Genomic DNA, 63,179 nt, shown 5'->3' with positions numbered 1-63,179 from the left:
GTCACTCAGCCTTTATTCCACCTTATTCAATAATTATAACGAAAAGCAAAGGGGTCCAGCAGAAATTCAGGCTGAACTCAAGGGGCACTGGCTATTTACCTCTACCTTTCACTATGCATCCACTTCTGCTTAGTTTCCTTTTAAATAAACATTGATAAGAACTGCTGGAAGAGCTTTAAAAAATAAGCTTAAGAGTACTCAGTGCATTTAGGAGACTGACAGTAAGCACAAATGCTACAGTAAGAATGCAGCTGAGACGCTAACAGCCAGAACCATGTCTTGCCTTACACTGGAGGGGAATTTATGGGCAAGCACTCATATGAGCTGGATCAACATTTCCAAATGGCTTCTCATTAGAAACTAATACTAAAAGCCCAGGGAGGAAACAAAGATTCTCAAAATACTCATTAATACCTGCTGAATTTGAATGTCTTGTATCCTCCTGTTATACAGTGGCTCTGGGAACAATTAACCCCTACATTCAAGCATCCAGAAGTTCAGTAAGGACACCAAATAAAAGTTTGGTGATATCTGAATTAGACTGCTGTGAATCTTTGTCTGAAGGCACCTGGAATCAACGCCTTAACTCACAGAATTAGAGCTCTAACATGTCAGCTAGAGGTGAGTTTGTTTTGTCACACTAACACACAGCTGTGCTGAACATCTGGCTCACTGATTGCTTTTATTTGTCACTGCATTGTCCCACTGCAGTTTTAGATCAGCCCGCTCAGCCAGGCATGGTCCTTTATTACTTATCCTGAACTTAGCCTCTACCCCCCCCTTCTGGCTGCATCTGATCATAATAAGATTCTCACACATTCCACAAAACCACCATCCATTGGTTTTATAACACATCGTTTTATGCAAAGTAGAAGAAACAGAATTGGCATTATTTTTTTTAATGACCACAATTCTTATTTGCTGAAAAAAAATAAAGGCCCTTTAATTGAAGCAGCCCTCAATGACATTTTATTTTTATCTTCTCACTCTGAATTTAATTATTCACAACTTCACAATTCTCCAGAGACTAAGGAAGCACATTAAGGAGCTCTGCCTCAGATCAGTCAGGAGATCAAATAAAGGAGCAAAGAAGTAAAGTGAGGCACAAGCAACTCTTGTCTCGTCTGCAGTCAGTGAAACAGGATCACAGCAAAGGAATCCTATTTCCAATCAATTAACCTTCTCTCAGGACCACTTTCCACACCGTCCCAAGCCAGCAGGAAAGTCACAGGTCATTTCATTGCAGTTGGACTAGATGATCTTTTAGGGTCCCTTCCAACTCAAACCACTCTGATTCTGTGATTTTAAGGCTTTGAATACTGAGCAAATAGAATACCACTGCTTGTTCAGATGCAATAAATCAGGTGATGTCAGCACTCACCCCAAGCTGTCCAAACAAAATACAGTGGACAACTACAGAGCACAAAGTCACAGCCTCACACTGAGGATAGATAATACTTCAGAACAGCATCAGAAGTGCCCCTTGCTACAGCTCCTGTAGTGCTCAGTGAGTTAAACTGTATTGTCTTGAGTGCTATTAGCCTCACATTTTACTTCTGAACCAAACCCTCAAAGTACTGAGTGCACAGAGCCAAGCAGAACTGTGAGCACAAGCCTACTACAAAAATTGAAAGTCGCTGAGCTGAGGAGGCCACATCCACTGAGCCCTCACTCACAGCAGCCTTCCCTCCTCTGCCACTTCTTATCTGTGCAAGAGGAGCAGCAAAAACAAAAGGTTTGTTTCCTTTACCTGGTGTCTCTGAGCTAAGAAGAAAGTAAAAAAGGAAAATAAAGAAGAAAAGGAAGAATGCCTGCTCAGTACAGACATTCAATCATACCCAGCAAGGAATGCCTATAGCCATCTAATCTCCAAGGGAGGTATTTGCAACACCACACCTGCTAAGTGCTGTCCAGTCCGTAACACGGATAGGAAAGGGAAAAGACAAGCTAACAGCACACATCTGCTTGGCAGGAAAGCCACTATGGCCCCAGGGCACATATAAAACCAACTGTCAGAAGATTCCCTCAATGCTCACTTTGTGGACCAGGTCCCCATCATTCAAACTGGTGGCTCTGAGGAAGAACTCTGCATGAGCTCCTTTCTAAGTGAATGTGAGGAGGACACATTAATTATTCCCTGATTTATTTGCTAGTAAAGTCTGAAATTACACACAAGGGTTTTATTAAGGCTTTAGAAAGTGCTTCCTAAGACAAAACCTGCAGAGTTTTGTTAATATATTTGCTGTATTGAGTGCAGTTAGCATAACCTCTCTTCTTCTAATTCAATTTCCTACTGTCAGAGTTTCTTAGTCACCTTTTCTTTCCCAATCTCTATCTGTGTATTCTAAATATGCCATGGTGATAAGTCCACAGCACATCAGAGAGCTGTGCAGCTGCAGGCTGGGGTGACACAATGACTTCTTCTCAGTCCCTGTAAGGAGCAGCAAAGTCTGCAAGATGGACAGTGTCATCTCAATGCATTGGTTTCCCACACACACCCAGATACACATTAACTCCTTTCTGAAGGGTCTGGAAAAGGTTCCTAAGGGGTCAAGTATTATCTCAACATTTTAAGACATTTTTAAAGGCAGTTTTCAATGGATCAGGTCAAGTAACATAACAAGAAAAACAATCTCTAAGCATACAAGTCTTTGAGGCCTGAAAGGCAGCAAACTTTGAGCTATTTCTCTCTTCACATACAGTGGCACTTACCAATCAGATTGAGAGAGGAATTCTCAGCTTTTTCAAAGGCCACTTGGCTGTTTCCAAAAACCAAACCCACCTCAATCTGAAAAAGAGAAGGAGTCCAAAAGTCACATTACGCTATTAGAGTCAACTTCAGATTCTTTAGCATCTCCAAGCAGATCTCAGGAGGAAAGAGCAGAAAGAGCTCCACTACAAAAGTTATTGGAAGGAATGTGAAATAGCCTCCTCTAAAACCAGCTTCAGTAACAACTTGAATGTGGGACCTTGGTGGGCTTTTAAAAGTTAGTTCAAAAGTCTTAGTTCAAAACTAACTGTTCTATTATGGCAAGGTCCAGAAGGAAAAACAAACAAAATATTTGTACTTCCTACCAAAGGAAAATCAAAATTGGGCATAACTGCTAGACTTAAAGGTCCAAGAGAGAAGGTTTCCATGAATTAACATAGGAATTCCAAAAGATACTCCTTGTATTTCGTCCAGCTCTGCACTTCAGTAGGTGCAACTCCAAGCTGCCAACTACACCAGCACAGGAAACTGAGAACACACATCTCCTCCAAGGCAAAAGCAGTGGCCAGATGAAACAGAGCAACTTCTTCAAAAGAGAGTAGCCTAAATTCCTCACTGTAGCAGCACCTTATCTGCACTTGAGCCTTTGCAGAACCCAGGGAGTAAATTCCTGCGTCCCCACCTTCTGTTTTTTGCTTCCTCCAGACTCTCCTTTGAGGATGCTGGGATCCATTCCTTCCATGGACTTTACTAACAGGCCGAAAAGTTTGTCATTAAAACTGAACACAAGCTGTGGGAAGAACAGAAGTAGATATGAAGTCATTAAATGTTAAAAAGGATTTTGACAGAGCTATTAAGATCGGAAGAGAAAGAGGCTTGAGGACTAAGCTTCCCAAGCAACAAATTCCACATGCTTTCACTGTGTAAAGGTTGAGCATAACGAACACATCCTTTTCATATCCATACTATGCTACTGAGCTTTAATTAAAGCCAACGTTCACCTTACTTTTGTACACAAGGAAGATAAATGCTGCTTCTCAAGATTCCAGGAACTCCCATGTTTCTACCCAATCAAGCCAAGATATACAGAGAACACAGATTCTCAAACCTCCATTTTCCTTACAAAGATTAATTTCTTTAGCTAAGGAAAAGGAACATTCTAAATCACTCTGCTCCTGCTCTCAGTGGAAGTCAGGATTGCTAAACACGTCATTAAGACCACATTCACACAATAAACAACTTCCACTTCTCCTTGCTCTCTGCAGCTAATACCTAATTATTATTCTTTATACAAGCATTCATTTTACTTTCAGGTCATTAGGATACAACACACAAAACCGAAGCCAAAGCACACCTGCTGCCCTACAGAGAATGCCTGGCTGTTGAACTGCTGGATGAACTCAGCAGCCATCTTGTCTGTGTCGTACGGGTTGGAATCAATGTTCTTCTTCTGCAGAAAGTCAATCTCAATCGTCATTGTGCCAATACACTGCTTAGACTTGTCAAAAGTGTACAGGGAAACTGGAAAAAAAAGAGAACACTCATTTCAGAATGCACAACCAATTGAACACGCTGTAAGTCTGGCAACACACGTTCTTCTGTTCTGAGTATTTTATGACACTGAATACCCTATTTCTAATAGAAAACTTTATTTCCCTTAGTTCCTTCTTTCACTACAACATCAAAAACAAAGCAAGTGTACCTCTGCTGAAAATCCTGCATTTCTTTAATAAAGTCCTTTAAATAGCATCCTTTAAAACTGCTCAAACACCACACAAGCCTAGGGAAAGAGGACAGTGGAAAATAGCAGTAGCTTCCTTAATGTCTGCAGCTTTGGAGGACAACTTAAGGATGCTCAAAGGAAACACACCAAGCCTGAAAAACCACCTACCAGAGGTCATAATTGTTTTTTTTCAAGAGATTGACTAGCTCTTCTCCGGACAGGTTAGTAGAAATGGTAAACCATATTACTGCACTGAACCCACACGTGATTTACCAGACTTTCACAGATCAGAATGAAGCATCAACTACAACAGGTCTCAACTATTTCATGTCAGAACTCAGGGCAGTTGCTGCTGGAAGTAAGATGAAAATAAAAAGCATGGATCATAACTTCAGGGCTACTGCCTCAACACAGATGATTGGAAAAGGATCTCACAAAGCAACCAGTGCAAGAAACTCACAAACCAGACTACAGCAAAGGACAGAAGGGGAGGAATGAAGTACATTACGAAGAGACAGCCAACGTGGCTTTGCAAAGAGCAGACTGTGCCTGACCTGTCTGGAGGCGTTCTTGGGTAGAGTGACAGCATCAGCAAATGGCAACTGATGTCACCTACCTGGGCTTGTGCAAGGCCTCTGGCACAGCCCCACACCGCATCTTTATCCTTCAGTTGGAGAAAGATGGGTTTGCAGGCTGCACTGTTCAGTGGATAAAGAGTCAGTGGAACGGTCGCAGCCATGGGGCTGTGATCAATGGCTTTGTCCAAGTGGAGGCGGTGAGCGATGCCCTCCAAGGCTCCATCTGCAACCAGTGCTCTTCAACAGTGGCAAAGACAATGGCATGGAGTGTGCCCTCAGCAGTTTGCAGACCGAGCTGAGTGGTGCAGCTGACAGCACCAGCCAGACCAGGACAGGACTGAAACTGTGCACAGGAGAAACCCACGAGATTCAACAGGGCCGAGTGCAGGGTATTGAACTGGGGCAATCCCAGGTAAGAGCACAGACTGGGAGAAGAGCCTGAGAGCTGCTCTGCAGAGAAGCACTTGGAGACTCTAGTGGATGAAAAGCTGCACGTGAGCCAGCAGCACGTGCCTGCAGCCTGGAAGCTGATGCAGTTCTGGGCTGCATCAGAGCGGTGGCAGCAGGGAGGGGAGGTGACTGCCCACTCTGCTATTGTGAGGCCCTAGGTGGAGGATTATGTCTAAGCCTGGGGCCTCCACTACAGGAAGGATGCAGAGCTGTTGGAGCAGATCAAGAGGAGGACTGTGAAGATGATCAAATGCTGAAGCACCTCTCCTATGAAGAAAGGTTGAGAGATGGGCTTGTTTAGCTTTTGGAGAAGAGAAGGTTCTGGGGAGAGCAGAACCTTTCAGTACAGAATGAACCTTACAAACAGGAGGCACTTTTGGCACCAGCAGATAGCGATAGGACAAGGCAGAATGGTTTAAACTCAAAGAATGTAGATTTCAGTCAGATGTTAGCAAGAACTTATTTATTCTGATGGTGGCAATGGAACAGGCTGCCCAGAGAAGCTGTGGATACCCCAATCTCTGCAGGCATTCATGGCCAGGTTGGGATAGGACCCATGGCAGCCTGACCTGGTGGCTGGCAATCCTGCTCATAGCAGGAGGTTGGAAAAGGATAATCTTTGAGGATCCGCCAATCTAGAGATTCAAAGCAGAAGTTTTGTCTGATACAGAAGTCACAGCTAATGTAAAGCAGTAGGAACTGAATAAGGGAAATGCATTTCTCGCACAATGCCCTGCCTGCAGCCAAACCTCCTGGCAATGGAATGGTTTCAGGCAAATCCTGAGATGCCTGCTAGATGCCACTAAGGAACTCAGCATCAAGCACCCTCTGCCCAAAAGCAAAGCTGCAAGATTCCCTCACCTGGAAAACCTTCAGCATAGCCCCATAAGCCTGACAGGGCTCAACATCACTGTACCACTACATGCAGGACTTCATTTTAGGCTGACATTTAAAGCAGAGCTTCCACATTAGCAGGGGAACAAGACAGAAAGGGAGCCCTGGTGAGTCACCCATTTTATGAATATATCTCCTGATCTGTAGAATAGCTTTGCAAATCCTTTATTCTCAGCAGGCAGTCATATGACAGTTAGTCACTCTGCATGAAATTACTTCAACTGTGTTGTTTCTTTTTTTAAATGCACATTCTCAAAGCATGAAGTTTTTAGCAGGATCTAGAACAAGCACAATCACAGATCTCCTCTAATAACTGATGGTGCTAAACATTAGCATGTAATTCTCCAAATAACGTTAGTACTAAAAAGCATTTGTTGTTGATACATCACTCCAGCTTGTCACTACAGAGGAAAGTGCACAAAGACTTCAGACTCCCGCAAGTAATGATCCTTCCCCACAGACTTCTGAGACCAAAGCAGCTGGGAAGGTGACCAGCCAAAGAATGGGCTTCATCACAACAATCTTACCAAAGAAAAGTATGAGATGGAGGCCCTTGTGAGTACACAGGTAATTCCTGATGGTCAAAAGAATGGGTATGATCCATTACCTTCAACAGTCTGCAAAGAAAGTGGAGACTTTCCCATAACAGCTGCTGCCAGGAGTTTGGCAATACTCCAGAAGCTACAGGCCAAAGAGCAGCACCTCTAGCAACAGTGATGCCAACTGTTCAGGCATCTCAGGTAGACGTGAAAAGCAGTAAGAGCCAATGAAAGAGCATACAAGCTGAGAGATGCAGATCGGGCTCTGAACACTGGCAGTGGCTCAAAAGGCTCCATTTATTTGAACAATGGAACAAATTTGAACAATTTGAACAAACCTTCAGTCTACAAGAACCCAAGATGCAACTCCTTCTCTTCATCAAAATGCAGAATCCTTCACCTCTTGTCAAAATTGGCATTATAGCCCTGAGCAGAAACATAGTGTGTAATAGGGCAAGATCTTGTTCAAAAGGGGAGGGACAGCAAGAAGCTATAGATTTCCCATTTCCTACAGATGGTTGTCCAAGAGCTGAGCAATGAACACAGTGAGACACCCAGACAATGACAATCATGTTCTCCAAAGCCACAAGGACAGACCACCTGTTCAATGTTCGCACTCACGTGTGGACAAAATATCCCAGTGGTTTTGAGAACATTAGCAGACAGGAAAACAGCAAACACGAGAGCAGTTCATCTCAGAAATGGGGGTTCCATATTACTCAAAGTGTTGAAGGTGTGGGATTCTCCAATTCAGTTTCACTTCAGCACAGAAACACGAACTCATTTCTTACACACCATGCTGCTGTCTGACTTACCGTCTATCTCTTGTCCTATGGAAAGTCCAGCCCATTTTCTCTGTAAAAATAAGACAGAAACTTAAGAAAGCCTGTCCTTCAGTAGAACGTGTCTACTCAAAATCTACTTAGAAAAGCAGCTCCTAACTCCCCACCATGAGAACTTTAAGAAAAAGAGGGCAGAACTGGATGAAGACCCCACAGTTAACAGCAAGTCAATCAGTTCTATTAATAACCCTGATTTCTGAAGTGATTCTGTCCAGCTTCCTACATATTACTAATCACCCCATTGCCCCGGACACCAAAGTTACCACCTGTGTATATTTGGTGATTTTTGTTGTTTCTTTCCCCCCCCTTCTGCTCCTTTTGGTCAAGTACTGTTCACAGAGCAAGTAGTGCAATGGGCAAGAACAGTTTTTTCTGATTATTTTCAAAAGCCTACGTGTGGACAATAGTTGCAGGAAATTGTTACAACGTGCTTGAAGTTATACTAAAACTTGAAGCAATTAAAACTTGTCCAGGTAATTACTAAGAAGGGAATTCCCCAAATCCATTAACTTCCTTCGAATTCCTTTACGAAGTTTTGTGCAGCATGAGAAATAAGAAACGGTTCAATAATACGGGATGTGAAAATCTATGACCTTTATAATGCCAAAAGTTATTGCTTAATAATTCCCAAACCAGCGTTTTTCCAGTGAGCAGTTCTTCTGACACAGATTGGCTACTGTGTATTTACAGCCCGCTTTCCAGGCAAGGCAGTACTCACCATCTCTTAAATATCTCAACCTTAGAGAGAAGTGAATCACAGAAGTACATAAGTACCATTGCACAGGGCTCTGGTAAAACTGCACTTAAATGCTTTGCTCTGTGGTCAATTATGTTTGGCTTTTTATCCTGGAAGGAGCAATGACCTTTTTCAAAAATGAAAGCTTCCCCCTGAACTCCCTCATCAATATCTTTATGGATCCAAACTAAAATTAGAGATGAGGAAAGAATTCCCTCGGCATAACAGGGATCAAGCTTTAGAAATGAAAGCTCAGAACAGGAAGTACTTGGTATTTCCAAGAAAGTGAAAACAAACCACGTTTCCGCATTTAATCTCATTCTGCACAGCTTCCACTACTCATCCTTCCTTTCCCCTGACACTGCAGTTCTCCAGCAAAAAGTTACCCTAAACCCACCTTCATGTGAAGTACCACACCTACCTCATTCCCTATCAGAAGAGCTCCCCCAGACCTACAGTAACTGCTGCAATCTACAGAAATGACCACTGAACAGCGACTGCAGTTTCAGGAGGTACAAATATCTCCTATAGATAACTCGCTTTCAGCCTTGGCAGCTTCAGTCTCACCTGCACAGGCAGTAACTTCACACTCTCCTCACCCACTCATCCAGACAAATACGAACAACATGTCAAAAAGCAAAAAGTAGCTCGGATGCCAAGTCATCTGTTGAGGGAAAAAGCCTCGTGTGTGCACAGGCTCTGCTCCTTGACTGGTTACCAGTAGGTAAATATGAAAGCAGTAGATCGGTGAGCTCAGCTGTTGCAGTTCTATGCATTGAACTCTCTGTGCAAGTCAGCTGAAGTCTCATTTTTCTACTGAGAAGTTAATTGTATCCATTATTTACTCCGAGCATCATTTAACATGCAGTAGCTTGACTTAATTAAGAAAGAATTAATAGTTACATCTATTTTATGCATTTAATTGCACATCTCCTCTAGAAACATTAATGATAAGCATAATAATCAAGGAACTTTGAAAGCAACAAAGAAAACACTCTAAAACACAGGAAAACCAGGGAATGTTACAAATCCACCAACAAGAGATGTTGCTTATGGTTTCTTTATTGAAAGGGTTTATACCTGGGGCAAGCTGAAGGCGATGTTGCCAGGAACAACAGAGGGATGAGTTCTCAGAGTGAAGATGTATTTGTGATTGGGAGAAGTCTTCACAACAACGTGTCTAGAAGAGAGAACAGGATTTTACTCCAACATATACCCACGTGCATTGCTCCCAGGGCTTTGAGAATTACAAAGAAACAAGTCTGCCTATACCTGTAACAGAAAAAAAATAAGGACTTGAGACATATGTTGAACCAGGTGGTCTTCAGTGTCCCTTCTAACCCAAGTCATCCCATGAAGAGGGCTCTGACAGGAATTCTGCACTTCAAATCTATGATGCTGGCACCAGGTGTCCAACACCTTCAGTGAATATAACATGATCTCAAAGCCCAACTGCAGGACACAACTGCTATTTAAATTCCCCCACAAGCAGCTTTCTGCTTCAGGAATTGCACAATGTAGACATAACCAAACCATAACCACAAAAGCATAAATCAGCACCACTTTCACATCTCAAGTACGTAACATCAGAACTGCAACCTTCAGCTCCAATACAGAGTATACCCAGATGATAAAAAAATTATACAAATGAATCTCAGTATATTGTTCAGAAATTGAACTGCAGTAAAGCAGAAGGAATTCAGTCCAAGAAGTAAAAATCAGAGGGACACTGCAGCTGCCCCTTCTGTCAGCTCACGACCTACAGATTCTCTTGGAACTTGCTCAGGATCTGTAGACCAGAAATAGGACTACTGAACTGGAACAGCAGATGTGCTGCACACAGAATCGACTGAGTTGGAAGGGACCCTAAAAGGTCATCTGGTTCAATTCCCCTGCAATGAACACGGACGTCTATTTTGGCTACACTGGGGATGCACAACAGCTTCAGCTATACAAGAAAAAACATACAGCCCTCTGAAGTAGAAGAAATGCATGGCCTGTGCAGCCAAGATGACCAGACGCTGCCAGTCACTGCTTACACATCCAGGGCAGGCTTCCTTCCAGGAGCATCAGCCCTTGAAAGCACAGAAGGAATAACATAGAAGATAACATAGAAACATTTTAAACACTTATCTCTGCCAGGAGGACAAGTGGTTTGATTCTTCACCAGTTCTGGCCCCAAATTATCCATGAGCTGCCTAAAACCCCACTGCAGAGATGTCCACCCTTCCCTTTATTCCTGCCCAAAGCAGAAATCTAGAGCCCTGCTTCCTGTAAGCTAGTAGACGTTAATCCTGTCTTCAAGGAGATTCCAAGGAACCACAGGGCTGCTCGGCCTCACCTTAGGCCTAGGAAGGTGATGGAGCAAGTAATCTTGGAAGCCAAATGTATTGAAGGACAAGAAAACAACTGAGAGCAGTCAACATGGATGGACAAAGGGAGATCCAGGCCTTTGGTCTTTGCAAAGAACACCATGAGCACATTAAGGATCCAGGAAGCATCTGCTCACGCTGTTATGGACATCCTCCTCTGGTGGATGACTGGAAACCCAGGCAAATTGCTCAGCAATGTTTTTCACGGGCTCCCCACATAACTAAACTGGCATGACACAAGTGGGAAGGTGGATGGTCTCCCCATTAATAAGGCAGCAAAAAAAGGTAATAATAGTCCCAAGAGGAAAAAAAAAATACACTACCTGCAAATTTTCATGTGCAACACATAGTGCTGCAATCAACTCAAATTTGATCATGTCTCTTTACTAGACTTCTATCAGATCTCTCTTAACAGAGAAAGTTCTCTCTGGCTTCACAATCACAGAATGATTTACATAGGAAAAAAACCTTAAGATCAAGTCCAACTGTCATCTGACCTACAGAAGGAGGCTTTGGGCCATAAGGTACTATTAGTATGCTTCACAGTGAAAAAAGAGGCTTATGCTCTACAGAGGGTGGTTTGGACCTTGATAGGAGGCTTTGAATCTTCCAAAATCAGGCTTTGGACTCTCCAGCTCAGGGGCTGCATCCCAAAGTGGTGCTTTGATCTCTTAAAATAAGCATTTGATTCCCAAAAGAGTCTTTGGACCCTAAATAATCACACTCTGGCTCCTGGCAAATGGCTTTGGGTGCTAGAAAGGAGGCTTTGAGCACTGAAATGAAGCTTTGAGCCTTCACAAAGGTGGTGGTCGAGGGGATAATCATTAATGGAGTCTCTGGGCTTTAAATTCAAGCCCCTAAAATAAAGTTCATCCTGTCAGAGAATGCCATGGACACCCAAGAGGAGGCTTTGGTCCCTAAAAATAACACTTTGGGCTTTAAGATAAGACTCCAGATCTGAAAAATTAGGCTGCAGGTAATAAAACTATCTTCAGATCCCAAGCATAGACACGAGGCTCTGAAAATAAGGGTTTGGTGCTTGATAACAAGGCTGTGGCCTGTAAAGTGGAGCCTGTGGTTCCTGTAAGTGCACTTTCCAGACACTAAGAGAGAGTTTAAAGCTTTAAGAGATTGTTTGCGCCATAAAAAGAAAGGCCTGTTCCTTAAAATGAGGCCCTGGACCCTGAGAATGACTCTCTGAAGCCCAAACTGAGGCACGGGGTCATTGAGAAACGAGGTTGGAAGCCGTAATTGAGAGAATGACCACAAGCCTTGCTCACGTCATTGCTTTTTGGCAGTACGTACACTGTGAGCAGCTATTCTCAAAGGATGAGTCACAAGAAGAGTAAAACTTCATCAAAAATCTCTGATGAGTAGGGAACTCACTAAGAATTACTGCTGTAGAACCAGCCTGATGCATTCGTTTCACAAAAACAAGGTCAAATACCCCCCTAGTTTTGTGGGTTTTGTTGGCCTCTTTTTTTAATAAAAAAGTTTTGTTGCTTAGATACATGAACTGCATTATATATTTTATATGCAGCCCAAGACAGATTTATCCACTCAGCGTTGCCCAGATAAGCCAAAAGATCAGAAACCCATGGGACAGAAGCATATCACAGTGTCACCAAATCAACAACGTGACCACAGCAATGGGCTGCATCCCATGAACTCACGCTTCATAAAATCATGATTCATGCTTCCCCAACACACAAGACATGGAAAATAAAGCATGAGAAGATCTATAGTGGCAGCTCGGGGCTAAACAATCACAATGATCTACAGCTGAGATCCCAGCTCTAAACCATAAGCACCAAACGTAAGCATTAAAGCTAAAACCTGTGAAAGTTACCAAAAAAATCCCTACAGCCAATCATGAATTGGGCAACAGAAAGCAGAACTGCTGGCAGCAAACACATTGCTGCAGCAGATCATAGGGATGGTCTCGCTCAGTTCATCTGCAATGCAGCAGAATGACTACATCTTTCGGTGCTAACTGAATACTGAGACATTCACACTGTAGCCTTACACTTCCCAAAACAATTTATAGCATTTGTTCACAGTCAAACATATGCTGCTTGCTTCGTAAGCCCCAATTCCTACAAATAGGTGGCTCTCGAGCAAGTCCCAGAATACTGCTGCCTGTATATTTCAACAAAAGCAATGGAAGTGTTCTCAGACTGAAAGGAAAAGATCACATCCAAGCAGACAACATCACCCGCTCCCAATCCCAAATGTTTTCCTGGTTTGGGGCTGGAGAGAAGAAGTGGTTTGGGCTCTGATGTTTCTTTGGCACTGAAGGTGCAGGGCAGGAGCCCTCCAGAGGGACAGCAGCACAAAAAGAGCCAAGTCCTGAAACACTGCTCCCTTCCACCCCCCCCTTCAGAGCCATTCATTCTCCATCCTCAGCAGAATTTATCTGAGCCCTAAGGATATGATTCAGTATCATTTCTTAACACTGCTTTCCATTTATGAAATTATTTTTTAAAAGTGTTGTCTTTCCCAGATCAAGCCCAGATTCAGCTTCCATCACCTGCACAGACTTGTAATTAAAGTACCCAAGTTGTTGTGCCCACACTCTGGCTGTCCTGCCCTGCTGTTCTCGTGCATGAAAGTCTCTAGAAGCAGAGCTGGTTTACGATGACATTGCTCAGTTCTCCAACGTGATGTGAAAGTGGGAAGGTGCCCCCAATAACACAATTAAATGATACCAATCTAGCTGAAAATCATCCCAATTATGTAACAGGACCAACAGCAAAAAAAAAAAAAAAAAAAAAAAAAAAAAAAAAGGACTGAGTTCCTTCATTAAAAAGTGTTTATAATTACTTCAGCAGCTCTTGAGCTGGAAATACTTCTGAGAAAAAAATTACCATTTTTGAGTATCTCCAGTTCTGAGAAAGCACATCTAAAGTTCTGGACTCCAAGGACACACAACTTTTAATTAACCTACTGTATCCAAGCTGTGAAAACAACTCCTTTTTGGTTAAAAGCTGAAAGACACACTTACTGTCCAGAAGGGAAGTCAGCCTCATTCACCACAGCACAGTTTGTTAATGACAGCTCATCAGTGGGACATCGTGCTGCTTGCATAGGCTGTGAAAGGGAGAGATGGGAGAATACATGAAACAAAGCCGTATTTTCCCTTTATGTCTCATAATTTCTGTAAACCCATCAGAAATTAGGTCCCATGAGAGCACAGTCCATCGTCACTGATGGCCCCTTTCTCCATTGGTTTCTCCAAGCTCTTCCACTCAACAAAGATGACTGTATCCAAAACCTCTGCCTCCAGGAACGGAGAAAACGATGGAGAAGGCAGGAGATCCCCATGGCCAGCCACAGACTGAAACTTTTAATTCAGAGCCAAGCTAAATACAATCCTGCAGGATGCTATTTTCAGAGTCCAACCCAACTATTTTCTTTGTCAGACACAGTTTTGCAGCCAGAGCCACCATTTGTCAGTGTCAACTCATTGCTAATGGCCATTCCAAGTGGGTTTTCTCTTATACACACTTATCTGGATGGTTTCCCATGAGTTAGAATCACAATCAACACTCAGCCCATCACACCCAGGAACTCTGAGCCATTTGAGAAAAGAACCACAGTGAATTCATCTCCGTGTGGATTGGAGCAGCTTTTTGGGTAACAGTGCAATCCCTCTAGAGCCATGGCTGTTTGCAAATGGATTCGTTCATCATTTTATAACACTTAGATGCCCCTGACATACGTGACAACAGAGCTACATTCTGGTTTCAGCCTTGAAAACAGCTTTATCTACCCACATCTGAAGAGTAGTGAGAAATTTAATTAAATGTTCTTGCAATAATGGACTTCAGTGGACTCCCAACACGCACAGCACATCTGTAAAGCTCATCACATTTCAAACCAAAAAGCATTCACCAGCTCATCAGTTCTCCTTCAGATTTCTGAGAGCAGTGCAGCAGGTAGGATATTTCTGGACAGAACCACACATGAGCTCCTGGATTAAGCCTCTTTACAGCACGAGTCCTCAGATGCATTTTTAATCCTTCCCAACACGCTGCTTCCTACACGAACTGTGAGCGCTGCTCCTCTGGGTTATTTCTGTGTGCTTTTGGGAACGTGCAAGCTTTGCTGTAAGGAAATGCAGAACATAAAGGGATGCACTGCAAACCCAGCACAGAGCGCTCCTCTGGCAAGCTGTACAGCGTGACAGAGCTGTGGGGAAACGCAGCTCCCTGTGCAGCAGCACCGTGCCAGCCAGCCCACTGCCCACCTCTGGGGTTCCAAATGCTCCTGAAGGTTAAAGGAATAAAAGGAGCCCTCTCTGCCTCCAGATGCTGCCCTGATTTATCCAAGGACGAGACTCCAAGGACGGAGGACCTCTGGGGAGGTGACTCCACATTCCAGACTGTGTCTCCTTCCTAGAGCAAAAGAAATCCATCATGCAGCTCCAGCACTGCAGTGCTGCTCGTAAATCTGCATCCACGCCAACAGCCTCTCTGTTTGCCAAGAGAGAAAGGAGACATAAATGTCATGATGAGAGACAAACGTGCAGGACCTCACCCTTGGATTTATGAGACATCAGCAACGCTGTCTCCATTCCTTTACTCCTGAACTGATGCAAAACGTGAAAATCCAGCACCATGCTCGATGATCCTGGCATATTTTGCAAAGTAAAAGAACAAACAGCTCCATAACAAAAAAAAACACCATAATGTTCTAAATATCAGAGAGGTTTTTTTCTTTCCAAAGTTCCACGGATTCCTGCTTTTCTGCAATACAATACAACACTGAGTCATCCCTGCATTTTGGAGAGCTCAGCCCAAAAAGCCATGCTGTCTGGGTATTCTCATCCACACATAAAAGCACACTTTCTCACCCTGAATTTCAAGACCAGCATCCTAACGAAAGGCGAAAGCAAAGCAGTGCACTCACTTAGAAAGGAAAGGAATACTAAAAATCTTTGCAGTACTGCAGAATAGCACCTAGGGTGAGCACCAAGTACAAGATGGGTAATATTTGTGAACTGTAAGGCTGCTGACAGAGGAAGCTGAAGAAAAACACGTCCCTCATTAGCCAGACTCCACAGGAAATTCGTTGGTGGTACGCAATAGCACCCTGCTACCTGCCTGCTGGATATGGGAGCTAAAACATCACACAGCATGGCAAAGATGCTCCTCACTTGGAAAAGCTTCACTCATTTATTTCCTAATCCTACCCAGGATTATCAAACAGCTCCTAATGCTGAGGCAGGTTTTGCTCTCTGCACTGCAGACATGCATGAAGCACTGCATTCAGTGCAGTTTGCACTATCGATCAAGTGGCAAATGAACCTGAGGAAAAGCTGAGAATAAACGAGCACGGGAAGCACAAGCAGCAGGAGAGTGCTGCACACAGATGGCAAACAGCAGCACAGCATGCAGGAAGACGAGCTGAGCAGAGCTGGGTCAGCAACGGCCTGGGAGGAGACAAAGTCAGCTCTTCCAGCCCAGGAAAGCCTGCAGAGAAAGCATTCCCCTGTGACCAAAACCGCACACGGCTGCACCAGCAGTAATCCAGGCCACCAGAGCTACTGCACACCTCCTCCTGAACCACATCAGAGCACGGCATGTTTGAAGACACAGCATCAACCGACCCTTCGTGGGGCATCCTGCTCTTGTCTCGCTGAGGTAACGACGAGTTGCCCTCAGAGCAGCTCCTGCAGCAGGCTGTGTTCACACAACCCATGGGTGAGCACTGAGGCCAGGACAAGGCTGGCAGCACCCTGCAGGCTGTTCACCACCTCAGCAAAATCAGAACGCATCGACATTCACTCTGTTGCTTCAAATACGAACAGAAGCCTCACCTTCCTGACTCAACAGTTCTGAAATCACTGCAGCAGCCACATTTCCACCACAGCCTGCAGGGGAGCAGACATCCCTCAATGTCAGAACTGGTGGGATTTTTTTTTACCTTTCTATGAACACCCTGTGCTGGTAGCATTAGTGACCCATCACACCTCACAGAACAAAGCGTGTCTTGGTTGGATAAATACCCTGAGCACCTGTAAAGGCAAATGACTGCAGCTCCCTTAATGGAAGATGCAGCCTAAGGAGTCGCTGCAAATCTCTGCAGATTGCAATTATAAAGATAAAAACCAACAAACAAGCAAAAACTAAAGCTTTAGTTAAAAAAAAAAAAAGATACAGCACTCAAATTTTACAAAATTCAGTGCAAACTTTTAGTCTGCAGAGATGCCAAGTGACAGCATCCCCCAGCAGCCAAGGCAATGCATGCAAGGCTCATCATCAGAAATGGTGAGCCATTTTCTGATCCTCTGAGGCACACATTTACCAGGGAAATTTACCACACTCAGCCTTAAATGCTGCATCTCTAAAATTAAAAAGGAAGAAGAATCACTGAATAGTTAACAGTTTGCTGAAGGTTTTCCTGGACACCAATAACGTTTCCAGAGTTGCAGCTCAGGAGGCCCTTCTGTCTGCTCCATGTGGCCTCAGTCTGCTGGGCGCTCTGGTTTTGGGTGTGGGGAGCTGCATTCTCCCCCTGCAAGAAGCTCACAAATGGCAACTTTCTTCTCCTGTTAAGAGAGGAAAGTTAGGATCTCAGGACTTAGCATTCCCTTTTTTGCTAAGGCATGGACACACCTCCATAAGGAGCTGAGACAATCTAGAAATCACTCCCATTTCCCCCACAAAAGCCATTTTATTGCCACGGAAGTGCCAAACTCAGCAAGGAGAGGTCGGATCTCCGAGCAGGGCAGTGACTGCTCTCACTTTGTTTGCAAAGTTTATGGCCCAACACGTTCAGCTCTGCAGGGAGTTTACTGCTCCAAAGCTGTTTCACTGGGTGCACGTGGCTCTGGGAACTCAGATGCACTGCAATCCATTACTTTGCAATGTCTTTAGAAACACAGATCCAAGACTGAGACGTTTGCCAGATTAAAAGGCACACGAGGACAGCACCTGGATGCACATTTCTTACTATGTGTTTAGAACAAACACTCAAGGCAACAGGGACAAGGTTAAAAACGTCCTCTTCACTTGGAATTTGCTCAAGGTGCTGCCACCCCTTGCTTACCCACAGCTCCCCCCACCTGCTGGGCTGTACCAGCACTAATTATTCCAGGACAACGGCTGCTGCACCCAATTATAAGCAGCCCACGTTCCAGACCCAACCTCACCAGCAAAAGCAAATGACACGACTTCAGGGCATAACTTACTCCACATTTTGTGGCAGCAGGTCATTGCTTTATTGCATCCCAGGGGAGCAGAGCAGCGCGCTCTGTCTTCCTGCGCTGCTCACGCTCAGCCCTTCTGAACTATCTGTCCTACAGACACATGGAAGAGCTTTCCAGCACTGCAGCAGGGTCAGAGAGCCTGAAGTCCTGCCCGGATTCAAACGAGATGCAGCATCAGATGGCTGCAGCTCACAGCGACAGGATTTGTTAAGAAGGCTTTTCCATTTGCCAGAGCGACATCAATAATTTCATCTGACTGAAAATCCTGTCCTGCCCAATGGGCATTCCAGCAAAATGTATATTTAGCTGCTTCCTCAGGACTGGATTCCTGCAGGCTCAGGCAGAGCTGATGTTATGACAGCATGAACTCACCCCCAGCTACATTTGAGGGCACTTCCCAAACCAAATCTCCCAAACAGGATCCTCTCCTAAATGACCTGCTAGGACCCAGGATAGGAAGATCTCGCTGCATCCCCCAGGCAGAGCAGGGAAATTCTTAATTAGAAGTAGCTGCCCGTGGTGAGAAAAGAAGTGAAATCGCTCCGGTTCTGAGGTTGTTGGGAGTGGTCAGAATCACCGAATCATTAAGGTTGGAAAGAACCCCAAAGACCATCATTCCAACCATCCACCTGCACCAACATGCCCGCTCCTCAGCGCCCATGGGTGGATCCCATCCAGCCCCATGGACCCGTGGCAGCAGCAGCTCTCTAACTGTTTCTGCCTGGATCATGGGGGTTTTTTTCTGCTCCCTGTCCCAGACTTCCAAGTCAGGGAGCAGAGAACCTCGAGGATAGCTGGTCTGACCATTAAAGACAGACAAAGAAGGCACTGAGAAGCTCAGCCTTTTCCTCACCCGCAATGGTCATGTCCTCCTCCACATCCATAAAGGACAGAGATTCTTCTTAGTATTGCACTGAGATTTCCCTGTTGCTTTTTAACTGTTAAGGTTTGGGGACGCTGCTCCTACAGCACAAAGCCATGCAACAAATCAATCACAGATGACAAGGCCAGGCACCCCACGCCCACAAACACACTCTGACGGCCAACAATTTTATTCCAAATAATCCATCGTGGATTTCTGTACAGCAGAAGTTCCATAAGCAGCAGCAAAATGTATTTGCAATGATTCTGCACAACGGGTACGGAGCTGCAGAAGTGACCTCAGACAAAGACATTTCAATTTAGTTTTCTCTAGCTCCCCTAAAGCATGGCTAAAGCCCCATTTCTTTGGAAGCACTAAAAAATGCAAGCACCACTGCAAGAAAGACCCAAACTGATAAATGGTTCTGCAGTTGCCTGATGACACCTGCTCCTATGAAGAATGATTGCCACACGTTAGCTGAAAGGAGGAGAAATTAGAATGTACAGCTTTAGACCAAAAACACAAATCCCAGACAAAGCGTCCCACCTAAACCTGCCCTCTGATGCACTGCAAGGAGCACAGCATCAACACACAGTTCTGTAGCGCGAGGGACCACAGCCTGTCCCTCACTGCAGCTCCTACAACTCTGCGTTCAATCTATTTGATAGCTGATTTCAACAGGTATCTGCAGAGCATCTCCTGCTCAGGTCACTGGTGTTTCAGGAGGGGTCACAGTATAGTTCTGCAAGGTAGACCAACATCTGCTATTAACAGAGTGAAACCAAAATCATTTCCAACCACAGACAGGAGAAGCAAACAGGCCACTGCCTCCCATCCTGTGCTGATGGGAACAGCATTTCATGCCTAACTGACGTCCCTGATTCCCAAACTGCACGCAGGAAAATGATGGTGGGGTTATACAAGTTGCAGCTGTTGCATAACTGCAGCCACCCAGCTCTGCTTTGCTTCCTGCACCACTCCATGCAGCTCTCTATTCTGGTGCAGTACAAGCTGAAACACAGTGCTGGACCAACAGCTTGATGCTGGCTGGAACAGGGCAGAGAAATCTCTGCATGAGCCACCTGCAGCTCTCTCTATGCATTCTCCACGTTTAGGCATCTTTAAATAACACTAACCATGGGAGAGCATCAGTGCTCCAGCATCGGGCTCACCTGTTGTAATGGGGATATCACACACCTCCATCCTCCCACACGCTGCTCCTTATTTATACAGACCAGCATCCAATGTGACACTGCACAGTGTGCTGTTGGCTGCCCACCTGACCTCTGCATCATTCTCCTGCTGCCAACCCACGTTCCTTTACACATTAAGGCCTTTCTTCTGACTTTAGCTAAGCAGTTACCAATAGGATTTTTTATTATTATTATTTTTTAGGAAGTATATGATAAAACCACTGCACAGTCCTTAAGGTGTGTTTTAATATGACATAATCTGGACCCACATTCAGTGCTCTCAGTACCCACAAGAATGAGGAGCCAGCAGGAACCCCACAGGTCTGCCCCATATCCCAGCAGGGCCTCAGGGAACCCTACAGAACTACCCCACATCCCACCTCAGGGAACCCCACAGACCTGCCTTATATCCCATCTCAGGGAACCCCACAGAACTGCTCCAAATCTCACTTGAGAGAACCCTACAACTGCCCCACATCCCACCTCAGGGAACCCCACAGAATTGCCCCACATCCCACCTCAGGGAACCCCACAGAACTGCCCCACATCCCCAGAGCAGAAGAGCTCCCACAGCACCCTTAAGGGACCCTAAAACCCCCCATAACCCAAAAGGAACCCCGCAGCACCTCACCCCCCAGAGAAGGGCTCACAGCACTCCTCGAGGACCCCACAGAACCCCAAATCTCCATTCCCCATAACCAAAGGGACACCACAGCACCCTTCGGTTACCCCCCAGGCTGCGAGATCTCACCCCAACGCCTAGCGAGGGGCAGAAAGGACAGGACAGAACCGGAGGTAACGAGGTGAAGCATCCCACAGCTGGGCAGGAGGACGAGAAACAACCATTCCCCAGCTCCCCCCCTCACTTACCCGCCCCGCCATCTTGTCGCCTCACACCGCAGCGCAGCGCCATGGGGCGGTGCTGCGCATGCGCGGAAGGAGGCGGAACGGACGGGAACAGAGACGCTGCGAGTTCGAGGCTGACCTCGGCCGTATGCAGTCAGGCGGTTCTATTATACAGCCCGCAGCGTCGTTATTGAGCACCAAAACCTTATCTTCAGGGCACTTGAGAATCAAGGCACTGTTTTCTCACCTGCTGCCTAATTTTTCACACCTGGAGTCTTATTTTAGGGCCCAAAGCATTATTCTTATGGTGCAAAGCCTCCCCTTGGGCATCCATGGCATTCTGTGATAGGACGAACTTCATTCTATGGGCCCAGGCCTGAATTTTAGAGCCCAAAGTCTCCTTTAAAAGCCAGGAAAGCAACAAACCCACCCCAAAACCCATCACAGGGAACCCTACAACCTGCCCCCCATCCCACCACAGGGAACCCCACAACCTGCCCCAATACAGCTCTGTATCACAGCACCCATCCTTCAGGACCTGCTTTTTAAGGGCCTTTTATTATGGCATGCACCAGCAGACAAGGGAAGAGCCCCCAGTGCCATCTATCTGGACTACAGCAACGTCTCCATAACATCACGGACTCACTGAATAGCAGAATGGTTCAGGTTGGAGGGGATCTTAAAGACCACCCAGTTCCAATGCCACGTGCAGGGCTGACGGCCACCAAACCAGGCTGCCCAGATCTCCACCCAACTGGCCATGAATGTCCTCAAAGCACCCACAACCCCTCAATTCTTCTCTGCAGGGCTGCTCTCAGTGAGTTTTTCTCCAGCCCGGACTCCTATCTGGGATTGCCCCAACCCAACACCCAGCGCTTGGCCTTGTTAAGCTTCCTATTCAAACACACTATGCTAATAGCATCTCATTGTGCTTTGGTTTGCCTACAAATTAGAGGTACATACAGATCTAAAAGCGCAGAGCTGCACTCCCAGCCTCCTAACATATGCCAAGCCTTGGAGTTAAGCTCATCTTTTGGTAGGGAGGACTTGGGGCATGGGAGACCAATTGCTCAGCCTCTGCTTGGAATGCAGCCATATTCTGCCCATGCAGGTCCTGTTTCCCCATGGTCTGCTCCCACTGACTCTTTGCAGCCAGACTTCTGGACGTGGATTTTTATGGGGTCCACCTCCCGGGATTTGGTTGAAGCAATGCTTTGCTCTTCAGAATAGATCATATTGGACAGACTGTCTCACGCTGAGAGATGAAAAGCGCTGCATCCCCCAGTGTAACGTTCTGCGGGAGGATGAGATTCCAATTGTGGTCTCCTGTCTTGAATTAGCTTTGAAGGAGGAAGGCAGCAAGTGATTGGACTACAAAGCAAGGTTCAATACTGTCTCCAAAGCTGCCCTCAACAACCTGGAAATCAATTCTGGGCACGAGCTGCGGTGCATTAGCAACCTGTTACATCAACTTCCTGAGCAGGGCTTTGTCAACATCATGAAATATTAACATTGATTTAACTGCCTTGAACAGGTAGTAATTCAGTGGTAGGAATTCAGTGGCATTCAGGTAGTAATTCATGGCAGGGCATGAGGAGCTCCTGCAAAATGGAGGCCCCCTCAGGAGGATGCTTTTTGCACAAGCTCAATACCACGCTCTGCACCCCAGCACTGAACTCTGCCCAAACAGCACCATTAGGGGAAGTTTTCTCACCACTCTGAGCTTCCCAAAGCTCTCTGCCCTATGGCCTTAAAAAGTCTTCCAGAAACAAACACAAGGAATATGACCTCTGCACCTGTAGAGAGGCAGTCCTGCTATGGACCACTCAGCGGCCCGCACCCAACCCACAGTACAGTTCTATAACACCAAAGACCCCAGCTGACATCCAGGCTGCCAGACAGGCTTCATTTTCAACAGCTCTTCCTTCCTGAATCGAATGTGTTTATGGCTCCTGATAGATGCTTCCTCATTGCGTGCAGCTCATTTTGATGCACTTGATAGGGAATTTGAAGTCTGAAAGACACAAAATGCTAAGTAAATCATGCAAAATCCAGCTGCTGGCAGACAAACCCTACTGAGTCAGACTCTGCCCACCCTCAGCAAGTTTGCTCACGATATGAAGCTGGGTTGAGACACCAGAAGCCTTGCTGCCATTCAACAGGACGTGAAGGGCTGGACAGAGAGGAAGCTGGTGGGGTTCAAAAAGAGGAAACGCAGAGTCCTGAACCTGGGGAGGAACAGCTGAAGCATCAGTACGGGGGGGGGCGGCTGAGCTGCTGGAGAGGAGCTCTGCAGAGGAGAACCTGAGGGGTCTGGTGGGCAGAGGTTGAGCATGAGCCAGCAGCGCGCCCCTGTGCCCAAGAACGCAAAGGGAGCCCTGGGGTGCATCGTGTAGAGTGTGAGCCCTCAATGAGGGCAGAAGCTTCTCGGTGGCATGCAGCAATAGAACAAGGGGCAGAAAACGGAACACAGGAATTTCCACACTAACACAAGGAAGACATTATTTACTCAGAGAGGGTGACAGCACTGGAACAGGCTGCCCAAAGAAGCATCCTCAGGAGTCTCCTCTGGAGATACACAAGACATGTCTGGATGGGATGCCCTCCTGTGTGACCTACTGCAGGCAACCTGCTTCAGCACGGGGGGGGTGGACTGAATGATTCTACAGATCCCTACGCCTACAATTCTATAATTCTCTTCAGATTCGGGGCCAAAGAGAAGCACACCACCTGGTCCTGTATCCCAGCAACACACCATCTCCCTGCTTAAACAGGGCCTCATGGAGCCCTAGACAGGATACCAAAAATCTTAATTTAGTTAGTATTCAAACTGAATGCCTCTTGATGCCCCAGAACGGTGAGAACTGGTCCGTTCTCCAAAGAGCATCTATTAGGCAGAGAAGTGCCAAAGAACAATGTACAAGTAGGTGTCAGAGCAATGTTTATACCCCAACATCAGTACCAGCTATGGGCAAACAGCACAGGACTCATAGATGGAACATTAGATTTAACATGCACAAATAGGTGGGAACTTTGTGGACGCTGTATGAATGTTCTTTCCTATGAGAGTGGTGAGGTGCTGGAACAGCTGCCCAGAGAGGCTGTGATGCCCCGTCCATCCCTGGAGGTGTTCAAGGCCGGGTTGGATGGGGCCCTGGGCAGCCTGGGCAGGTGTGAAATGTGGAGGCTGGTGGCCTTGCGTGTGGCGGGGGATTGGAGCTTCGTGATTCTTGAAGTCCCTTCCAACTCAGGCCTTTCTGCGATCCTACGATGTTCCTATGTTAACCATACATAACGAAGGCGATTTATCTCTGGGATATGCATGCTTTGTGAAGAGATCCCCACACACCCAGTGCTGTAATAAACCAATCGTGGCTTTATGAACTATCATTTACCCAGGGCCCAGCACAGCTCAGCGCTGCCCTCCACTCCCTTTGAGAAGCTGTGGCCGCCACGAGGCCTTCCCTCAGCTTCCTCTGCTCCGGGCCCAACGCACCGCGGGGCCTTAGCACTCCTCACAGCCGTGCCTTCAGGCCCGCCCCCATTTTGTAGCCTGATCTCCCCACAGAACTGACAAATCAAGGCGGCTGAGCGCAACGCTCCCACACGCTCCGGTCCGCAAGAACGCACTGAGGCATCTGAGCGTGCGGCGCTATCTCCGGGCGAACAACGGCCGCGCGCTCGCTGATTGGCTGTTCTCCCGCCGATGAGGGCGGGCTGAGTGCCAGCGTAATTTCTCATTCGCTATACCTTGGCGGACGAAGGCCAATAGAAACAAACCGCAGTTACCATGTGACCGGCAACGGCGTCCGTTGAGCCGCGTGGAAAAGAAAGGCGGTCACGTGGCGCGGGGAGGTGTGAGGAGTAAGTCGGCGTCTCATTGGTCGGCGCGCTGAGGAGCTGGCCAATCCCGTTGCGCGCGCGGAGCGGGGCGGGCGGTTGCTCCTCTCTGAGGTAACGGCGCCTCAGAACTGTTGGGGCGGCGGCGGCGGGGGGGGGGGGAAAAGAGAGTGGGCGGTGGGCAGCGCTGTGTCAGCCGCGGTCTGCGGGCAGCATGGAGGTGAGGGGCATCGCACCGGGCTGGGGAGCGGCTCAGGGGGCTGCGAGGCGGGGTGGAGCGGTTGGGCTGCGGAAATGTTCCTGTTAGAACGTCATCGACTGGTTGAGGCTGCCGGTCACCGAGCGGAGCTGCGGCCCTGTGCCTCTGTCAGGGGAGTTCCCTGAGATTCCGTGTGGGAAAAGGGCTGTGTGTGGAGGCAGGGGGTTGCAGCCGGCCGAGGCTCCTGCTGCTGGTGTGTTTTCTCATTGTTTGCTGTTTTGAGATGAAAAGCCATACAACTGCACAACCAAAGGAGAAGTGTGCTCGTAATGTGTCTGAGGGTACCAGTACTGGTGCTGGTAAGTGGGGAGGTTGTCCTGTGGCCACGTTGTCATCCTGTAGAGATACAGATGGAGGAGTGCTTGTTCAGAATGGTGTCAGAGCTGTGGAATTGGGCTTTCTGAATTTAATAAGGATTTCAAAATGGAAAAAGTGATGAAGGAGAACTATGGGGAGCTGAGGGAACTGAGGCCGTTTGGGCTGGAGAAAAGACTGAGAGGAGAACATATTGCTCTCCACAACTGCCTAAAAGGGTGGGGGGTGTTGGGCACCTGAGGGATCTGGAGGTGTTGGATAGTAGAATAGTCACAGGATCATCTGAACTGGAAGGGATGCTTAAAGGCCATCTGGTCCAGCTGCCCTGCAGTGAGCTGGGACACCGTCAGTGCTCATACCCCATCCAGCCTGACCTTGAGTGTCTCCAAGGACGGGTTGTCCACCACCTTTCTGTGCCAGAGCCTCATCACCCTTACCGTAAAAACCTTTTCCTTTTGTATTATAAAAAAAGGGTGGCCAGAAGGGACAGGGAGGTGATCGTCCCCCTCTGCTTGGCTCTTGTGAGGCCCCACCTGCAGTGCTGCATCCAGGCCTGGGGCCCCCAGCCCAGGAAGGATGTGGAGCTCTGGGTGCGGGTCCAGAGGAGGCACTGAGATGATCAGAGGGCTGTAGCAGCTCTGCTGTGAGGAAAGGTTGAAGGAACTGGGCTTGTTTAGCTTGGAGAAGAGAAGGCATATAAACAGGAGGGGGAATGGCTGTTTGTGAGGGTGGGTGGTGATAGGACAAAGGGGAATGGTTTTAAAGTGAGACAGGGGAGGTTGAGGTTGGATATTAGGAAGTTTTTCATCCAGAGGGTGGTGAGGCACTGGAACAGGTTGCCCAAGGAGGCTGTGGATGCCCCATCCCTGCAGGCATTCAAGGCCAGGCTGGATGTGGCTCTGGGCAGCCTGGACTGCTGGTTGGTGACCTGCACACAGCAGGGGTTGGAACCAGATGAGCGTTGTGGTCCTTTTCCACCCAGGCCATTCTATGATTCTATATCTAGTCTAAATTTGCCCTCTTTTAGTTTGAAACCGTTTCCCCTTCTCCTGTCATAACTGACCCTGCTGGAGAGTCTGTCCCCTTCTTTCCCATAGCTCCCCTTTAGATACTGACAGGCTGCTCTCAGCTCTCCCCAGAGCCTTCTCTTCTCTGGGCTGCACAGCCCCAGCTCTGCCTGTGCTCACAGGGAGTCGTTCCATTCCTTGGTCTGGATGGGATGCACAGGGATTGGTGTCAGGCTGTGCCAGGGGACGTTGAGGTTGGGTGTTAGGAAGGGTTTCTTCATGGAGTGGGTGGTCGTGCACTGAAGGGGCTGCCGAGGGAGGAGGTGGAGTCTGCAGCCCTGGCGCTGTTTGGGGTGCGTATAGCAGTGGGGCTGGTGGGTCAGGCAGAGGTTGGACTTGGTGAACTTTCCTACTGAAGTGACTGTAGGTGCTACAGTTATGTTCTAAATATTGCACCAGTAATATCACTGCTTTATTTCTCAGCTGTGTTTTTTTTTTTTTTTTAGCTAGTTGATCTTAACTTTAATTCTGTTGTGTGCCTCAGCATTCTGAAAAGGGGAAGAAAAACCCGAGGTTCTTGATTTGTTTTCATTGCCTTTTCCCACTGGCCAACTATTTCTGAGCACATCCAGGTAGATGATGGGAAGAAGGGTGTTTCTTAGGGGGAAGAATCTGCAGATAAGTTAGTTAAATAAGTTCCTTACGCCAATGAGATCTACACTTCCCAGGTTTATGTATAATCATGTCCTTCTACCACTTTTTTCCACCTCATCTTTTGTAGCCCAAAGTTGCGTGCAGAGGAGGCAGCTGCTGTTGGAGCAGTGCAGAGGCTGGCAGCAGGCTGGCAGATGCATTCAGCAGTGTGATGGCAGAGTCTGGCTCGCATGGCTGCTACAAACCACAGGTTCAGTTGGTTATAAATAAAATTTGTATGTCTCTGTAAGTGTTTGGAGTGTTTGTAAACAAAGTGGCCAAAAATTTTGTTGCTGATAATGCATGAATCAAATGCTGTAACTTATAAGTGTAAGGTTCATCCAAAAAGACAGGAGCTTAAATGTAGTCACAATAAGGCTGTTCACCTGTTGTGTATTTCACCTTTTGTTGTCTCTTGTAATTTTTTGCCCAATACCATCTGCTGCGTTGTGATCGATTCTGAAATTTTCTGTCATCGCTGCCGTACTCAAAATTTCAAGAGAACTCCCCCATGAGAGAGATTTTAATTGGAGCAGTGCTGCGGAATGACGCAGGACCTTCTCCCCATCTTTCCTTCTCTCTGGTAACCTCTGTAGTGCAGGAATTCCAGATCAGCCTTCGGCTTTGTTCATTTGGGGCTTTTTCTCAGTCCACTGACTGAACATCACAGCAGAAGGGGGCTGACAGTAACGGAAAGAAGGAAAGAGTAGATGAGTCCATTGACCTTCTACATTTATGAGGAAGAGTGACAGAAGACAGATGTTTATGTAGAAGGCTGGTAAATAGATGAGAGGGAGCATGAACAAATGGGGGAGGAGAAATTAGGACTTTAGCTGGAGATGTGCTAAATCTAGCTGAATACATCAGGAAGGAGTTAACTGTTGGCATGCTGAAACATGGAAGCAATTAGAGCCAGCAGGGGGAAATGGTTTTAGAGTAAAGAAAGTGTAGTCATAGAAGTTGTCTGTACTGAGCTGACCTGGGTAAAGAGTGACGTGAAGAATGTAGCAGTTGGAGGTGCCTATGGGAAGAGCAAGAATAGTGAAAACATGGGGGAAGTAAAGAGACGTGGCAGCAAAACCAAGAGGTTGTGACTGAGAGTTGAGTTTAAAATCAAAAACACCACAAAAAAAGCGAGGAGGGAGGGAGGGGGTGAGAATCTATCGAAGAAGTATTTAAAGAAGGACTCAGTGTGGAGTGCTACATATGAAGGAGAATGTGGTGATGAGGAAGATAGTGTTTCAGTTTGTTTTGTTCTTCTGCTAGTATCAACATTTGTAGCAAAGTGAGGAAGAAATTACTATTGTTAGGAAAACTGAGAAGGAGGAGCTTCAGTCTCCCAGCACGTGTTGGGGGGGCACAGAGGTGTTATCCAAACGTTCATAGAGCAGTTGAGCAGGAGCTGCTTGGTCCGACAGTCGGAAACACTGTGATAGGAAAATCATTACATCTTTTCATTTTGCATTTCGCAGGCCTAGCTTTTTGCACAGGTAGGAGTCTGAAATGAAAACCCTTTCCCAGTGCCTTCAGGAATACAGCCTGGAAGTCAACAGGAGAGTGGCACTGTGGCACTATGCCCAAAATACATGGTGTGCTTGTTATGGTCAGCTGGTTGCTCCACCAGTGAAGTCATTTAGAACCTTGCAGAATGAAGAAACGGCAACTTAATATTACAATTTATATTATTTCATATTGAAATCCATGTTTCTATTGTCTGTAAAATGCAGAATGAAGAAAACGTAGACCCACCTCAGACCTACAGCTCTTCCCTCTCGACACCAGAATTCTCTGCAGCCGGGGACTCCTCCCTTCTGTACACAGCGTGGTCCGTGTGTGGAGATGACAGCAAGCAGCCCGCTGCTCCTCAGATGAACGTGAAATCCAGGTAGTCAGTTCTGAGTGGGTGATGGGTCGTGTTGAAGGCGATTGTTTTTTTTGTTTCTTTAACTTAATGAACTGTTTTAAATGAACTGACCCATTTGTTTTCAGAATTCAAATTGAAAGGAATGATTATGGCAGCGAAGCAGATTTATATGAGCTTGTGTCTAGCATCTTGGAAGAGCAGGATAAATCCCAGCCATACTGTGCTGAGGGGTGAGTATGCTGTCATGCAAGCACTTCTGGCATTCTCACTGCTGACAAAAACTGCCCTCACGAGCTCAGCCTGTGTTCTCTTATTCACCTTCACATCGCCTGTTAGCAAGCCCTCCTCCTCTGCATTTTCCTTTCCTCCCCCTTAATCTGATAATGTTTTACTTGTGACAGTACCATGGTAGCTTTTGGTTTTCTGGCATTTACACAATTTTTTTATTGGAAGTTTTTAAATAAATCTTTAAGCAGCCTGGAAGGGCCGTATTCAGGTAGATCTCCTTCAGTATCATGACTGAGTTCAGACCTGAGGTTTCATTCTTAATTTCAGTCCACAGAAGGAATGCACAAAAGAGGAAATAGTGCTCCTTCGTGCTCTCCTGAATTGACACGAGGGAAGAGTTCTATGAAGAATGAGTTTTCCCTGATGTTTGTGCAACCTAAGTAGTGCTTGCAGACCAAAATGTCAGATTTATTATTCCTATGTTCTAATGCTGAAATAAATCATTAGATAGCCTGAATCTGACTATTCTAGTTCTCACAGATGAGGAGGGGAGCCCAGTTCTTGTGGTTCACAGGCCACTCACCCTTTCTCTTCCCCAGACAGTTCTGGTTTTGGGATGTGTGCTGGCTGACGTGGCCAAAGTGAGGCTCTAAACAAAGTCAGTCTTGATCAGAAGGACTTACTAATTCCTTTGCTTTACATAGTTTAGATTTGACAGTGCTGAAAACAAAAATCCAATCTGGGCTGCAATGCATTCCAGCTACAGTTCCACTTTTTCACTTGGTCTGATTACATAATGATTGTTCTATTGTTAATCCATAGCACTTGGTAGAAGGAAAGGACGTGCCTGTTTTTAGTGAGTTGATTTAAATGCAGGAAGCAGCATAAGCCAGTGTAAAATGCAGGTGATTCTGAAGCAAAAAGCAGCGTGAGGCACAGAAGCAGTTTGTGTAGAGAACTTGGACGTGGCTGTGAAGGGTTACGGGGAGTTTAAGTCGTGATGGTCTTAATCTTCTGCTCTATCAGGAACGTGGAGATGATGGTAAATCCTTTGGTAGGACTGAGTGCGCATCACTTGGTACGAGCACACCGCCTGCAGCTCACAGGCACTGTATGTGTATCAGTTGTTCAGGCAAACCAGAATCAGCTCTCTAGTCTAGAGTTATAGGAAGATAACAGGCAGAGATAGGAGGATGAAGAAGTGGCAGTAGTTGGTAATGTTTAAAGTAAGTGATTCTTTCCACAGTGAAGAGAAATCGTTGGGAGTGAACTGGTCTTTAAGACTTCTCTCCCCATTTGGGAATGGAGGAGCACTGCAGATGGAATCTAACACTAATGTGTGCTTCTTGCTTTTGTTAAGGAGTTGCTCTTCCAACTTCAAGTCGGTGTGGTCCATGAATGCTACGAGAGTCACAGACCATCACTACCTGTTGTCAGAAACTAAAAGACCATTTGCTGCAGCTGTTTCCCAGCAGAGTTTTTACAGTAGTGAATCAACATCTGCTGCTGAGAAACAGTACTTGCAAAGTGGTAATCTTGCTCCACAGCAAAAAACAGAGGAATGTTATCATGGATTTCCTGCTGCAGACCTCGAGGAGCAGCGCTTGTGCGCTTCTAGGAATGATTGTGCCAACTGCTGCAACATGCAGGCTAATGAGAATATGAAGACAACACCTGTGTGTCAGAGCTATCCGTGTGTGAAAAGCACCTTCACGCCTCCTGCTGCTTATTTGGAAGCAATCAAGGACTCAGGAGCTGATGCTTACTCCTACAGAAGAGAGAATGCGTGTCCCAAAGGAGCGGATGCACAACTGCAACAAAAGCAGGCAGAAACACTCTCACAGTTTCAAAGATGCAACGAAAATGCTGATTATGGTAGATATGCTGAATATTCTCATTTTACCAAAGCAAAGCCTACCAAGAGCATCAACTGTAGCTTCCAAGAAAGTAAAAAAATAGTAAGTGAAATGACTGAAGCATCATCTCTGGATGTAGAACCCTATTCTAAATTATTTCAATTCAAATCAGGTACTCGGAGAAAAATAGAAACGATTCCAGATCAGCAAAACTTTACATTCACCAAGCCTGCAGGACTCCTATCAGAAAAGCAGTTTGCAAATGAGCCTCTATTCTGCAGTGATCTGGGGCAAAAATTTGAGTATGGACTGAATTCTCTTACAGCTTGTCCGGGGAACAGTGACTGTGCAAACGGTGTGGATAAGCCACAGTTTTCCAAGTCTGATCTTCAGACTCCTGAGTACTGCAAACCACTTCCATTATTACCAAACTCAGCAAACTTGTCAGCAGGTGCCAGTGTAAGGCAGGCTTGGATGAACTTCCAAGCCAAACCCGCTGTCCCACCTCAGAGTCCAAGCATGGTGAAACTGAATAATCGTTTATCTACTTTACAGAAAAATTCCAGTCTCCCTAATGACTTCTTGCAGTTATCCTCTTCAAATGTTCCTTTAAATAGTAATTTATCTCACAAGAACTGTCAAGATAATTCTCTGTTCTTCTCGAGTCTTGATTTTGGTTTTAACGCTTCAGAACGAGCTCAGTCGGCTGCTCTAATGGAAGCACTGGCAAAGACTGGGGAAGAAAACCTCATTGAGTTTTTAAGTGACAAGAAATTAATGCAACCAGACAGAGGCAGCTCAGCTCAGCAGCTGGGGACCCTTGAAAACCTGAACAAGCACTGTTTCCAGTTGAAGCCACAAAGTGGGCATTATGGTGTGGAAGGACAAAAGCACTCAGACAGGTTGTTGCAGAACGCGTATCAGGATTCGGTGGAATCTCAGGGTCAGCTCAACCTCAGGCAGGGAAATGGAGGTAATAGCGCTGTCAATCCCATCACTCAGGCGTCAGGCTTTGCCAACAGCTGTGTGATGGCTGACTGGAAGCATAACCATCAGCTTGGTTCAGCTGCTGTGCCCTCGAGATCTGCTCGTCCATTTGGCCGCCTGGTTGTCCCTCTGATGGAGTCCTACAGCATGTTCTCCAGTGACAGCTTAAATTGCTTCTATCCTTACGTTAACGATTTGATGTGCGATGTACCAGCGCTGGGATATCAAAAGCAAGTTAAAATGCACAGTGGGACTGCCAGGGAACTCCGTGTTAAACTGGAAGAGTGTTACGAACAGTGCAGAGCTTTGGAGAAAGAAAGGAAGGAGGTAAAAAATATTTCTTAGTATTCCCTGTCACAAATCTGATCGCACTCGAAGGTGAGACCAGTTAGAGAACATGGGAAATCCTCACTAGTAAGAGTTGGAATAATGGGATTTGAGAGAGAAGAGTTTCCCCATGTATTTGAGACTGAAAAGAGAAGTTTTGTTGGTTGGTAGCCTGATTGGAGCATAGTGAATGTTGTGCTTACACCAAAATTCAGCGATGTTTTCAGCCTCTGCACTGGGGCCTGGAAGGGTATATTGGGTGGCTAAAAAATAGGAATTACATTGCAGCCCAAGGAGAAATGTATCTGAAAACTTTCAAAGCAAATCTATTGATTATATTTCAAATTAGGACTAAACTTCAGGCCTTGAAGAATTAAAATAATGCCCTCTATTCTAGTTCTCTCCTTCCCACCTCCAGTTTGCCTGAAGTTTAAAGCCTAATATGTACTGGAACAGGCTCCTTTTTTTCCCCCAGAAACAAGCTGAAGAAATATAATAATATCAAAACACATAAAACAAAAAGCTTCAGACAATTCTGTATGGAGCAGTTTCCATGTTTAATGCAATTGCCCTTTTTGTTAATAGCAGAAGTGAGTGCCTCAGTCCGTTGTTAAGTGTAAAATCTGTCTTGATTTCATCAGTTTAGGTGGTATGGAGACTCAGAAATGATCTGGAACCACTATTTGGTGTGAAGGAACCTTAATCAAATGTTAGCAGGGGGCAGTGGCAGCTGGCCCTTTGCTCCTTGTCTTTGTGGAAGCTGTTGTGTCAGTCCAGTGGAAGAAATTGAATGGAGATGTAACAGATTTTTGCCAGAGCATTGCCTGACAAAAGCCAGTCATTGCTTTGGTTAGGGGGAGGCAGGGCTCAACTTGGGAAGGGGAGATTGATGTCTGTGTGTAGATGTAAAGGGCAAAAGAGGAGGAGCTGAGATGTGGGTGGCAAGTAAATAAAACCACTTTATCTTGTGATAATTGCTCTATTTGTAGTGCTTTGAGTAAACTGGTTGTTGATTTGAAAGAGGTGATTTTCACACCAAATGGTTAAATCCCAAATTAAATCCACATTATCTACTTAAAAAATCCAAAACCCTAAGGGGAAAAAGCTGTATGTCTTAAACTTCTTGCTCCTGAAGCAAAGCACGCCTCACAACTGCTGTTCTGAAGGAGATGATCTTTTTGTTTTCCTGCAGACTGAATCAGCTCTTGCTAAGAGTTACCCAGGGAAAAGCATTTCCAGTAATAACAACGCTCCAGTTCCAAGGCTGACATCAAACTCATCAAAAGTTGATCGCTTGATTGTGGATCAGCTACGTGAACAAGCCAGAGTGAGTTGTAAAAAGATTGTAAAAATCTGTTGAGTTTATTACACAGAGTACAGTAGAAGATACATGTTTGTCAGAGCAGCTTTTCTCCAGATGGTTTTGTTCTTCAGGGCTATGCAGGAAATATTTCAGCAGTCCCTGCTGGGACCTTTACAGCTCCAGGTTCACCCCAGGTCTTAGCAGGGAACCCTGGGTATCTCAGGCTCACAGTTACAGATGTCCATGCCAGGACAGTGTGTTTCCTACTACAGAGCTGTGCATGCAATGCCAGAAAACCAACCAGCTGGCCAAACTGCTTGCACAGCTTTAAGATATCCCTGCATTCTGAGCTGTTGGGCACCTCTTGCTCAGCAGAGAAATGTTCATTACAGCTTTGCACTCACTATATTAGAGGAGGCACCTGTGGGGGGGGAAAAGGAAACAAACATATTTATTAATGTTTTTAAGACATTATGATGCATATTTGCATAACAGAGCTGTATTTGTTAGTGAGGAATGGGTATTTGTGCAACTTCAGCTTGAATGTCTGCACTGTTAATTTGTTTTTTAAGCTTAAAACAGGCATAGGCTGTAAGTCTTGTGCCTTTTGAGCTGCGTGTGGCTCTGTGGCCAAATGATGGTGCCAGTGTGCAGCATGGTGCTGCCTGTGCAGAATCCTGTAAGGGAGACCAGAGGGAGGAGGTGAATGCAAACAGAGCAGATCTGTGCTGCCACAGATGGTGGTGGGCTTGCTTCTGGGCTGGGAGACCAAAGCCAGGCCGCCTGCGCTGCAGAAGGAAAAGAGATGTGGGCTGAGCAGCAGAGGTGCTGAACCCGTCCCTGCAGGAGGATGAAAGGCAGAGGCTGCTGTTGTGAAAGGTGCTGGTTCTTGGAGGAACAGACAGAGCTCAGCTCCCAAGGCAGCAGTGCTAAGGCTCAGTCTTTCTTACCAGTCTCATACAGGTGAAATAAGCCATGGAGCCACGTTGGCTTACTGCCTGCTGGGATCAGCCCTCTGCAGCTGCCTCTTTTCTCCCTACAGCTGAGTAGAGAGCAGAGTGAAAATGTATCCACAGGCTGAAGTCTTACTGTAATTTTCCAATTACTGTTTCCTGAACTTTGGAAGAACAGTGTAAGGGAACTACTTCTCATTTCAGATGGCCTGTCCTCATCTTTAAGACTGTGCTTAAAGGAGGGCTTAATCTTGTCTAGCTATGTGAGGAACCAACCTTCAGAATAAAGAACCTCGAATGCCTATTACACAGCAGCTGAAAAGTAGTTTCAAGGATGCTCAAAAGCACAGTAGGCAGTTGAACCTAGATTTGTAGCATCAAAAAGTGCAGTGACAGCCTAGGAGAAAAACTGGTACAAAGGCTTGAGTGAAAGCTGAAGTGGCCGGATGTGGGATTAACTCTTGGTAGCATAGAACCTCTAGTTAAAAGCCTCTTGGTGCTCACAGACGTTTTTCCATTTCTCATTTGAGACTCTCATTTACAGCTGCTCTTATTTCCAGAACAAAATGTAGCTGAAGAAGAGACAATAGCTTCCTTCACTGTGCCAGTCAGTAGCTATTAACAGCACTTAAACTAAGATCTACCCTGTACAGACTCTCATCTCCTTTGTGTCTGGTAAATCTCCAGCTCCTCTGTAAGTGCAGAATGCCACTGCGGAATGTGCTGAGGCTGGATGATCAGTCTCACCAGTTGAAGTTTTAATAAGTAAAACACAATAGTCCCTGATGGACACACATCACTGTATGATAAACAGTCATCAAAGCTGGACCTGAAACTTCAGTCCTTATTCACTGGTGTGTAAGGGAAGCTGCTGGCTTCCTGCTGCTCCCACTGAGGGATCTGAGTGAGTGAGCAAACAAGCCCTGTGGCAGTCAGAGGGGAGGAGGTGGGAAGTTGAGCATTTGAGCCTTTAGTGCTTCTCCTTGGGCTCCAGGGCAGCCCAGCTTCGACTCTTGTGGATTTTGATTTTACTACCTGTTGGTTCTCCCTGGCTTGTTGTAAAGAGTGCAGGCATTTGACTTGCTGCAGTGGGTGCATTAGGTGTGAGCATGGTACCTGAAAACCAGATCTTGGAGAACCTAACTTCTTCTGCGGGTCTGGATGTCACTGTAGCACCTAACAATACAAAAATGGCCTGCCAGGATTACCAAGTCCAACCATCAACAACTCTAAGATGAGAAATGACTGCCAGGTTCATCTTTCTTTGTTTTACTTGCTTACATAATCCTGCTGTGCCACTCCTTGAAATTTGTCCTTCAGAAGCCACACTAGTGATTTCCAAACGTTAGCAACTTGTTTCCTCTCCCAGTGACTGATTCCTCAGTTGTTTACGTGAAATTCACCCTGCTCCCTTCCTTTTTTTTTTTTTTGTTAGTATTATTTTTTACTCTATAAATGTGGGTTTACTGTTTGCTGCTGCTGCCACAGAAACCTGTGTAATTTATTAATGCCTGCAGTTTTTTTCCAGGCTTTCACAAGATGTAAGGGGAGGCAGGACTATCCTGTCAGCAGGAGCATGTTCTTCCTGAATGCTCTGCAAAGCCTGGTGTCAGGGAGCCTTGCTGCTGTGTGTGCTACTGCCAAAACAACTGTCTTGGCCTGCAGCCTGCTCTGAGGAGGCTTGAGGCGGGTTGGACAAGTTGTCCTGCCTCACGTGCTCTGTTTCCCAGCCTGTTGTTAGATAAACCAAGCATTTCTCCTTTTCTTAGGAAAGCCTCCAATCCTTCTGTTGTAAGGAAGCATCAAGAACTTGGCTTTTTGTTGTGCTCCCAGCCCCTGTTTGTTTGTTTGTTTGTTTTTTCACTTATTAATCACCAATAAACGTTACATGGGAATTCTGTAGCCTGTATCTGCAGACAAGGAGCCAGGTTCTCCAGAGGCCTATGAGCCTCAGCTGAGGAATTACTCACCAAAGGAAAATTCTTAGTAATGTAAGTGTTGTAAGATAAACAAGGCAGCAAAAGTGCAGATTTTCATTTCTCTGAAGAAAACGGTGATTTTTGAGTGCTTGTGCTTAATATCTATCCTGAAAGGCAGCCTATGGGTGTGGATACAGCAGCTGTTGGCAGTCCAAGCTGCTCTCCCCTGCTGATGTTGGCTTTGCACTGGCACAGGGAAATCGCCTGGGTGAAAACTGGGCAGCCTCTGTGGGATTCGTTCTCACCCAGGTGGCTGCAGCAGTGCTGATGGAATGTAAGCAACAGAAATGTAGGTCAAAATGTTGTCAGGGAAACCACCTGTTACAAGGTTGTCCCAGAGTTGTAATATCCATTATTAACTGGTGAGCTGGGTGTCTTGGTGTTGTAACATTTTGCTGTTCTGTGCACGCCTATTTTACAGCTTTGTTTTTGGAGAAGAAAGAATTCCAGCTAAGAATTTCAACTGCTTCACCTATAGCTTTATGAATGGTTCCCAAAACAAAATAATGGTTACAGTTAATCTTTTCTTCCTAATCTGCTTGCTTTCCATGGAAGCTTGAGCTCTTGTAACTTGTGTCAAATGCTCATTAGGTCGTGACTTTACTGGGGAAAATGGAGCGCCTTCGCAGTTCTCCCCTTCACGTCAACATTTCCACTGCTCTTGATAAACATCTGGAGGTGATTCGTGTTGTGCAGATGCGTAGAAAATATGAGATTGTAAATGCTTCCCATCGACCAAAGCAAGGAGCTCCCAGGTGCCAAGATGACCGAGGTATGACTGAGCTGGCATACGTAATGAAGTAGCTGCAAAAGTCTGTGTTAAAATGTCTGAGAGTTTGGATGCTACAGTTTCATTTTGTTTTACAGCTAGTTATAATCTGAAGTTATTTTTCAGCTCTGAGTGAAGCAGACCATCTTTTCTAGGTGATGAGACAAGTTAAATCAGTTTTGATTGTATTTATTCAATCAATTATGTAATGCAGCTTGTCACTGGAGATGATTTTAAGCTGTTGCCTCATTCTCTCTGTCCCTGGTAGTGCTGTAACCATTACCTCTGAGTAGCTCTGTATCTTAATGTTGAACCTGTGAAGAGTGATCAAGGTGTCCTTAAGTTATGAATGCACTTTTTAAGCATTGCTAGTGAAGACTGGCAAAAAAAACCCCAACAAGTAATGTTTTGGATGGATATGCAAAGATGTACTGTCGAGAATGGTTTTATTCTTCGTGGTATCCAAAATATGCAGAATGTTCAGCTTAACCTCTCAGGAGTGCACAGGCAGAATGGCAGCTTCTTTCCTCTTTTTGTTCCCAGATGTAAGAATAAAGCCCTGCCACCTGTGATGCTCTGCTCCATGGCTTTGTGATGGAAGCATTGTTACAGTTCTGACACTGCTCTGTTCATCTTCTGCCTCCTTTCCAAAACTGAGTGAGATGGATGACTTTATGCCTTTTGTGTTTCCCGTCATGCAGTTCTACAGTTCGCAAGATTACTTCAAAAGATACTCTAACAATTTTCCTTCTCACTTCTTCATGCGTTTTTGTTTCTCTTTGCCTTGAAGGTCATGTGACATTTTTGATCTTTAAGCCCATGAAAATAATTGGCACTGTAGTGCTACACCTTAACCAGGTCAGTGAGCTCTTTGGAACTGAGTAGACAAGAAAACAACTAGCTGTCTGTCATGGTTTGCAGGCCTGTTCCCTGGCCCAGCTCCTCTAGGGAGAGAAGAGGAGGTGGCCTTGCACAGCAGGATCTGATCATTGAACCAGACGGGCTGTGCTTTCTACTTCTGCTTCTCCTCTGCCACTCTGGCTGGCTGTGAGATTGTCAGCCTGTTGTAGCAACTGGTGAGACATTCAAATGTTAGAATACTCAGCAACTACCTTTGCTGCCTGTTTGGGAGAGCTTTGAGGAAAATGCCTCAAACTGTGCATCTCCTCTCTTTGCCAGAGCTTCCTTGTTAGTGTGTGAGTTCTGTGAGTTTTGTTCTGTCTGAGGAAGGGTCTCCCTCAGCTCCACCTTGTTCCCATGGCACCTTTATATTCCATCTGATACGATACTGACTACCTTACAAAGCAGAGTCTGACCGTTGTGTCCTGTGTTCTAGGAGATCTGATCTAAACAAAACTTGTACTTGAACCGTGGCCTCATTTTCTCCTAGCTAACTCTTTTGTTTGGACACAGATTTGCTTTGTTGGGTAGCAGGTAGATCTGGGCTGCCCCATGGCGAGTCTGAAAGATTCTGCTACTACACACAAGAGTTGCAGAACTGTACACGAAATCTGGCAGTTGCTTGTAAATGGTTTTGGCCAGCTAATGAAGGAAGTTCTGCAAGAAATCATGATGATGAGAAGGTTTTTCCTGACTGCTATTTGCCACCTAGATCAATTCAAAGCCATTTGTAACCATCCCTCTGTTGCCTGAGATTTGATGTTCAGGATCTCTCAAAATAATCTAGATGTTACAGATGATCTTTTGAGGACAGAAAAGACGTCTTTAATGTCTGCAGCTCTTGGATACTGCATCCACAGACTTTAAAACAACTCCTCCTTATTTTGGTGAGATTTTCTCTTATTACCTGGTAGTGACCCAAATACCAGCTGTATCTTTTTGCTTTGAGATGTGCATTTCTGTGTCACTTGTTTCTTACATTCTTCTGATGGTTGAGGTGATACCATTTCTGTGGGCTGTTCTTTCACAAAGCTTGATGTGAAAAGCACAATCTTGAACGCTCAAAGGATGGCAATTCTATCCTCCTGTTCTGCATTCTGCCCTTGATTTCTCCAGAATTATCATTACAAATATTACCTTGAAGAATTCTATGGGTAGTTGATGTTCGTGTTGCACGAATGGACTTACTTCCTTATTCTTCCTGGTTACCTAAATCAGCTTTCTCTGTCACTCCTGTCAGCTTAGCAGTGGTAACTGTAAGAGGAATCAGTGTTCACTGTTTCTGCAGAAGGAAAGAATGAGGTCTCAGAAAGGTTTTGCAGAAATCAGCCATTGAGCGAGAGGCAGACAAGCTGGTGAAGAAGGAAATGATGAGGGGATGAAGTTAGGCCTTGAAATTCTGTCCTTGTCTGAGGTACCCTTCATATCTCCAGGAGCAGTATGCTTTCACCTACAGAACCCAGGGCTGCTGCTTGAAAGTAGGTGCCACTTTTGTGCAGTAAAAGGAAACTGCAGTCATGTTCCTGAGCCTGAGTGCCTGGGGAAGCAGGTCTTAAGTCAGTGTCTTCCACTTCTTCCAGTCCCCATGGAAGTGTTTGGCAGGGGAAGCAAGTACACATGCCCTTTCTGTGCAGTCCAACATGCAATGCAGAGTTAACCTGGAATAAAACAAAGTTCTGACTGAAAATTCTGGTGCCTCGAGGAGAGCATTAAATGTTTCCTCACAGAGGCTGGAATTGAAATCTAGTAATTACCCACACATTTAGTGATGGTTGTATGCACTGAGCTGTTGAGTCAGCGTGCCACTGTGCCACTCTGCCTCCCTTTACTTTGAAATGGTGGGTTTTGACACATTTTTGCAGAACGTGGTCTGCACACTCTAATAAAATGTGCTAAATGCTTCTCCTCCACCTTTTGCCAGAATAATTTCTTAGGCAAGATAGGCAGAGGGTCCAGTTTGTAGACCTGAAGGGCTCGCTGTGAACATCCAGCAATGAGCTCAGGGAGGGGGTTTGGCTGAAGAATATTTCACAGAGGTGACTGTGAGGTGACTCCCTCCTGACATGAGATGAGAGCAAAGTAGGAGAGTTAATAAAACAAGTACCTGCGTTCCGCCTTCTTCAATTAGGGCCTAAAAACGCTGCTTTCTCAGATGGAACTTTTACGACCTTTTACAGGAAGAGACAAAATCAGACTTAAAAGGGTCTAAAAGATGCTGCTTTTTGACCAGCAGCGCAGCGATGAACTGTGTAGTAAAGATTAAAGCTCCTTTCTCCCTCGCAGACGTTTTAGCTCTGGTGTTGGCCATCAGTGAGATGAGCGCAGCGACGCGTCGCGTGCGTACGACTCTGTGGTGCGCCCTGCACATGAGCCTGCCAAAGCCTGCAGCCAGACAGCTGCTCACAGCAAAGGCTCTTCGGGAGCGGGCACGGCCTGAAGAGAAGCGTACGAAAATCTGAACGGCCGTGGCAGCGCGGATTGGATGGCAGAAACCAGGTGCCCAGGAAAAGGCGGCGGCGTGCGCCTGCGAGGAGGTGATGACGTTCATTCTTTCTAATTACTTGTGACGTTCAAACTGCTGATACTCGTATTTAAAGCTGTATCTTGAGGGGAGGTTGAATTTTCATCAAGGGTTCTCGGTTTCTCCTTAAACTGCTGAAATTACAGGCAGGACCATAATATTGGGAAGCCCAACTGATGAATGCTAAGTAATCGCACTAATTAAACAACGAGCACCCAGGATGTCATTTGACGTCTGCAGGTGAGCCTTGGTGTAGAATTCTTCTGTTAAGTTTGTTTAGTTTTGTTTTAGAAAAGGGGTTTTAAAATAACGAGTCTTAAAGATTACAGTCTTTCAGACTACAGTCTACTGTGGTGTCCAGGTGGTTTCAGACAAGATTGTGACATAAAAGTGTTTTCTTTATCAAACCAGTACCTGTAAACAGGAGGAAGAATGCTAAGAGTACTCAATATTCATGTAAAATTAAATATTTAACATATTAGTATTTATGAATTTGAGATTTTAGAATCCACATTTGTGAAAGGAAATGCACCAGATTCTACTAAATTAAATGATGATAAAATTGCTCTTGCAATTTAGTAAATGTATTCAAATCATTTGGGCACGCCCTCAGGAAAAGAAAGAACCTGTTTTAAAGTACCTAAACATAATCAAAATGTGACATGCACACAGTATTAGCCTCTAAAAAAGCTGTACAGCAGCTGAAATAATGAGTATTGTTTTTAATGCCTTCACTTGAAAACTCTGATGGAGGGTAGGCATCACAATGTTCTGAAACTTGTGTTTTTTAAAGTTACTCTTTCACTAGTCTGGTTTGTGATTTGATTGTCCTATTTTAGACATATTAGTTTACATCTGTGTTTCTGACAGCTCTTAACACTTGGTGCTTATGTGCACATCTTATCTCAATCTCTGTACTGAGTATAAATAACTTATTCATTGATAAAAGCGTTGGTATTATGTGACTTAGGAGAGGAGGGGTTTCAGCACTTGCAGCGCCGCGTTCAGAACGCGTGGATTAAGTTCATTCAGTTTTCCTTGCCTCGATGCACTGCTGTTTGAAACACGGTCTGCATTCTTCCTACTTGTGGAAATCCTGCCACGTACGAGATGGAATCACACCACATAAATTGTCATTAGGGATTATGAGAGAAACACAGAATGAGAACGCAGCAGAAAGGAACCACTTTGATCACTGGTATGGCCAGAAGTACTGCCAGAGCGAATTCACGGGGCAGGAGGACAAAGCACTTTTCATACCACAAGTCACTGCATTAAGATTTGTTAACTAGGACATGTTGGTGTTAAAAACAAATGGAATTTAGTCTGTCTGGTAAGAAATAAATTAGCTTTCGTTGCAGAGAATGTGTTCTGTTTTCCTTCGTGTCTCGGTTCCTACAGCATTCTCCAGTAACGAGGACTGTCATTTTCATTTACCTACTGAAAGGTGAGGTACAAAGCAGGGGGTACTGATATTAATAAAGGACATGACTGCAACTTTAGACTATGGCACAATTGAATCAGTGCAGTGAATCCAAAGTGTATCTCAGTTAAAAGCTCTGTACTGTCATACAAAGCTCATGCAATGAATTCAGTACCTGCAGTAGAAATCTTAGGAGTGTGCCTGGAGTCTCCCTGGGCCTCAATGCCAGGACAAGGAGCGAGAAATAACATTTGCTATCAGGCACTTCCTACCAGAGACCCACAAGGAAGACCTGTGACAGCATGAGCCAGGAAGCATTAACTGTGCTGAAACAGGCTGACGGCCAGGGAAGAGCTGACGTTCTTCACTGCTGTTGATTCATGCAGCTGTGCTCATACGCAGGACTTCACTGTGCTTTGCTTCTGGCCCCCAAAGACTGGGGCAGCAGCACTCTGGTACGGCCCCACAGGGCCACAGGAAGACATGTGAATGAGAGGAACCACACCAGCTCAGCCCCCTGAAATACTGCTGCTGGGTAAGAGAAAGTGAGGGTGTGGGACGTGGCATGGAGCCTGAGGACAGACCCTGTGTCTGTCACTACCGCCGCAGACACAAGAGGAGCCCGGCTTCTTGGCCAGCCATCTTTATTGTTCAAGTCCAGAGATAAAGCAGATACTCACACTTGCAAAAATAGTTAAATAATAGGATGCGTTACCCCTAAATCAGACTGGTGCTGAAAGTGGGCAACAGGGGCAGCTACCACCAGGCCAGGAGCTGCCTCCTGCCAAAAGCCAGCCTTGCACGTGAACGCAGTGGCCAGAACGTGAAGCAGCACAGGGATAAGGTGCACTGGTTCCCCTGTGCCCCTGGAAGCACCACAGGTCCTTCCTCCACACACAGAGGGGAGTTCAGGTGATGCTGCCACAAAGAAGGCTGAAAATGGCAGCTAAAGAGCCCTTGTGGGGTGAGAGAAGCCTTCACCTCCTCCTCACAGCTCCTGAGTAGGGCTGGGCCAGATGGAGCGACTGCTCATAAAGCCAGAGCATCCAAACCAGTCACAGCCTGCATTAAAGCATTTTCTCTGACAGCTGCTGTAGAAATAACAGTGGATGTTCACCCACACAGAACATCACGGAGCACCATTTTCCAGCCACCAGCATTAAGTTTCAGAACAGCACAAGGGCCTGACTGATGTGCTGCTGCTCTAGCTGACACTCCAATCACTGTGCTTTTCCCTTACCAAGACTCTGTGGGTGAAGTGGTCTCATAGCTGTAACTCATACATATTTCATATGATTTCCTTTCTCTTGCTGCAGAACAGCACTTGCCCTTGCTGAGGGCAGAGCCAAACCCTGCTCTTTCAGCCAGAATGAAGATGTAGCATTGTTCTTGGCAGCACAAATAAACGTATTTGCAAATACATTTTTCAAGGCTAGTGTAAATTCACATTCACCCCATAGCAGCAAGTCCTTAACTGCATGTCAGAGAGGGGCTTTGCTCTGCTCTCAAGTCGTAACGTGCTGTTGCTGCAGTCCATGCAGAAGCCCTCTCCTACATCTTGCTTTAACTAGTTAGAAGTAAAACTGATCAATTTGAAACACAAACATCATAACTTCACTGTTCTTTGGTACAACACTGGCCACAAGAATGACTGGGACATTTGACACCACAAGCACATGGCAAAACTTGAGTTTAAGAGGTGCTTGAAATTTCTTTTTTGCTACGTAAAATAAAGGAAATGTTTCCGAAGAACCGGTCACCAGCCACGTGCCCAGAATTTCTGCTGCTTTTTAAACACACACCATATTCATAACTGATTGTATCCCCTTAAAGTCCAACTAGCAAACCCCAGCTATCGCTTCCGCTCTCCTTTTTGTGTCCTTTTCTTCTCCTTCTCCTTCCGCTCCTGCTTGGCTAACTTGTCCTTCTCTCGCTGCAGTTTGTCTTGCTCCTTCTTCTTCTGGAACTCATCTCGCAGCAGCTCCCGCTCCAGCTTTCTGGCATTCAGGACATCCTCCACGTTGGTGTTTCGGAACAGGGCTGGTAGTGAGCTAAGGGCAGACAAGGCGCTCTGAACACACAGCTTCCTCTTTGTAGTGCTGGTTTGGGGCCGTACGCTGACTCTGTAGGATCAGCCACAATCCACCTACAACAGATCTCAGCTGCTCATTTTTCTCCCAGCTCTGCAGGGAGAGAAATCCCTCAGCCACCAGCTCTACAAAAGGAGATGCACAAAGACAAGGAACATTTCTGACTCCCCTCTCTGCTTTCTCACCAAGCGGGTCAACAACCTGGAAGTAAAATGAGGAAGGAAAAAGAACCTCTGCTTGTGCCGTGATAAATCCTGCTTCCACCCGAAACTGCCAGCTGCAGAGTTGCAGGAATGTTCCAAATAACACCAACAAAAACACTGTTGGTGTCGTTGGCTCAGCAACCATGCCCTAGGTGTACATACAACTAAGTGTACCACAGCGGTCTTGTTTCAATTTCACTTACAATGATCCCTGACATGATTTGCCTCTTTGGACACCGCTCAGAATTAAACTGATGTTTGGGAAAATTATCTGTATCAGTAACATTATGTGAAGCTTCAGAGAGGACAGTAGAGGAAAGGAGGGCATAAAGGAGAGAAAAGGAAAGGATCAGTCTTAGAAAGAATGGGAATTTCGCAGCAGATGCTGCCATCCTCCCAAAAACCCCAACTCAGAGAATCAAAGGATACATTTTTCTGATCCAATGTTTACAGCTGTCGCAGTGGAGCTGTCCTGTTCATCGTCGCCAGTGAAAGAATTAAGGAACTGTGGGCACTGCTCGTGGACTTGTGCTCCTGTAGACTCACTTGGATCAAAACCTGTCAGATAACAATTCTACCAGGCCAGGAGGAAGAAGCTCAAAACAAACACTGATGATTGAGAACGAGATAAGCGTAAAACCCAATGTTTAACTCCCTAAGCTGGGACCTCCCATGCTTTTTGCCATGGAATCTCCCTCACAGGGAAAAAGATGGACAAGTTTCTCCAATTCCTCCACCAGACACTGCAAAGCCAGGAAGGCTATTTTAAACAAACATAAAAAGGATATTCCTCTTCATCTGTCACGTTGGCATACTGGGCCAGGAGGGCTGCCTTCCTCTGCTTCTCCTCCTGCGAGATCTCCTTCGGCTTCACGATGATCCTGGCCTGCTTCTCCATCATGCTGGTGATCGCCTGGACCTCATCTGCCAAAAACAGAGCATCAGTCAGCACACCAGCACCGAGGGCCTGCTGGCAGCTGCCACACCAGGTTTCCACATGGGTTTGCTTTTGTGCTCCATTTTAAATGGAAGATACCCTTCAGGTTTTGTGTTTCAAACACTTCAGCTTTCTACCGAGAACGAACGCCCCATTCGTGTCTTCTAGAAATTACAAGTGGGTACTGACTTGGATCACAGAACGCCTCAGGTTAGAAAGGAACCTTAAAGATTCAGCTCCAGCACTGCTGCTGTGGGACTTCACCTGGGATGTATCCTCCTGTGGAGTCACATTTCTAACAGCATGGCTAGAAGGACATATTGCTCCCATCTTTCTGTGCCCAATAAGAAAAATCCCTCCTTTACTGTGCAAAGCCACTGGTAGGAGCCAGAGGGATCCAGCAGCATCTTCAGCAACTCCCATTCCTTGGCCACAAAAAGGGGGTTATTTTTTAACACACGGAGGAGCACGTTTTCCTGTCCTCAGCCAAAGGCAAAATCAGACCAAGGACAGACTGCTTCTATGAATTTTAAGGCAAAGACACTCAACTGCTGTGTGCTGTAACCCTGAGATTTGGTCAAGAGAAGCACAACGTAAATCCACGATAAGGACCCGATGGGGACAACTATTTCCAGCACATCGGGCAGTGACGGCGTTCTGTGTGCACCAGAACCAACAAAAAAATGCAAAGCAAAAAATAAGGGCTGTAGCCAAATGGGACGCAGCATCGTGACAACGCAGCCCTGAAGATCACTGAGCCATGCGCTGCATTAAACCTGCACAGCTCTCAGTATGGGATTTCGTTGTGCTCCAGAGGGAAAAAAAACAACAAAAGCTTATTTCCTCTGCAGGATGATGAGCCCAGAGAGCAGCAGAATGCTAGCAGCAGCCCTAAGTGAAACTACTCTGCTTTGTTTGTATTTCAAGACAAAACAGAACATAAGCCACAGCAATGAGAAGCAAGTCAGCTCTGCAAACAACGAGCAGCACCGAGTTTAACTCCTAACAGAACAAACACACAGCTCTCATCTTGCCAAGCCCTGCACAGCACTCATAGCACACGGAAAGGCACAGTGAGCAGCAACACTACCTTCTTTTTTCTCTTTGGCATCAACAATCTGAGATTCAGACCACTTCTGGACTACTTCCTTGCAAACATCGTTTAAGAGATCTTCTTCCTAGTGGGGGAAAAGAGACTTCTCAGTCTTGGAACAGAGTTGGTCTGCTATAAATGAGCACAAATCAGGTATAAGTACCAGCTGCAAAGGATCAGAACACCCACCAGCAGGCTCAGCTTCCACACGAACTCTACCATGACAGGCACAGAGGGACTTTTGTTAACCTGGGAGCACAATGCACGCCACGAGATGCACCTACGGTTGGCTTAGCTCAGGGCTGGAGGCAGACCTGGCTGCTGCACAAACAGCACAGCCTCCCTGCTCTCTTTTGGCAGCAGCACTATGCTCAGGGGTCAAATGAGGCAGCAAAGCAGCGTTAACCCAACCAGACCTGTTCTACAGCCCATCTATGCCAAACATGAGCTCTGAAGACTGCAGGTTGCTCCATACCCGCTGCCCAAAAGAGAATTTCCTATCAGGGCTTGCCACAGGCAGGCCTCAGCTGTCTTTCTCCATCTTACCCTGCCTGGCATGCAATTGGCATCTCAAAGACAGCACACCAAACCCCTGCACAGAGCTCCCAGCAAACCTCCCACAGCTAAGCACAGAATAACAGTGAGGTGACAGGAGAACCCAGACAGTGATACCACCACACAAAGTGCCAAGCACAGAGACCACGAGCACAGCACAGGGAAGGGGGCCCCTGGGTGAGGCTGGAGGCACTATTAGGATGGACGTGCAGGATGTTCCAGACTGTGGCACAGAAAGTGATGTGCAAAACAGCAGAAGGATGAAGGGTTTGTGGCTCCCATCGGTGCCACACACCACGTCAAGGCGACCACTTGCTTTAAAGCGGAGTAAACCCAGAGGGCAGGATGATGCTTAACCTGCTAAGATCAAGCGTGCAAGCATGGACTCGATGGTGTCCAGAGGTCTCTCCCAGCCCCTACAATTCATGGATCACTGGGTGGATGGGCTGCCCTGAGCTCTGGAAACCTGAGCACAATGGAATCAGGGCTGGAAAGTGGTCAGCAGCTTTAAGTTCAGCCAGGAAAGAAGGCTGGGAAGGACGCTCCCTACACGGCTGGTTTCAGTATCCAGGAGGAAGAAAATTGGGTAAAGAATGACAAAGGAACAGTGGTAAGCAAGAAGGAAAATGAACTGCAAAAAGACTGAAGATGATGGCAAACACCTGTAGGTGCTAATGAGGATTTGAGCAGTAAGAAACAGATCATTTGTGTACCTGAAACATAATGAAGGAACAATAACTCAGCCTTGGCACTATGGGGACTTCATATTCTGAAAGGAATAAAGACCAAGATGACAGCGTGCAAATGGACCTGAATGAAGCAATGGAAAAGAAACAGACAATGCAAAAGTCGACACAGAAGGAAAGAAAGAGAGGTAAGACCACAGCACATTCACTAAATAACCCTCCTAGCTCAGCCCACTCAGGACAAGGACCTCTCACAGCCTATGGGAGATGCGCAGAGCCAAAGAACAGATGCTCCTAACACTGATGTAGACCAGGTTGCTGTGGATACAACAATTTTCACCTCATATTCTCTAAAGGAACAAGGAATTTTGTCATTTTAGAGGTTAGTAGACACAAGAAAAATAACTGGAAAATACACAAGAGCAAAGTGACCCAGAGTCTGAGATGAAGAGCAGAACACAAACAGAACTTGACTTGAAATGGGTGAGTTTGAATAAAGTCAGGCTGCATGAAATTTCTTTTAGTGAAGATGGCAAACAAAAAGAAAGCCTGGAATTTGTACACAGATCAAAGAGAAGAGTCAGAAAGAAGAGCTCCAAGTTAACCAAATGAAAACTGCTTCAAGTCAGTGCAGAAAACAGCAGCATCTACAAAAACAATAAAAGTGCACGGAATAAAAGAACGTCAGAGAGTTCAAGAGGCAAAAAGAACATTTTAGAGAAATAGTAGATAATCAAACCGAGTTAGAACTTGTGAGCAAAGCATAACCCAGCTGCAAGAGTCAGCCCTGTCAGGAGAGAACAGACTGAAGACACACGAGTGCCATGAACACGCACTGCATGAAAAACAGTGCATATGAAACTGGTGGCAGCACAGATGGCACCTCAGCACTAAAGGGAAAAGAGGAGAGATCAGAACGTAACACAGCCAACGCCAGTGCCAAGGTTTGGTGCTTGCTCCTCCTATTAGTCCCGGCACAGGGCTACACTGACAGAGCTGTGCTTCTTTTAGAAACGACAGCACTGCTGGAGCTGCAGGGTGGGGAAGTGATGGAAGGTAGTGAGCAGGTGCTCTGTATTTTAGGAAGAATGTTTTTTAAATGGTGAGCAGTCATTTAACAGAAGGAACTGTAGTTATAAGAACAAAAATCTGATTGGGTTTTATGCTCCTGCATTTGGGAGAAAACCAGTGGCAGCAGCTGAGCAGACTGCTGATGAACACCAGCACACATTAACTACTCAGCACTTCATACCTGTGAATATTAATTCAGAACCAAAGAATCAGAAAGGTTGGAAAAGACCTCTCAGATCCCCCAGCCCAACACATCCCACCCCCCTGACCACATCCCTTAGTGCCACTTCTCCACAGTAACTTGTACCATCCAGGGACGCTGACTTCCCCATGCCCTGGGCAGCCCGTGCCAATGTACCACTGCTCTTTCTGAGAATAATTTCTCCAAATATCCAGTCCTCCCCTGGCACAACTTGAGGCCATCAGCTCTCGTCCTATTGCTGTTTGCAGTAGGCTGCACAGGACTGAGTCCAGACACATCCTGAATATCTCCAGGGAAAGAGACTCCAAAACCTCACAGTCCCAAAGCTCCCTTACTCTCTGACTAGAGAATCCTTTCTTTGTGTTAGCATGGAAAGTCTTGTATTCCAGTTTCTGCCTGTTGCCCCTTGCTGCACATCACCAAAAAGAGTCTGCCCCCATCAGTCTGACTCCCTGACACTTGAGATACATATAAGGAGTGGTGACCCCTCTCAGCCTTCTCTTTTCCAGACTGCAAGGCCTCTCAGCCTTTCCTCACACAGGAGATGCTCCAGACCCTTAATCACCTTTGTGGCCCTCCACGGGACTTTTCTAGAAGATCCTGGTGAATCCTGAACTGAGGAACCTCATCACGTTCCTCTCTGTGCAACTCTCAGCCTGTGCAGGTTTTGTTATATGGCAGCACAGCCTTCCAGCATGTCAGCCACTGCTCCCAGCTCTGCATCATCACCGAACTTGCTGAGGATGGATTCCATCCCTTCATCCACAGTGCTGATGAAGACGTTGCACAAAACCGGGCCCAGCACCGACCCGTGGGGAGCACAGCTCACACCGGCCTCCAAGCAGACTGTGTGCCATTGATCTCAGCACTCTGAGCTCTGCTGGTCAGTCCTTTCTCACCCACCCTAAGCCCCGCTACAAGGACGCTGTAGCCGATAAGAGCCTCACGCCCTGCTGACCTAAAGGTGCACAGCATCCACCGCTCTCCCCCCCATCCACCCCACGTTCGCGACACCTTCGTGAGTTACCGCTTTGCTCCAGCACGATTTCCCCATGGCGAACCTCCTTCGGACGCTCCATAATCGCTTTATACCCTCCCGCTACGGCCCCGTCCCACACAACGCGGAGAACGCGGCCCAGCCCCTCACCAGGCAGGCCGCCAGCACCCCGCGCAGCGCCTCCAGCCGCTCCTCCTCACTCTCCTCCTCCCGCAGCAGCCCCGCAATATACGCCCCGTACACCGCGCGGTCCAACCCCAGCGCCTCGAGCCGGGCCGCCAGCCAGGCCCCGAAAGCGCCCGGCCCCGCCGCCTCCACGCAGGGCGCCGCCATCTTACAGCGCTTCCACCCCTTCCGGTGGCGCACGAGCACAGAGCAACTTCCGGTGATGTGCACGGAAGCAACTTCCGGTAGCGCATGCGCAAAGAGCCAGGCTACGGCGGCCGGGGAGGGTGACAATTGTGGCGGGACGCGCGGCCCTCACGGCCACCGTAGCGACCGCCGTTAGCAGCGGGGTGGGGGGAAATTTAAACGGCGGCGGAGCGCTAGAGGCGGCTTCTCTTCGGTATGGCGGGTCCTGCTGGGCCTCTCCGTGGGAGAACCTTCTTCCTGGATGTGCCCAGCGGGTGGGCGGCGAGGGAGCTGGCGGAGGTCATCCGGCACCTGGGCGGGGTGAGTCGGCCTCGGCCGCACGCTGCAGTGCGGCTGGGGGTCCTGAGGGGCGGCGCTGGGAGGTTCCCGCCTGTGGCCGTAGGAGGCTTTAGGGGTGTGAAGGGATGGGGCAGGCACGGGGCGCTGGTCACCGCCTGGAGCGTTGGGAAGGGGCAGGTTGGGCACTGGAAGCAGTTTGTGGTTGGAAGTAGTGGTGGTGCAGTGGCTTGGGCTGTGCGGGGGGTCGCTGAGGACTTGGGTAAACACAGACTGGGGGTGTCACCTCTGTGCCTGGGAAGCCACGGAACAGATCCTACATGAAGGCACATCGAGGTGTCTGTGGGGTGCAGAGGTGATCTGAGGCAGCTAGCACAGAATCACCAAAGGCAGAGTGTGCCTGATGTGTCTGCAGCCCTCACTGATGGAGCGCCAGCGTCAGCAGACAAAGGGCAACTGATGTCACCTACCTGGGCTTGTGCAAGGCCTCTGGCACAGCCCCACACCGCATCTTTATCCTTCAGTTGAAGAAAGATGGGTTTGCAGGCTGCACTGTTCAGTGGATAAAGAGTTGGTGGGACGGTCGCAGCCATGGGGCTGTGATCAATGGCTTTGTCCAAGTGGAGGCGGTGAGCGATGCCCTCCAGGGCTCCATCTGCGACCAGTGCTCTTCAACAGTGGCAAAGACAATGGCATGGAGTGTGCCCTCAGCAGTTTGCAGACCGAGCTGAGTGGTGCAGCTGACAGCACCAGCCAGGACAGGACTGAAACTGTGCACAGGAGAAACCCACGAGATTCAACAGGGCTGAATGCAGGGTATTGGACTGAGGCAATCCCAGGTAAGAGCACAGACTGGGAGAAGAGCCTGAGAGCTGCTCTGCAGAGAAGCACTTGGAGACTCTAGTGGATGAAAAGCTGCACATGAGCCAGCAGCACGTGCCTGCAGCCTGGAAGGCCAACAGTGTTCTGGGCTGCATCAACAGAGGGGTGGCAGCAGGGAGGGGAGGTGACTGCCCCCTCTGCTCTTGTGAGGCTCTGTACTGGCGCATCTCTACTATGAAGAGAAGTTGAGGGAGTTGGACTTGTTTCTCTTGGGGAAAAGAAGGCTCTGGGGTGACCTCATTGCGGCCTTCCAGTACTTGAATGGCACCGACATTTACAGAGTCTGATAGAGATAATATGAGGGGGTGGCTTTAAGCTGGAAGATGGGAGACCTATGTAAGATCTTGAGAAGAAACTTTCTGCTCAGTGGGTGGTGAGGTGCTGCTGCAGGCTGCCTGGGGAAGCCATGGGAGCACCATCTCTGGGGAGATTCATGGCCAGGCTGGGTGGGCCCTGGCAACAACACTGTTCATGACAAGAGGCTGTATCTTATGATCTTAGACCTTCCAACCTAAGCTGTTCACTGGGGACATGGGTTAGGAGGTGTGGTAGAGATGGATTGAGGTTGGACTTGGTGATCTTAGTGCTCTTTTCCAACTTCAGTGAATCTATGATTTATGGAGCTGGTGACTGAGCCCTTCCACAGGGAGCAGGGAGGTTTTGGGGTTCCTCCATGGAGGTCTCCAGACCCACCTGGACGTGGCCCTGCTGGTACCAGAGGGACCCCGAGGTGCCCACAGCCGTGCTGTGGTTGAGCTGTTGCTGTCTGTTTTCTGCTGTTTCCTCCATGGCACAGGTCTTTTTATGGGCACCAAAGCATCCATTCTAAGTCCATCGCAGCTTCATAGAATTGTTTGAGCTGGAAAGGATCCCTGAAGGCCACCTGTCCCACTGCCTGCAGGGGCACCCACAGCTTTGTCAGTGTTCACAGCCCCATCCAGCCTGGGCACCTCCAGAGCATCCATCACCTCTCTGGGCAATCTGTGCCAGAGCCTCACCACCCTCGCTGTGAAATAACTTCTTCCTTATATCCTCCTTGTAAACAGCCTCTTCCTTATATTCAATCCAAATCTCCCCTCTTTGAATTGGAAACCGTTTCCCCTTGTCCTGCAGATGCAGGTGTAAGATTGCTCTCATATTTTCATTCTGCAGACCTTGCCCTAGGATTTTGCTTTGGCTGCCTAGGTGCTTAGCTGGGCTGACTTGCACTTTTTCCCTTTTCTTCAACCATACATTCATGCTTAACTTGGTTTCCTTCTATCATTGCCTGGACGTGCTGCCAGCCCTCTGAGGAATGCTCTCCAAGTCTCTTTTCACTTTGTGTCTTCCAGTCTGAGAAAGACTCCCAGTGGTTGGTTATTTCTCTGGGCAGCTACCACAGTAGTTGGAAATAACTTTATCCTTTGGACTGTCCCTCTGCTTCTGATCAGATGTCTCCTCGTGTCACTTCCCCCTGAACTGCAGTCTGCTTGTAGCAGAGTTCTCATTCCTTCCCCCTTCATGGAGATGCTGTATTTGGGTGCAGCATTTGTCGGCAGTCGCAGCCCAAACCTCTGCACTGGGAGACTTTGAGGCACTCTTTTCCTGCAGCCTCCTTTGTATCCTGCAGCAGAAGTCACTGCTGTAGGGCAGTGAGCAATGCCACCGTGGCACTGCATTCTGTGGGGCAGCAGGATGGCCTTGTTTAGCAGCTGTGACTTCAGACTGCACAGATTTCTATCCTCCTGCGTACTTCATACCCTACATCTCTCTGCTTCCACTGAGCTTCTGCTGAGCCTGTTGTTAGTGCCCTAAATCAGGCTTTTTGGTTTCTAGCCTCTTTCTTCATCTTCTGCCTTGTGTGCAAAGGTCTGCATGTGTTGCTGGAGTATTTCTGAGCTGCTCTGCTCTGTCTTTTGCTACAGGAGACTGAGAGCTTCCTAAGCAAAGAAGTCAGCTACGTGGTGTCCAGCAAAAAGGAAGCCAAGCGAAGCAGAGCCAGGGCTCGGGCTGAGAAGAGCAGTGTGACCTCAGAGGGTGCAAAAGCCCAGAGCTCAACACCTTCCTCCTCCAAAGAGAACCACACCAGACCTCAGCAGAAGCCACCAGACACTGTAAGAGCTATTTAGATTAAGGCCAGCCCGAGGGATTTATAGAGTGCAGCCAGTGTTGGAAGGTGTCTGTTGCTGCTCTGAGCAACTCTGTTCTTTTTTTTTTTTTCTCCATTCTCATTTGTACCAATGTTCCTGGTGTCTGTGCTTCTTTTCTCCCTCTAATGTGCATGTCACAGCTTTGAGCTAGCAGCAAAGGATATCTGCTCAAATGGAAGAGAAAATTGAGGGCTTTGCTGGCTTCCCAGCAGAACAGGCAGTCCATCCCAATGCGGGAGTGTGTCTAGGAAAAAAAAAAAAAAAAACAACAACAACACAACAGGAATGTAAGCAAAACAAATCTGCTTCAGAACCATTGCAGGCTGCAGTTGTGTGCTGACAGGCACAGGTGCAGGGCACAGCAGCTGGCTCCGCAGGAAGGACTAGCAAGGACACTTCAACCCCTGCCAGCCTCTTGGCACGCGGGGTTGCAGAGCTAAGTTGCTGCTTCCTCTTGGCTCGCTCTGAAGCTGTTCAATAAAAGCCAAGCCTTGGCTGACTGGCTGCCTACTGTGGATGTGAAGGGTGTCTGTGGTTTGTGTTCCCTGGAAATGCGAGTCCTGCTGTCTTTGAGATGGAGTCTTGGCCGGATTCCTCAGCAGAGCAAGCATCTCTAGAAATCATTGTTGCTGGGCAGCCTCGTTGTCCTCAGCTTGCTGCTGCCCGGGAGCTGATGCTGGAACATAATGCTCGGCTGCTTTCTCTGCAGGCCCTGATCAGCAGGGGAAGGGAGCTGCTGCAGAAGGCCATGAAGAATCAGGTGAGCAGCACATGGCCTGGCTTTCCTTGAGCCGAGTTCAGAGGACTGCTGATCAGTGCAGAGCCAGTGCCAGGTGCTCTCAGAGCCCCTCCTGCTGAGGGGAGCAGACTGGGCTGGTAAAGGTACAAATCTGTCCAACGATTCTGTGGAGTTGGTGGCCCTGCAGAGTGCTGTGCAGTGCTTCTTCTCAGAGCCGTGCCATCCTGCCCTGTTCAGCTGCTCCTGAGGTCTGTCCCAGCAATCAGGTTGCACCACACAAGAGAACATAATGATGTGAGATTTCAGAACTGAAGCCACGTTGCAGGAGCACTGCAGTCACTCAGTGACCGCTTAGGGAGTTCACACAGCAGTGAGAGTTAAAAATCCGAGCTCCGTTCTCCTGTTGGCTTGTAGGTAGAGATGAGTTTGAACCTTCTATGCCCTGAAGCTCACACACTAGTAACTCCTATGCTTTGGCCTGTCAGTTGGGCAACAAGGAAACCCCACTGAACCGGGTTTGTTGCTGCCAAACCTCTCTGTTTTCACAGGACACCTGCAGTGGCAGCAGCATCCTCGCCAACGCTCGCTTGTGGGGAGTCCAGATTGTGCATGTGGATGGTATCCTTCTCTGTTATGCTGGAATTCAGGGAATCAGTGAATTTATTTTTATTATTATTATTATTTTAGAGAGAGGCTGTGCAGAAAGGGTACAGTGAGTGTGGGATGGAAGACGAGAGGAATTATGAGGAATGTGTGGTATTTAGTGATGCTTTGCATGCATAGGACGTGCTACTGTCACGTTCACCACAGCAAATACAGACTATGTAGTAAAGTACTGACTATTGGAAATGTTCATGGCTCAGTCAGTCCTGAATTCACCATTTTTACGGCCTGGAAATGCAGCTGGTGATAATGGCAGGACTTGGTTAATGAGGAGGGGCTGCTGGTTGAGGACCTGTGCTGGAAGGTGCTTCCTGCCTCGGTGATGGATGGGAAGGGGGTGATGGGACAGAGAGATGATGAAACTGCTTCTAATAATAGGTCTGGAGTAAAAGGTTCCTAAGTGTGCCGTGACAGTGACGTACTGCTGTGGCTGCATTTGTCTGGCTGTGCAGCGGAGGCTGCGAGCACCCATCCCTGAGCTGCCAGCCCTGAGCTGCAGCACTGCTGCAAATCTGTCAGAGTTTTCCAGTGTCCACATGCTGAACAATTCCTGGTAGCGCCCACTGCTGCAGAGGCTTAAAGCCGAGGGATGGGATGGGATGGGATGGGATGGGATGGGATGGGATGGGATGGGATGCCTTCCTCGGAGCACCAACTCTTCCTTGGCTCGCTCTTGGGTGCATCAACTGTGTAGTGGTGATGCTGTGCCTTGCTGAGCTCCTTGACAGCCCACCCCCACAGAAATGTTGTCGTATGCTCAGCAGCTGCTGCGTGCTGCCTCGGGAGCACGGAAGCAGAGGACAGAGGTGAGTGACCTAAATTCAGCCCAGCTGGAGGCGCTCAGGACCCCTCAGTGGCTCTGAGAAATCCATCCCTCTCATCTAATGGTAATCATCAATCTAATGGTCAGTGTGAAGGTAGGGCAGATGATAAGAGCAGCAACTTGGATGTCATGTTGAAGCACCCCTAGGTAACTTGACAGCCAAAATATTGGAGTGGGTGAGGGTGGAAGGGGGTGCAGTCTGCAGTGCAGAGGGGTGGAGTGGTGGGTGAGTGCTGTGATCTCACTGGGAGCAGAAATCGCCACTGCCTGCACTGCCTCCCATACTGAGTGTGGCATTCTCTCCTGCAGGCACAGAGCCCCGTGTCTGGACAAAGAGCTCACAAAGGTAGGCCTGGAAGTTGTTTCCCTGCACATTCACACTCGGAGCCACTTGAAGAAACCTCAGAATTTGAATATCTGCCTGAAACTTCGGCAAACAAAAATGTGGTGACTGACTGAGGCGGTTTTTGCAGCTCCTTGTCTGTGAGCAGCTGAGGGCGTTATGCTTTCGAATGCAGGCAGTGTTCTTAAAACCCCACAAACAGTTTGCAGCTTCACTCCCAGCATCCCAAGGCACTTAGCAGCCGTGCTGCTGGCTCTGCTCAACCCGCTGGCTCCAGCAAAGTTCTGAGGTATAATGCATCCTCCAGCAGGGAGCAGTTCCTCACAACCCACTCATTTCTGCTAGGCTGAAATAAGCATCTGAGGCACCAGGCAGGGAGGGGGCTGGGAAGCCCAGGTTCTCATCTGCAATTAGGCAGGAGTGAGGTGTGGTGCTGGGACTGCACTGGTGATGCGGGCCCGTTTGTGACTCCTTAATTCAGCTCTTTGGAGAGCTACACAGAGCAGAATCCAACCTCAGTATGATTTTCCAGTCTTGGTGGAAAGGTGGCGTGGGGGGCAGGGTACAAGAAGTTGTCAGATAAGGCAGGTTGCAGGCTGCAAGCTCAGAGCTCGTGGTCATGGCACACTGTGTGCTCTTCTCGGGGATGTGTGGTGACAGCTGTCACCGCTCAGCCCTCTGCCACCAGCACTTAAGCAGAAGCATTGATCCTGGCTGCCTCTGACGTAGGGCTGCATCTGATGCAAGCTCAGGGCTGAGACTCGAGGAATGCACTGCTGAGGAGAGGTGGGTTCAGCATTCTGGAAGAATGAGGCTGGAGCTTCCTTGCAGGAAATACGACTGAGCTGCAAGGGAGCCAAACTTCCCCCTTTAGAGGCAGTAAGGGAGGCATGAGGGAGTTGGTCTGAGGGTCAGGCAGGTGCCAGCAGGAACACCTTGGAGTTTGTTTCTTAAGCAGCTCTCAACCTGGATTTTCAGGCGTGGGACTCACAGGTGTGAGCAGTAGTGATGAGTCTGGCTCTACAGCCCAGCTCTGTTGGGGAATGAATGAATGGCAGGGAAGGTCAGGCTGGAGGGGCTCTGAGCTCCTGGTGGGGCTGTAGGTGGCCCCGTGGGGTCCCTAGCTGGACCTTCAAGGGTTCTTCCAGCTCAAACCATTCCATGGTTCTGTGAATTTGGCGGAGGGTCACTCCTAACCCAGCTGTCTTTCCAGCAGGAAAACTGAAGCCCCCTTTTTTGAAGGTTGAGGACCAGAGCAGGTAAGTGGGACCTTTCCAAAATCGCAGCCAAACCACATTACAACTCCTAGGGGAAGGAACCCTTTACTGTTTCTCCTCACTTGTGGGATGGTGGATATTCTGTCCCCAGGGCACAGTGTGGCTTCCTTGAAGGAAGGTGATGCTCTCTATGGCATTTCCCAAGAGAGAGCAAATAGGGTTTAGAGAAATAATCTTTATGGTTTGTGTGTCAGTGGGGAAAAAGGTGCTCAGTGGGACCTGGCAGCAGTTACTTCCTTGCTCAGATTCCACACGTGATCCTCACAGGTCACCTAATCTGCTTGAGCCCTCTGAAATAGGGAAAGAGATTAAAACACAGGAGGTCAGAGCTTGTAACTTGATTACAGCGCCTGGCCTGGGGGGATTGGAACTCTGTGGTGTTTCTAACAGTGCTCAGAGCACTAATGAATTGCTCTGAGGACAACATTTAAGGTGACTGCAGGGTCAAATAGTGTATCAAATACCCCTCTGAGGGATGGACAGCTCTGCTTGTGCCACCATTGCTTTCTGATCCACTTCTTCCAGGCAATTCCGGCCCTTCCACCACCAGTTCAAGAGTTTTCCTGGCCTCAACCTCCTGGCACCCAAGGGCTGCAGCCCCTTTGAGCCTCCAAAGAACCTCCCCAATTCCTGCAGGGCCAGGTAGGTTGTAGCCACTTCAGTGCAAGCTTTTAATCCTGATGCTTACAGAAGCAGCTGTGGGCTGAGAGGAGACCTGCTCTGGGCTCAATATCTGTAGCTCAAAGGAAGTGCTGTGTCCTTGCATCCAGATGTGACAGCTGGGTGCTTGCTGGAGGGCAGGGAAGAGCTTTGCTGTCGCCTTACAGGGCCGTGGAGGGCTGCACAGAGCACAGCAAGGGGGAGAAGAGCCCCCAGTCCACAGCAGTGCCAAAAAAGAAAAGAGGATTTTGTGAGTGCTGCCAGGAGACGTTCGAAGAGCTGCAGAAGGTAAAGGCAAAGCCACATCCTGGGTCATCCCAGCAGTTGTGGGGACTGCACAGTGCAGTGGGTGGTGTGAGACCGATGTTGGTAAGTCCCTTTGGAAGCAGAGCGGGTTCACCTGGCCTTGATGTGGTCAGATCTGCCCTGCAGGCAGAAGCCATAGAGCTGCTCAGATTTCCTGGTTTGGGCCAGAAGTGGTTTTGGAGATCATGAGATGCTCATCTGTGGGTCTTGGAGAGCCTCCAAGATGTAACCCTCCACTTGGTGTGTAAGGTGAGCTGTTCCGTAGCAGCTGGGGGACATTGGCTGATCAAAGAGATAAGAGCAGGGTTTTATCTCCTCTAGAACACCAGCGTGGCTTCCAGAGCCCAACCTTCAGTGATAGACAGCAGGTATTTGGGATCTGCATTTTACTAACTGCTGGGAAGGCTGTGGGCTGCTGTTAGATACAGGCACAGCCCCTCATTATCAGGTGTCTATGGGAACAGAACACTGTAAGCAGCCAGGGGTGACAGCATTGCCTACGTTTCCTAAACCTGTTTCTAAGCAGTGGGGCTGCCTGGTGAGGGCTGTGTGCCACGTGGGGCCCTACAGGCTGTGGGCACTGTTTGGTCCTGCACTTGTGAAAGGATGAGCATTGCCAAAGGGCCTTTTCCTCCTTGCAGCACCTGCAGAGCCCACAGCACAGATGCTTTGCCCTGGATGACTCCCATTACGCCTTGGTGGATCAAGTCATCGCGCAGCTCGCCAGCAGCATCACAGGGCAGCTGCCCAGGTACATGGTGTGTCTGTCATCGTGCACTGAGCCCCACCGGTCTGAAATTACCCAAGGAAGGGCTCCTGGCCTCCTGCACTGCAGGAAAAAAGCTTCATCTTGCTGTGGGAGGGTGTTGCTGGGCCTTGAGGTGGATCATTAATGGATGGTTCTTTTCAGGGTGCCGCTGCCCTGCCTGACAGATGAACACTTAATGCCTCAAGCACAATGTGCTGCAGGAGCTGAGGTGCTGACAGCGGTGCTGGGGGAGGAGAGGCAGCAGTGTGAGCAGGCTGTGGGGCTGCTGAGTGCTGATCCCGGCCCCGGCACCAAGGGGTGCTCCTCCTGTCTGCCTGGGAATGGCGTCGGTGATCCCACAGAAACAGAGGGACTGAGTGGAAGCCGCCCTTCTGGACTGTCTGCTGAATTCAGGTCAGCAACTGCTGCTCCGTCTGAACCCCACAGACTTCTGCACACCCCTCCTGCCTGCAGGAAGCGCCCATTGGGCCCTACTCAGCCCGCCCCCCTGGGGAAGAAGCCTCGAGTGGAGCTGAGGGCCGACCCCACTCGGTGCCCTGTGTTCCTGCAGACCCCTCAGCACAACAGCACAACGGCTCCCCGTGACTTTGAGATGAGTTCTGAGTCAGGCTGGGATGTCCCACTGCTCTCCACCCTGCCCCAGGACGGCAGGATCTGCTCTGTGGACAGGGATCTGCTCCAAAGGGGGGACACCCGCGTGCGGGGCAGTGGGTGCGACTCGCAGCTCTGTCTGGTGCTGCAGCGGAACTCGGAGTCGGACAGGAGCTGCAGAAACTGCTGTGCAGGGAGCAGAGCTGCCTTTCCCCCAATTTCAGACCTTTTTTGGCAGCTGGACTGATTCTAACCACCTCTGGGCCCTCAGTGGGAGCTGGGCAGCGCCCCACACCTCCTGGGGGCAATACATCTTCAGCCAGCGCCTGCTGCCCTGGCCTCTGGCAGGGGGGGAGTGATATGGGATGCAACCTTCTGCCCCAGCACGTGGGAGAAGGACACAAAGCGGTGTGCTGAGCTCACTCCATCACCCCACAGCAGCAGGAGGGCAGCAGTGCATCCTCCCAGCCATCGGGGTCTGCAGTGCCTCTCTCCCGTTGGCCTCCATGGGGTGGGCTGTGACCTCAGCATCCTCAGCATCTTGCCCCTGGGATATGGCTGTGGATGGGCTGGGTGTGCTTACAGATGTTTTTAACTGCTGCTAAGCTGATTTTGTTTCTAGTGAACTTCTAATAAAATGAAAGAACAGAGAGTGGCGTGCGGGCTGGGCTGTGTCCAACGCTGAAGGGTGTGAATTAGGGGTGGGCTGGGGGGGGGAGCAGAGGAGCTGCAGGGGATTGCAGTGCTCTGCTCTGTGTGGCTGCACGGCTGCCCTCGATCCTGGGTTTGTCAGGCCTGGGGTGGGGGGGGGTCACTCAGGTATATGGGGCTGGGGGCGCTGACCCACACCAGTTTTCACTGTGGGTTTACGTTTGGATTTCATTGCCCGGGCTCAGGACCCATGTCTCCATCTCCTCTTCGTCCCGTGGGGCCCCGCACCGCTGCGGGATCAGCGGGAATCTATCATTTACCACCAAACCACCCCCGAAATGGTGCGTTTCCCCGCAGCATCCCCTAAAAGTGGGGCACCCCATTACCGCCGGGGGCGGCTCCGCTGCACCGCCGCATCCGCAGCCGCCGGGGGAGGGGAGAGAAGAGGGGGGGGGGGAGGGGCGGTGCTGCGGACGGGGACGGTGCGGTGCAGCGCTGTGCGGGTGGTGGGGGCGGCCCCTCCGCACCGCTCCGCTCCGCTCCGCACCGCTCCATCCCCGGCCCCGGGGGGCGGAGGGGCGGATGATGCGGGAGCGATGAGCGCGCTGCGGGGCTGGGGGTGGCTGCTGGCCGCGCTGCTGTCGCTGACCCCGAGAGCAGGTAGGTCCCCCCCGGTCCCCTCCCGATCCCCTTCGCTCCATCCCGGTCTCCTCCGGAACCCCCCCGGACACTCCGGCCCCACCGCTGCGGTGTTTGGATGCGGCGGTACCGCACCGCGCCGCCCCCGTCTGTGTTCCCCGGGTGTCCCCTGGGCGTCCCCTGGCACGCAGAAGCCACGATGCTGTGCCCCCACCCCGGGACGCGGCCCCATCGCAGCCCCTCCGCGTCCCCACGGCCTCGGGACCCCCACAGGACCCGTCCTCACCGGGGCCCCTCCGTGTCCCCGGACCCCATGTGTCCCTTTCGTGCTGCAGCATGGCCTTGGGTCCCCCAGGATATGTCCTCATCACAGACCCTCTGTGTTCCCATCACCTCGGGACCCCCAGAACGTGTCCACATTTCAGCCTTTCTATGTCCTCCAGGTCCCCAGGTGTCCCCTTTGTATGTGTGTAGCAGGCCTTAGGTCCCCATCACAGCCCCTCTGTGTACTCTGGGTCCCCAGGTGTCCCTTTGGGACTGCAGATCCCCATTGCAGTGCCCCAGGTTCCCATGACCTCGGCTCCCTTCCAGGACGTTGTGTCCCCTCCATGTCCCCCAGATCCCCAGGTTCCTGTGGCTTTGGATCCTCATAGAACATGTCCCCATCACAGCCCCTCCATGCTCCCCAGGTGTTCCTTGGCATGCAGCGTGGCCTTGCGTCCCACAGGATATGTCCCTGTTGCAGCCCCCTCATGCTTCCCTGGTCCCTATGGCATCAGGTCTACCCAGGACATGACCCCATCACAGCCCCTCTGTGTCCCCCAGGTGTCCCTTCAGGGACAGAGCATGGCCTTGAGTCCTCCCAGAAACATCCCCATTGAAGCCCTTCTCTGTTCCCATGGCCTCAGGTCCCCCCCTAGAGCATGTCCCCATTGAATTCCCACCATGTCTACAGGTCCCCATGACCCCAGGTCCCCCCTGATGCATCCCTGGTGCTGCCTCTCCACATCTCCTTGGTCCCCCCAGGATGTATCCCCATCACGGTCCCTCCCCGTCCATCAGGGTCCCATGGCCTTAACCACGGGGCACCCAACGCTTGTCTGTGGGGCACCCAATCCTTAACCACGGGGCGCTCAGCCCATATCTATGTGGAACCCAACCCCTGTCCATGGGGCACCCAGCTCTTGACCATGGAGGACCCAACTGCTGACCCACGGGTCCCACCACCAACCACCACTCCCGGCCCGCAGGCCCCACAGGTGCCACCCCACAGACCAGCACCCCGCAGCAGAGGCTCCCGCAGCCCGGCTGGCTGGAGGGACAGGCACTGGCCGAGGTCACCCACCCCAGCAGGTTGGTGGGACGCAGCGCAGGTGGAGAGGTCCTGAAGCATCAGCTGGACACCAGGGTCCGGAATGAGTCTGGAGCGGGAGGCGGCCCCGTAAGTGCACCGCGTTCCCATCACCCTAATGGGTTCCCATTAAAGCTCAGCTCTGGAGGTGCACGTGTGAGTACACGGCTCATGAATAATGAATGGCCCTCACTCGGCGCTGGGGAGACAGATCCGGTGCTGTGCCGCGTGCCGCCGAGCCACGCTTTGGGGTGGCCCCACGCACCCAACACAGACCCCGCTCTCTTGCAGGGGGTGCATCTGGCGCGGGTCAGCTTCATGGTGCGTGCCTTTGGCTCTGCCTTCATCCTGGACCTGGAGCTCAACCAGTGAGTGTGGGGTGACCCCTGACATGGGGCGTCGCTATGGGGCCGGGTGGGAGCCTTGCTCAATGCGGATGGGGCACAGAGGTGGTGGCATCTCGGTGTCCCTTTGGGTTGGGTTCCCAATGGCCGACGTGCAGCGCACGGCGCTCAGTGGGGTGAGGGTGGCAGGGCGGCACCACTGTCCTCACCCCACTGCTGTCCTCACAGCCACCTCCTCGCCTCGCACTATGTGGAGCGGCACCTCGGTGTCGGACAGAACAGCAGCAGCACGGTGAGGCTGTGCCATGCCAGGCTGTGCCATGCTGTGCCATGCCAAGCTGTGCCATG

At 48.3% G+C, this 63,179-nt stretch overlaps 4 protein-coding genes across 7 annotated transcripts; 2 read left to right on the top strand and 2 right to left on the bottom strand.

The window, feature by feature from the left end:
• Window positions 1–2,712: 2,712 nt before the first annotated feature.
• On the bottom strand, window positions 2,713–21,086 carry LOC122193028 (vesicle-fusing ATPase-like; the record flags this gene model as incomplete). Its single annotated transcript, XM_042893719.1, has 7 exons — window positions 20,983–21,086; window positions 13,849–13,934; window positions 9,553–9,652; window positions 7,710–7,749; window positions 4,065–4,231; window positions 3,393–3,500; window positions 2,713–2,788 (listed from the first exon to the last, which is right to left on the bottom strand). Coding segments are annotated over exons 1-7 (589 nt in total), but the record flags the coding sequence as incomplete, so codon positions are not given.
• Window positions 21,087–25,326: 4,240 nt separating this feature from the next.
• Window positions 25,327–41,625, top strand: MEIOC (meiosis specific with coiled-coil domain). The gene is made up of 8 exons (XM_042893714.1): window positions 25,327–25,356; window positions 27,161–27,283; window positions 28,800–28,957; window positions 29,062–29,166; window positions 30,525–32,334; window positions 33,527–33,661; window positions 37,161–37,341; window positions 40,522–41,625. Exons 1-8 carry the CDS (start codon window positions 25,327–25,329, stop codon window positions 40,695–40,697), a joined length of 2,718 nt encoding a protein of 905 aa, XP_042749648.1. The 3' UTR covers window positions 40,698–41,625.
• A 1,184-nt stretch (window positions 41,626–42,809) lies between these two features.
• CCDC43 (coiled-coil domain containing 43) lies at window positions 42,810–50,349 on the bottom strand. The gene is made up of 5 exons (XM_042893718.1): window positions 50,167–50,349; window positions 46,503–46,590; window positions 45,264–45,399; window positions 44,905–44,963; window positions 42,810–44,222 (listed from the first exon to the last, which is right to left on the bottom strand). Exons 1-5 carry the CDS (start codon window positions 50,347–50,349, stop codon window positions 44,035–44,037), a joined length of 654 nt encoding a protein of 217 aa, XP_042749652.1. The 3' UTR covers window positions 42,810–44,034.
• Window positions 50,350–50,468: 119 nt separating this feature from the next.
• Window positions 50,469–60,523, top strand: DBF4B (DBF4 zinc finger B). 4 transcript variants are annotated; one of them, XM_042893717.1, is made up of 12 exons: window positions 50,469–50,688; window positions 53,451–53,639; window positions 54,385–54,435; window positions 54,963–55,032; window positions 55,819–55,883; window positions 56,210–56,246; window positions 57,457–57,502; window positions 58,046–58,162; window positions 58,348–58,468; window positions 59,128–59,237; window positions 59,397–59,648; window positions 59,806–59,934. In XM_042893717.1, exons 1-12 carry the CDS (start codon window positions 50,584–50,586, stop codon window positions 59,849–59,851), a joined length of 1,209 nt encoding a protein of 402 aa, XP_042749651.1. In that variant the 5' UTR covers window positions 50,469–50,583; the 3' UTR covers window positions 59,852–59,934. The 4 variants fall into 4 exon arrangements, 3 of the variants coding, with proteins under 3 accessions (XP_042749651.1, XP_042749650.1, XP_042749649.1); XM_042893716.1 differs by having other exon boundaries at window positions 57,460–57,502; window positions 59,397–60,523; XM_042893715.1 differs by having other exon boundaries at window positions 59,397–60,523.
• The last annotated feature ends 2,656 nt before the right edge of the window (window positions 60,524–63,179 follow it).

Source organism: Lagopus leucura, unplaced genomic scaffold, assembly GCF_019238085.1.
Source record: "Lagopus leucura isolate 7727_CA_CO unplaced genomic scaffold, USGS_WTPT01 35276-4_obj-0_obj, whole genome shotgun sequence".
NCBI lineage: Eukaryota > Metazoa > Chordata > Aves > Galliformes > Phasianidae > Lagopus > Lagopus leucura.
Note: the sequence above shows the minus strand (reverse complement) of the source record. Positions and strands in the feature narration are given on the sequence as shown.

Excerpts from the sequence above, each read along its gene's own strand:
- MEIOC (XM_042893714.1), top strand. The coding sequence starts at position 25,327 with ATGTGTCTGAGGGTACCAGTACTGGTGCTG. Across the intron at positions 29,167-30,524 it reads CAGCCATACTGTGCTGAGGG|GAGTTGCTCTTCCAACTTCA; the intron begins GTGAGTATGCTG and ends GCTTTTGTTAAG. Across the intron at positions 37,342-40,521 it reads CAGGTGCCAAGATGACCGAG|ACGTTTTAGCTCTGGTGTTG; the intron begins GTATGACTGAGC and ends TCTCCCTCGCAG.
- CCDC43 (XM_042893718.1), bottom strand. The coding sequence starts at position 50,349 with ATGGCGGCGCCCTGCGTGGAGGCGGCGGGGCCGGGCGCTTTCGGGGCC. Across the intron at positions 45,400-46,502 it reads TGCCAAAGAGAAAAAAGAAG|ATGAGGTCCAGGCGATCACC; the intron begins GTAGTGTTGCTG and ends TGTTTTTGGCAG. Across the intron at positions 44,964-45,263 it reads AACGTGACAGATGAAGAGGA|TGGCGACGATGAACAGGACA; the intron begins ATATCCTTTTTA and ends TAATTCTTTCAC.
- DBF4B (XM_042893715.1), top strand. The coding sequence starts at position 50,584 with ATGGCGGGTCCTGCTGGGCCTCTCCGTGGGAGAACCTTCTTCCTGGAT. Across the intron at positions 53,640-54,384 it reads AGCAGAAGCCACCAGACACT|GCCCTGATCAGCAGGGGAAG; the intron begins GTAAGAGCTATT and ends CTTTCTCTGCAG. Across the intron at positions 54,436-54,962 it reads AGAAGGCCATGAAGAATCAG|GACACCTGCAGTGGCAGCAG; the intron begins GTGAGCAGCACA and ends CTGTTTTCACAG.